The sequence below is a fragment of the Styela clava genome, chromosome 2 (assembly GCF_964204865.1).
Source record: "Styela clava chromosome 2, kaStyClav1.hap1.2, whole genome shotgun sequence".
NCBI lineage: Eukaryota > Metazoa > Chordata > Ascidiacea > Stolidobranchia > Styelidae > Styela > Styela clava.
The window spans coordinates 27,356,928-27,429,016 of NC_135251.1; the positions used below are offsets into that span (position 1 = coordinate 27,356,928).

The window sequence follows — 72,089 nt, forward strand, 5'->3', positions numbered from 1 at the left end:
ATTTCCCAAGTATTTGGAGCCACGAATGCTTGTAATTTTCTGACTAAACCCTTTTATTAGTTGGTTTATATACCAAATCCAGTAAAATATTTTTTAAATAAAACATGAGATATTGGATTTATTAGCTTTTCCATTCTGAATCATATAGACTGCTTTATTTATTCTTAACGAAAATTAATAAATCTCCTCTCTTTCTTCAGATGTGAAAGTTGTGGACAAACCTGTCTAAGCATTGTGAGACTCTTGCAGCACAAGAGGCAATAGCAGAAATAGTAAGTATATCAATCAAGAAATTAAGCCGACATAAAGCAAAACTTTCAACTATTCGTCTAATCTCAATTTCCTATTATTTATTCACAGGAAAACTATAGCAGACGGGGAGATATCAGAAGTCTGGCGACATATCAGTGACAGTGTGATTCCAAGAAATATAATGCATTTGAAAATAGAAAATTGCAATAGAAAAACAACCTATGGAGGCATGCAAAGACATTTGACCCTCCGGTAGAGTTGTGTATGGCCCCCACATCCTGCAGGGCTTGAGGAAAATAACTAAAAATTCCAAAGCGTAAGATTGCATAAGCGGTCTTATTTGTAAAAAGGCACAAAACACGCCAGACATACTTAAAACAGCTTTGGAAATGAGGATTACGGGTACCTCACTGCACCTGTGTTATATTTGGTTCATCAACTTTTGGTAGTACCATAGAAGAAATTCCGGAAGGGGTATAATCATGATTCATGATAAAATACTATCATATATTTTTTGAACAACTTCAATCTAGGCCAGGGATCTCAAACTCGCGGCCCCAGAGAACTTCCAGTGCGGCCCTCGAACGTTTAACAATAATTGTATTCACACAGAAAACAATTTACTGAAAGTAGTTTTGGAATATTGATTTTTTTTGTCCACATTTTGACCCAATTAAGAATACACATCAAGCTAGCAAAAGAATACTTGAATAAAACACTTGAGTAATTAAATTAAACGCAAAGTACATGAAGAAGGTGGCATTTTCGAAGAAAATGGGAGTTGTAACATTTCTGCTCTTCACAAAATTCTGAAGCACATTGTTTAATTTGTCATATTTCCATCAATACAATCAAAAAACACAATAAGCTCAGCAGTCAATATGACAAATTCGAAGACCAACTTCGAACAGAAAATTTCCATGTGTTTGTATATTAATATAATTATACAACGACTTAGTTACTAAAAATCAATATCAATAATAATTCAAGCAATCCTATGCCACGCAATGTAGTGCGAAATGTCTTGTCGAAAAAATCTGTCATTTGTTTTTTTACTGATCTATACATGAAATGATAAAAGTAACTTTTTTGCATTACTGGAATTAATTAGACATTCGTAAAGATCCAGATAAACCCATGATCATGTGGCCTCGTTAGTTAGAGTTGGTACTATAAAATCATTTCAGACTGGCCTTAGTATGCTGGTGACACAAAAAAGATGCCAAACGCCAGGACAAATGTAATTATTAAAACATTGAGTTTATACTGTAGTATTTTTGTTAATTTTAGGTTCATATATTTAGATTAAGTTATTTTTAGTGTATGTATTATTCTTTCCTTATTCAAAGCTTGTTCAAAAATGATTTTGATGGTTGTACATTGAATTTTACGATAATAAATACTGTAACTTGCAAATGTTGCAATAATAGTGGAATGCAAATATTAATATGTAATTGCATTTGAAATTGAAGAAAATAATAAAACTTAATCCAACTGTTTAGTTGCATCACAATATATGTCACAAACTAAAACTATCTTAAAAATATCTTTTAAGTATACATTATCAAAAACTGTTTGCGGCTCTTTTTACAATTTTCAAAATGCAATGCGGCTCTCGAAAACCCATGAGTTTGACACCACTGATCTATTCTAGACGATTCAAGCATTGCTTTGGGAAATTATATCACTTCAATTAAATTGAAATAATCTCGCTATATTAAATACAAAATCGTTGCTATCATAAAGGTAAACCAATTCAGCCACTCGAAATATACTGGCCTTCACAAAGCAATGGAGGCAAAATTGAGAGTTCATGAGCTATGAACATTTGTTCTTTTCTTTGTCTTGAACTTTCCATACTCCACAGCCCCTATTAATTTTTTTTTAATTTTAATTACCATGTGATGGTCATACATATCTTTAACTTGTATTTTCTGTCATGATGTATTATCTCAATGTGCCAAACTATTAATTAGTGTGCATATTTTGCTTCCAGATGACATAAATGTATTGTCATGTTTATTACCTCAGCTTGGAGTATTGACAAGAAAAAGGTGCCAGTAAATTAGGTAAAAAAATTTTCAACTCATTGTTATAATCAGAATTCACAATCAATAGGAATTATAAACAGCCAACAATCAGTGAGAATTATATGCGAAATCCCTCAGAATAAATTTGTCTAAAATCGGAGGAAGGCAAAAAATATAGGTAGTTTCCATCCACACAAGCATTTCAAGAAGACTTGCTCGAGCCAAACTAAATGAGCATCGTCAGGTGATCGGTAAGGCTGCAAGTTGAATTCAGCCCTGCAACCTCCTGCATAGAAGATAATATTAATTAGTGGGCTATGAGCTAAATTCCTAAATTTAAACAAACCTATCTACGATGCATTATGTACCAGCAATGTTAACTACGATTAACTGAATATGTAATATGTCTAATAAATTCACCTACAAAAGCAAGTTCGATAGGTGCAAACTTTGTGTTATGGAATTGTATCGCAACACAGTTTTGTATGACACCCTCTTTAAATGAAATTTCTATGATTAAGCGCAAACATTAAAATTACTAACTTTGAACTTTGTCATTATCTGCAAAATGTTCCACACAAATCTTTCCGCTATCGCGTTTGTAATCTTCTCTGATAAAAAAAAAAACGTCTATGATGTCCAGAATTGCTCTTTACAGCTTGCCTGTTATTCCAGCTCTCCAAGTAAGCAAAACTTCTTAGATATAGAGATTATTTTGTTTCGTTACAGGCGCATAAAGGCAGGTACTATACGTAAAAAAGACGCCGAGTAGCAAGAGCGAGCGGAAAACGGACGCGAAAGGCGACGAGAAATATGTGCATTGGAGCGTATCATGAAATACAATGTTTTGCCTGTAGTCTTATGGAGTGACGTCAGAGTTGCCTATCATGTTGTTTAATGTCATTGGGTATATAAAAGGAAGATTCTATTGAAAACATATTGCCAAGCTGATTATAGTTGGAGTCAAATGCCAAGTTGCCCAACCAAAGTTGCCAGAATTGGGTGCATGAAGAGGTGGGCGAGACCATTTCATTCCCCAAATTAGAGCCTATCATTGCCAAATTATAGTCCAGATTGTAATAAGTAATTAAGTTACCGGTAACAGTAAAATTACTATAATTAAGTAAAGTAGGATGTGGAAATAAATTGGTTACAAAGGGTCTAAGTGAGGTTTTTCATTCTTGGGTATTGATTTCAGACAAGGATATGGGAATGAGGTTGTTATTTCACAGGATATCGGGAGTCTTTTTTTGTTTTTTTCCTTATGTGTTTTACTTCATTTAATCACTTTGAAGTAACCTGAAAAACAAAAAATAAAACTGCGAGTAGATGTTTCAATGATTGGGTGAAGGGGAACGCTCTGAACTATTTATTACAGGCAAAAAATAATTGTTTAATTAAATGGGATGTATTGTCATTATATAGCGATGGATAGATGATCTATGATGACATTCTGCTTGGGACAGAGAAAAATTTATCACACCATGCAAAAAACACACAAAATTTTACTATCTATACCTTGGCCAACAAGTCAACTCAAACACCATGCCTTAACATAAAACGCTTGCATACATAAATGATATATAAACCACATCAAATTACAATGACCCACAGCAAATTAAAATCTGAAGGGGAGAATCCAACATAGCTCTACTGCTCGCCTAGTTGCAATAATTAGTAACCTTGCAGGAACAATATTGTACTATCTACAACCCTTATACCACCACTCAAACATAAGACCAAGCTTGTATGATAGGGACATCACAGCTAGAAAAAGATAAAAACACGAGCGTGAAGTGATAGAATGTGTGCAGTTATTTAAAGAAAATATCATCCGAGTACGTTAGCTACCTATATATTTAAAAAAATATATATATACTCATGCATGTCACAATACCATTTCTTTGGTGCTGGACTAGTTCTGGCCAAGTCGTGGCAAGATATTATTATAGTCGAGGCACAATATTATTATAGCTGTTCAACATTTTCATTAAAACAATGATGTGCAAGTGTGGAGTGTCCCAATTTTTTGTCATCGAATACCACCAGTAGTAATTTTTAATATTTAATATTTGGAAACTAAATGAGACTTGACTTGTTTTTGAAAAGATTTTTTGGACTTTAACGTCTTCAAATTTAAGGGAAGAGAATTCCAAAGTTTGGGTCCAGTAAAAGACAAGGAATGCTGACTCACGGATTTACTCATGAAAGGTACGAATAAATCAGAACTACTTCTTCGGTTGGAGGTATTTTTGACAAGTATGTCATTAAAGCAATTGGGCAGCGCATTATTATGGAAGTCGTGAGCTAGAGATAGTATTTCAAATTTCATCATATCTTCAACCTTAAGTATATTTAGTGATTTGAAGTAAGAGTCTACACTTTCACGTTTTCTTTTACCAAAAACTATTCTTAAAAAATTATTACAAATACTCTGCAGTTTTGAGACAAGTGTTTTATTACCATGAAGCCAGACTGAACAACAATATCGAATATGGCTAAGTAGTAATGATTGAAACATTGCTAGTAGAGCTGATTGGTCAACACACTGGGATACTTTGGCAGAAACTGCTAGGTTTCTTTTTGTTTTACCAATAACATGCATTATTTGTGATTTCCATGACAGATTTTCATCAAAGATAACTCCTAGAAATTTTATTTCTTTCACTCTTTCAATTTCATTGCCATTGAGCAGTAGTTTTTTTGAATAACTCACACTTTTATGCTTGCTTGGATGGAATAATACAAATTTAGTTTTGTTAGCATTCAGAGATAATTTATTAACTAACATCCAGCTATGAATGTTGGTTAGTTCTTGGTTTGCAACTGTGAATAGATCTTCAAGGTTTTCCCCATGAAGAATCAAGTTAGTGTCATCAGCAAACATGATCGACTCAGAGGATTTCAGACACCTGGACATGTCATTAATGTAAGCTAGAAAAAATAATGGGCCAAGTAAAGATCCTTGTGGAACTCCGTGCTTCATGACACAAATATTTGTAGAGAATGAGTTGTCATATTGCACAATTTGCTTCCTGTCTTGAAGGTAGCTCTTGACGGCGGGGTTGATCGTCGGCGCGCCACACCGCCGAGGTTGTCATCATCGCCGCCACAATAAGATAGGTTTTGGTAGGGTAGTGGGACATTAAACTGACTATCTACTATCGGAAAAGACATCATTAAACCCCAATTTCGTAGATATATTTAGATCCAAGGAACACCCGCTTCAGGCAACAAACTCTATAGCTTTCCCAAACCCAATAATATACCACAACTTTGTTATTTGCACAGTGGTGGTGAATGAATTATTACATCGAGCAGAAAGAAAAAAATAGCAGCAGGAGTGTGACAAAAAAGAAATAAAATCGAGAAGTAGCAGAAAACAGAGAAATAAACATAGAACATTATTTTTATAGAAAAAACAGAGGCAGTGGAACATTTCAAACAAGAATCGGGTGATATTATTTTGTTACAACATTGAGAGCAAGTATATTCTTGTAAAGTCTCCATGTTAGAAACAAGAGAATTGAGACATCTCTTTGTCCAAAACCGGATTTTACAAATCCATAACTGATAAGATTAATCTAGTAAACAAAAACTGAGCAACACACTAACTCGGCCATAAATAAGATACCAGGCCTTCGCCTGGTATGCTGAAATTCATATCTAAACGGTTGCAAATCATTTTAAGCTTTTCTTCTGTGCAACAGGAAAAAGCCACCACAAGCGATAGGTGCTTATGACGTTGTGTTCGACCAGTTGTTGTTGCTTTCACCCATTTCATTAAAGCTTGATAGGCATTGCTTGGATTAACAAAACATGTTCGTAGCAAGAATGAAGCAGAAGCACATTGCACAATCCTTGGAGCTAAAACATGAATGAAAAAAATTAACTCAAAATTTGAAAAAACCATTTCATAACTTGTATTGAATGATTATGTATTAAATTTTATCATCAATGACAATATTTCACGAATTTAATTAACCAAAAATTTGACAGCATATGGATATTGGTCACTATCCCAACAAATCCTGATTCAATTGGGGGTTGTATAAATCGTAATCGCCAACTGTGAACAATTTCCACATTGATTCTTTCAATGCAAATATGCAATGAGTACTATTGTTACATATTGGTCAAATAAAGAATAAATCTGGCTTGGCTTTTAAATTACGATTTTCAACTATTAATTTTCACAAACAATTAACGATCTCACCTTTTTCCAAATAAAGTGTTGAGAACTGTTCCACCATTCCACATATAATTTTATAATGCGACTGATAGGTTGGCAATGTGTGTTGTGTTTTGTGAGAATGACGCTGTCTCAATAAATACGAAGACAAGAACAATGAAAATGTGTAGATTAGAGCAACAATGCACACATTGGAAACTGAAAATTGAAGAATAAAAATGATCAGACTAAATTTGGAATTCAAATAGAGCAATCTCACACCAAAATTATTTATTCCTGGATATTACAGTCATATCACAATACCCTAATTTGATATATTTGTTAAAAGAGGCATTGTCGTCGTGATGGTCTATCTGTTAAGTGCTGACTTAACCGTGTTGGTATCACTGGTTACACATCAAAGGTTCGAGCTCCCATGCCCATCACCTCAACCAAGGTATGTAGTGTGGTCAGGCGATGTAGGTGAACCTAACCGAAAAGAATTCAGTTTGTCCAAACAGAGTAGCTACTTACATATCAATGACTGGCCGTGTAGAGCATTGTTCAGAGCAGAAGACGTGAAATAAGAGTCGTATGAAAATTACAATAGCTATTTAGTAACAACAAGAATTTTTCTAAAAATAAAATTCAAAGAATTTCACGCTGAAAGACACTGCAAAAAAAAAACAATATAAAAAATCTATCAAAGTTACCTTCTCTTCCGTTATCGTCATCACCATGTATATGGATATGTCTGGACCATTTATTTAAGATTGGCCAAAACAACTTGTCCAAAACCTGATAAAAAAAAATTGAATTCAACTATAACTTTACGAAAAACACAATCTACATGTATCGTAATCATGGACCTGCGATGATAGACGCTAGACAATCACAGCAAATGCGCAACATGCACCACAGCTTGACGACCAGCGTTCCGATCGGTGTTTTAAAAATTATGTATTAGATTTGTGAGAAATGTGTCATGTTAATCTTTGAAATTCATATATACATATAGTTTTTTATTTTTGCTGTGATTCCTTGCAAAATAATGATAAACATTTAGTAAAATAAGTTATAACTCAATATTCACATTACATTTATTTTTGCGGACATAAAAAGTGAGAACTTAGATAGTGGCATACATTGGTAATTATGACTTTTAAACTGTACTGTCGTGCGTTCTTATGTCACATTCTTGTATTGTTATCAATCTAAAAGTTCGGCATGGTTTTCTAAAAAGAGAGGATCCGTTGCTAGTGAGTAAATTTCAATAGAGAATTGAATTCCACAACTGGTTTGAATTTTTATAAAAAATTAAAACATTACCACTGATTTAACAATTTCCATTGTTGATTCCTTTTGTAGTAATTCAAACATGTTTATCGTTAATGTTGTTTTTCCATCAAAAACTGTAATGGGCAACACAGCATCAGTAGTATCAATACCATTTTCTACTTTGCGCAAAAATTCTTCGAATTCCCCCGAAAATTTAGCTTCCACTATACCAGATAATGGTTCATCAAATGCTTTCATTTGTATAATCTTATCTACTTTGCCCCAGCTGCATTGCTCTTCAATCCATTGAACCTGATATATGAAAATTGTTAATAAAAATCAAGCACTTTGTAATTCTCCACAAAGAAAGATAAACAAGATGAAGAGCCCTAGTTGACCATACCAAATAAAGTGTCCTCGAATTGTGTAAAATTGGATGGAATTTCATATTCAAAAGAGGATTAAAGTAGAAGTTCAATTCTATCATGTGGCATTGCATCAACTTTTAATCGGTTACAAATTCGAATTATATAAAGAAAAAAAAACTAGCTTGTACACAAACCACCCCACAGGCCACAACGTGGAGATATTCTGGAATCTTATTGAACAGTATCGTTCTTATGATTTAAACCTGCAAGTCCATGCATAAAAAATAATGTTACAATGCTGGTTATGTTGCTGACATATAACACACATTGCACTAAATGTTGAACCACTCTGCAGAAAGTGCGATAATACTAAAAAAGGTCCTTGAAATCTAAGGTCGTTGTCCAGGAAAATATATATCGATTAGAACTGTCGATAAATTCATATAGAAAAAGATTTAGCAAAAGATAACAATATATTGTACCAATAAATACCTGTCTTGACAATTCAAGAACTTTTTCGGCATCAGTGATAATGAGAGGAGATGTTAGTTGTCTTTTTATGATTCGTATAACTGAAAAAAATAAATTATCAAAAAAATATTATCACATATTTCAACATATAGGTTCCATTTCACTCTTAACTTATTGCAGTGGCTAGAAACTACGAATGTGACGAGTACGGTACTAGTCGAATCCGCAGATTCGATTCAAATCTTTTTAGTCTGTAATATCATGATGGAAACATGAAAAAATATAAAAAAATGAAAAAAAAATAATTTTAACGAAATATTACTTGTACTGGCCTTTATAGAGATCAATGGACAATGCTCATAATGTAAGCGTCAATGAACAAACACAATATTGATTCAAGGACTCGAAAAATTATGTGGACTCGATATCAAATTAGAGGCCTAAAATGCGTGAGTGCAAATCAAATACGAATCTCATCACAACATTACTGTAGTGTAAACTATAAAGATAAGTATGATTTTTACAATTCAACACATTCAAGATTACTCACTTGATTTTCCAATCCCAGGATACAATGTTAATGCTTTTGGCCAACACAATAAACCTTGCAATAAGGTAAAAAGTATTTGACCTTGCTGCCATATCAAACAGTATCTACAAAATGCATAAAAAGACGACAATGAGGAGCTAGTCCTGCATAAGAAGCTGATGACTCGTACGAGGGAGAATGTTTTTGCATGACCTTCATACATTGAAAGATCGACTCCTTCTGGCACAAAATCACTTTTTAATCTTGATAAGAGCTGCAGTCCAGTAGCTGTTCTATCATTTGGAAAATGACAAGGAGCCATTTGTGGAAAACTGAAAAAGCAGTACAGTGGATTAGGACAATGTTGAAAATCTGTTAATTAATATCTTAATCTATAACGAGTAATATAGAGAAATAAAAAACACCATCAAATTGGATGAATATTAACCCAATTAAGAATTAACGATTCTCGAATTAATCATAACGAAACCATGTTTTTTTCCAAATTAGGGTAACAAAATTATCATCAGCAAAACAACCCATAAGAATAATTTGCTAAATTTAATTCAGTAAATTTGACATTATAATTATGCTATAAAATTTAGTAAAATTTTCAGGTCATTTTGAAAAAGACATTTTAGCGCGCAATACGTGGTTATTATAGTCTATATTTACAATACAAAACAGGCAAAAATTTCGTCTGTGGCTCTGTGCAGTAAAAATTACCCCATGCATAAAAATAAAGCAATATCAAAGTGTTCACACAATTAATTATTTAGCACTTATACAAAAATAGATATCAATACTTACTACATAAAGATTTTCAATAATAATGGAAGAACCATAATTTCGATGAATTTTCCATTGCAAATTCCAGTAGTTTGAATCAATCTCATTCGTTTGATATAAGCACACTCATGATGAGGAAGATCAGTGACCAGAAAACCATCATAAATGTTAAAATCATTTTGAAAAATGTTAATACTGCTGCCGGTTGATCTCTTCAACATATTGAAAACACAAGAAGGAAGCTGGAAATGAAACAAGTAAAAATTTATGGAAAATTGAAATAGGTTAGAACGAAGATGAATTTCCATATTTCCAGGTCGCTTTTCTGGATCCAATTTTTTGGCCTCATTTATCTTTTTTTGTGGGGTCATATTGGGCGTCTATGCTTATTTTATTTTTTCTGGGGTCAGCTTATTTTTTACACAAGTCTTCTCTAACATGATATTTATGTGAACTTTATATCTGTATTGATGTATTTTATAATGTAGGATTGGTTTACTGATTGAAGTGATTCCAGATTTCTGTCAACTTTATATCAAAAGCAGAATTAAACTAGATACTTAAATTTTATCTGAAACTTAGCATCTTTATTTCTGCGTGACTGAGTGTGCCCTGGCTCTGAGCAAATTTCATTAACAAAAAAATTTTCTATTGCAATTTTTGTCAAGACATTGAAATTGGCTTGCTGTACAATAAAATTACAATTTTGCTGTAGTATTGATGAAAGACTGAATTCTGACAATTTATGTAGTAGTATCGTTCACTCAGGTACCATGTGAAAAATAGTGCAAGGGTTTAAAGTTGAAACACTCCACAATAATTTTCAAATGGTCAAATAACGGTGGCAACCAAGCATAAAGTAAAAAAAGTTGTGAGCTAGATTCTGATGCCTGCTTGTCTAATGCTTTGTTTAGAGTGAGATTTGATGCCAGTCATAAGAAAAAGAATGTTGGAAAATAATAGATTGTTACATTGTCTATATAATAATACTATCTATAATAGATACTTACAAAATTTTTATGAAACTTTACATCCAGCTTCTTGTTTTGTTTGTGACTCAACAAAAGAAAATTAACGTCTTTCAAGTTGTTGATGACAAATTTTTCATCAATTTCAGACGATTCCGTAATCCATTGTTTTGATGTAACCAGTGAGTTGTTATTTTTAGATGACGGAAATATTTTGGTGGAAGATGAATTTGATTTTAAAGGGTTTTCTTTAGTTGCGACATTGGTTTTCCTCTTTGATTCAAAAGAGTCAACCAACATACTCAAAGGTAAATCATCACTATCATCATCTGTTTCATTTGCTGTTATTTGTGATGCAACATTTACATCAGTTTGTATCGTTGACGGTTCAGTTTCTTCTGAAGTTGGCGGAATTTGGCTTTTGTTTGGTGAGCGTACAAACTTTACATTCGCTGTATCGCAGGTAGAAATACGAATCTGTTCCGACAAATCTGCACTTAAGCACACTACCGGTTGATTTTGAGGACTAGAAATTCTTTTAAATTCAGATCTTTTAATTCTAAAATTCTCATTTATATCACTTCGAGTATGTACTAGGTTACTAGATGAGTTTAATTCTTCAGCTGTAGAAGTATTAGTTTGTGCAGGAATATGTGATGCAGTTTCATTCAATTTATTACTAGAATGAGAAGGATTGACATCAATTTGGTTTTGCTGTTCAGTTTCGTTCTGTTTTTCTTTCTGAAAATCGTTTTTGTTATCAGACAGGTTTGATTCAATGTTTACTAAAATATCCATAGAATTTACTGATTTTTTGACAGCATTTGCTGCAGACTCCATTATAGAATCATTCGCATGATTTATATTTTCTTGATTATCTTCGTCAGAATTCTCATTGTCTATTTCTAAATTCTCGGCATTACCTTTGTTTCTATTTGATGATTTGTCATTAGACTTCTTTTTACGGTTACCAGATTTTGACATGGGTATGTCCATAACTGTTGCATTTGATATCTTCATATCATCATCTTCAGAAAAATCCATAATTAAATTACCATCTTCTGTGGAAGAATCACATGATGCATATTCAGTATGAGAAGCATTTATTGCATTATCGTTGACATCCATACAAATTGAATCAGTAGGACCAATTTTGCTAGATTCTGAGGGCTTTTGTATTTCACCCGGAATGCTTACAGAAGACCTTGAATCTGGTTGAACTTGCTCAGTACTAACTTCTTCTGAATTGTCATGATCAGAACCAACAAGACTTTTCATCTGATGATCGTCATAATTATCACAGTTCAAACTTATGGTTTCAGCACATACACTTCCTGTAGGATCAGATTCATTATTTTGCTGGGGTATTTCTTCATCTGGACCGCTTTCCATATCAGTTAACAAAGGACTAATTGCTGTCATATCATTTAGCCATGTTTCTGCATCAAAATCATTTGGTGTCACACAACCCTCTATGCCTGTTTGGAAATCTATTTCATCCGCTACCATATTTCCTTTACTACCAAATGATATATTATTAATATTTGCTAATTCAACTTCAATATCTCCATCATTTTCACTTCCAGTTAAAATCTCTAGTGGATTATCAGAATTTTCCGAAAAATTCCTAATTTTTTCTTTGTTGCTATCTTTGTGTGATACAGAAGAATGCCAATGAGATGGGACATCCCCTTCTTTTCTGTGTGGTGGCAGGCTGCAAGTCTTCCTTAAATCTTTATTTTTGTTGAAAATGAGCGGAGATTGAACATCAAATGACGCACCTTTGACAATTGGTTTTATTGGACGAACATTTACAGCCCTCTCTGGCGCTTCGCAACTAAATCGTCTGGGTTTTAAAATGTCCTTTGCAACACTCCCCGTTCCAAAAAGGAGTGCTTTTGAGCAAGATGGCTGGTCAGCAGATGATTTTAAAATGATGTCGTCACTCAAAGATGAAGGACTTCGCAGAACAGAAGCGATTTTGATGACAGGTGGTTTTAAGGAATTTTCAATGGAGGCAATTTTATCTATATCCAAAGTATTCTTGCTAAAATCTTTAGATGGTGTTCCGAAGTTGATTGCAGTACACAACACAGTGCTTGGCGAAATGGAATCTCTACCTTTAGCAGAATCTGTTATATTAACATTTATGGGTGGATTTTCTGACGATGCCACAATTTCAGAATTGCTGATTGATTGTTCTTCTTTTTCTGCCTCTCCAATCTTTTCCACTTCATCTACTTGAGAAATTGAATCATCACATTTGGCAGAATCTGGAGTATTAAGATTTAAATCAATGCTTTCTGGCAATTTCATAATCTCCTCTTCAATATTGTTACTTGTTTTTTCTTTCTCTGTCTGTCCAACGTCCAAACTTTCTTCTTCATGATCTATAAACTCATCTCCCAATGGTGTAGTTGGCAAGGGTGATATTGCATTCCCAACATCAAAAGTCATTTGTTTCATAATTTTGTTAACACTGCAATGCCATTTATTCAAATCAGTGAGTGAACTGATGTCCTGATCCCCAAATTCGGAGCTTGAAGTTGACATAGGCGATTCCAAATAGACAAGATCTTCAACAATTTGAGGAATAGTATTCTCGTCTTTCGAGTTTGATTGTTTGTTGTTGTGAATAGGTCTCAAATCACTACTTATTTCACATATCAGATCTTTTTGCATGTCTAACGTGTCGAGTTCGTTTATTTCAAAATTCTTATCTGAAAGGGTTTTTTGATAATTTTTCTTCTTGTTAATAAGCTTTTCTTCTTTCTTTATAGCAACAGACTTATTATTCCTTTGCTTGACGCTTTTCGTATCCTTAATTTTCTTCTGTCGTTGTAAAGCTTTTGCACCATCCTTTGAACTTTCAGATGACGATGAAGTAGTACGATTTCTACTTCCAATTCTCCCGCTTCTTCTGAGGGGGCTAGAAGGGACAGGTAACGTAATTTCATGATCACTGGAACTATCAGTAGTTATAGATCTCGTCCGGGACCGCGTAGAAATGACAGGTGGTAATGCAGTCGGTTCTTGGAATTTCTGCACCTTTTTCGGCCGAGATCTTTCAGAAGATGAACTAGAATTTTTACGTTTCCTCTTAGGCCTTTCTTCGACACAATTATCATTAATAATGTTTTTATTCTTGTCATGAACTTGAGTGCTCCCAGTTTCAACTCTAGATATTCTTGGCTTATGATGAACAATGTTAATGTTTGTGTCATCCACATCCTTTTCACTCAAACTCTTAGTATCCTGCGACTTTAAATTTTCTGTACATGTCTCCATATCTTTTTCCAGTGACAATGTTGTACCCATCTCTTCATCTACTGATAATTCAGCCTGACGAATTTCAGAGTTTTTGGGTGTTTGAATTTCAGTTAGATTGATATCATCATTATGAGATGTATTTTTGAAATTCTCTATTTCATTTTGTCTGTTTTCATTCGTGTTATGTTCGTCAGAATTAATAATATTTTCTATAACAGGCATTTCAGAAATATGCTCCACAGTCTTCTTCTTAGTAACTTGCGATTCTCCAATATCACTGATGTCAGGCATTTCCGAAACATAATCTTCGACGGGTTCATCATTATCAGAGGAAACCAGAACTTGTGAACTATTGTTTTCTATTGTGATTAGAGCAGAGTTGTCAGCTTTTGGACTGTTTATACTATCAACTTGACTGCTCGAATTCTTATCGATTTCCGAGTTTTCTGCTTCGTCAGATAATGATTCCACATCAATAAAATTATCTTGATTATACGTTGATGCTGTTACAGGAATTTTGATATTTTTTCGTTGTACTTTATTCTTATTATTACCAGACATTTTTGAGATTTTGAAATTTCTTTTCTGAGTTTTTTGTTTATCCTCTAAATTTGTGACTTCAGAATCAGAATCTATTAGTGTCAAATCAACAATAGGACTTTCAGAAGTTTTATCCAATGCTTTTCCATCTATATTTGACGTCTTAATATCATCCGATAATGAAATCACTGTTGCGGTAGAATTACTAAGTTTGGTATGATTATCCTTATTGGTGATTTCATCAACTTTATGAGTTTTTTTGCTGACATTGAAAAGAGAAGAGCAGGATGATTCTCGAGGTGAAACATCTGGAGACGTTACTTTCTGAGTAGACGAAACATGACACTCTGGCATATCCATTGGTTTTGTCTTTCGATCACCATCAGATGCACAATGCTCTGATGTAGACAAATATGTTTCTGGTAGTGAATTAATTAAGCTATGAAGCCATGATTGCTGCTCTTCTGAGAACATTCCCTAAAAGAGTGAAAGCATATCATTTAAAAAAAATGTTTTTTTTTATCAGGTATAGTGTATTAGTTGCATTTATATAACAAATATGACAAGTTTATACTTTTGCAGGTGTTTTCAAGAGATTAATGGATGACATAACAGCTAACTAATGACAGTATTTTCTTGCGAAAACATAGGATTTTTATCATCATCTGGCTCATTTTACCAGCCTGGGTCGGGTAATTATGAAATGATAGATTACTGGCAATAATTGCCTCCCCAATACAATTACAGGATACCGAAGATTAGAATATATGCTTTACTGGCTACAAGACAAACTTTCCTATTCAAAGAATGTTATAAAGCAGATGTGTGCAACAGTTTTTTTTTCGGTGAGCCATATAACCAACTTCAGACATCTAGCTGGGCCACACAGCTGGGCTATTGCTTAGCCTTACAGTAAAAAGGCATCTTGCAAAACGGCAAAAGATTTAATGCAGTTACAATAGCCAAAAATTATTATATATTTTACCCATGTGAGCATCTTTTTAAACAAACTGCCGGATGGCTTGGCGGGCTGTGGCCCGCCTATTGCACACCTCTGTTATAAAGTCTCTTGGAAAATCATTCATAAATAATATAATCATGCAATGAAGACAATAAAAATTAGGTTACCAACCTTATGTAATTTATATAATTTGTTAATCACAAGTGTTTCATAAGTTTGCAGAAACTGCTTTTCACAGAATTCAGACACGTATGCCATTAAATGTTCAAACGATTTTTCCTTCCCAAATGAAGATTCATTTGTAAATTTATCTTTCCATGTAATGGCCAACTCGTGCAATTCTAAGAGCTGGTTTTGCGTAGGACGCCTCCTAAATGATGTAATCGCTCTCTGAACGACAAAATTTTAAAATTGAGGCCTCTGGTCAGTAAAGCGGACTGGTCTGTCCACCCATACCAACTATATTTAAGTATAACAATTTTGGTATACTATAGGCCTATAGGGTGTACATAAAGTCTTAAAATATTTTAAAACTGCAAAGGGAATTTATCGATACCCTATATTGTTTTGGCTGTCACAGATGAATTAAATGAAGTAAAAATACTTAAACAATTACTGATTAAAAAACAACAAACCCGGTTAAGATATATTGAGAACAGACTTCATAACGAAATTGAAACTGTAAAGGAGCCTCATTGACCCTGTATATTCTGGTATTCATTGAACGTAATTGCTCTTTTGAAAATCAAAATCTTTAGAGTTAGGACCCTGGACATTTACCCACTATCTTTATGTGTAAAAATTTGGGTAATTTTTCAACGAAATGTATCAATATTCCCATTTGTAAAAATGTTTGCAGTGAAGATAAGGAATGAAAATGTCTCACCTTTCTTTTCATCTCCATCATTCGATCTTTATATAGTTTTTTCTTGTTTTCACTGACATGTGGAAGAACGCTTGTACTTGACACAACATCGTCAGCAATGTCTTGAGGTTTAGAATTATCAATGATCATTTCATCAGCAGAATCATCAGTAGTGCTTGTGATATACGCTACCTTTTCCTTTGAATAAATTTAGAAAAAACAATTTAATTTGTAAATTACTTATATGAAAATGAAAAAATATTGAACTTCTGTTTGTGTATGATTGTAACCAAAAGTATCAAGAATCTAATTTGCACAAAAGTTGTCATTCTCACACATTCTCTGTAGAATATGTTCAAAATGTTTTTCAGTTACTCTAAATATTCATGTATTGTAAATTATATTAGGAAAATGGCCAACTATGAAAAAGACAGCATTTTTAGTCATCGGAATTACAAATAAAAATTTTTTTTTGCTAGTATCTAATCATAGTTTGAGGCAATATTTGTGAAACTATTTCAATAAAACTAACAGTAGATCAGAAGCAAAAATATACATTTTCCTAATTTTCTCAAAACAGCTTTTCCAGTTTCACCCTTACACGTTGAAAAGCCACCGGCACTGTAATATAGCCTATGAGTGTACTTCATAAACCCAATATAACCTACTAAAATTTCGTTAAAAAGTACAGTGTCAATACTATAGGATCCTCCCAGAGTTATTTATTTCTGGAATAAACTACATGTCAGCACAATCCACATTACTCTTGTCTTATTATATTTACCACCCTAAATAATCACAAGATCAATATAAAAAAGATTGAGAGACAAATGTACCTACCTGCTTTTGGTCTTTATTTGATGAAATTCTGTGACTTCTTCTGGGAACTTCAAATACTGTATTATCAAGATTAGTCGGGTTGATCTGCCAAAAAATAACCTTTCATTAAAATTGAATAAAACAGTAAGAATTATTGAAATTTGGATAAACACCATTGTAGAATTCATAAAAGTGAAATGCTCAAAGCCTTGTTAGGAAAACAAACAAATCCTATATGACGCTCATTCACACTTTTTGATTCGAACAATGTTTGAACAAGCATCTACTGATGTCTGATATTACATAAAGTGCTACTATTTAAAGCCTACCCAATTTATTACATCCAAGATGAGGTGGTGGGTCGTGGATTTAAACCAGAAATGTGCAGTTTAGTTCAACGCTTCAAGTGTTAGGCCTGCACATCTCTGAAATGTTTACAAAGCAACTATTAACCACTCTATACCTGTGAACTTGTTACGTCTGATCCCATTGATAAATTGCTCTCTTCATTTTGATAAAAATTCATAGATTCATCCTGATCGTTTGATGACTTCATTTCCGCATCACTTGACATTGTTATATTTTTAGTGCTGCCATCTTTAGACACTGAAGAAAAAAGCTAGATAATTGATGTAGGCAATTATTAAGTAGTTAAGCTTCAGTTAAAAACAATATTGGGTGCTCCCGAGGTATCCGAACCAAGATGGCGGACATCTGAACGTAACATGGGTAACAGGTTAGGGTTAGGCGATAATTTTTTTCCAATTTTCCTTATTTTAGTCCTATTATCAGTTCGAAGACTAGCCAAGAGCCTCCCGTAGTATTTAAACCTAAAATTATGGCCTAACCCTAACCTAGTACACATATTACATTCCGATGTCCGCCATCTTGGCTCTAATATACTTCGGGAGCCCCCAATATTGTATCGTAATCAGCTATAACATTGTATCTTCACTTTTAGGCTCCGGCCAGTAATGATCTGCATCAACAGCGTCAACAGTTATTAGAAACTTATATACAGAGTGAACGCCCAAAAAAAAAATTAGAACCCAGGTCATTTGGACCATATTCTTCAGAGAACATAAATTCTGTACAAAGCGTCCTAGATTATTGACGTTTTTGGATATAATCATGCATAAACAGAAATTCAAGTGTTACATAAAAAAATTTCTTCATTTTCAGTCTATTTAATGAGAAGTTTCTAAGTTTGGAGTAATTTTTAGGGTCAAATGGTATTTTATTTCGATAAGCAAATCAGCAAACTGCAAAACAGAACAACTGCAAAACACAAATTTCAAAAGCAGTTTATGGATACAAAGTCTGAAATTTCTTCAGCATACAAAACTTCCAACAGCCTTTCCAGTTAGCAAATGATAGCTCTGTTTAATATTACTCAACCAGAGAGCAATTTTGTTCTTCTTTTGTATTTGATGTAGTATTACTGATATGCTTTCGTTCCTTGTTTATCACTACAATACTTTTCACACACATAATAAACTATTTAAACTTTACAAAAGCAGGAGTGCGACTTGCGTATAGCACTAGCTAAGAATCTATTAAAGATTGAACAAAGAAGTAGTTTTTCTGCATAGTAAAGGAGAAATAAAGAATTCAAAACAGGCAAAGAAAGGAATACAACAAAAAAGGTTGGGACTACTGCCCTTAGCAGATAGGATACGGACACACAGAGGACAATTAACAAATATTAAACAATTTCTTAAGTTCTACCATTTAATGCTGTAGATGTGAATACAAAACATACATGATTTACTAATTCTTCTTATTCTATTTTTACTCTCTCGTAATTTGCTGATGGTGTCTCGTAGATTCCGATTCCTTTTCTTCAGTTTTTTGTTCATTGAACTTTTCTCACTTAGTTCATCTCTCAAACTATAAAAAAGAAATAACAAATGTAGAAAGAAAAACAGTCATGACGTCACTGAAACTATTATAAAATTTCATTATGGATAAAACGTAATGTTATCATTAGTGAAAGATTTGTTATAAAAAAAAGTTTTTAATGTATTAATTACAACAGAACACAGCATGTAATTACCATATACTACAATTCAGCTGATTAGCAAAGCATCACTTCAATCAACTATTAATTCATGTATGGTACGCTCAACAACTGCAATGAATCTATGTTAGCATTTGTTGCTAGTGGGAAAAACCCTTTAATAAACTGGTATGGTAAAAAAAAGCATATATAATTCGAAAATTACCAAATTTCATAAAGGAATTAGAATTTTTAACCAACTGTCTGTGATTATATTTTGAGTAAATGTATAGTTGCTAATATTGTTTTTTTTTCTATTTTTATGTATAACAAATAATGCTTAACTAATGTATTATTAACTTGTAAACATCTTGATATCACTGAATTGATATTACGGATTATATATGGATTATTGAACATTGGAATACTGAAAAATGGAAACTACGTCGGATATTATGGATTACAATTTGGATAATAATGATTGTAAAAAAAAATTTTTCCCATTATTTCTATGATTATTACTGTATCACATAAAAAAAAAAAAAAAGCATATATAATTAAAACCCAATACATGGTTTCAGACATTGAAACTAATCATCAAACCAATCATACATATTGATATATACATACTCTGTGATCTCTTTTCTGTGTTTCTTTTTTAATTCAAAAACCATCCCAGTATCTTCTGCCTTTAGTATTTTAATTGATTCCTCATGAATTCTTCTCGACTCCTAAATAAGCAATAAAAAAATATAAACGTTCTTCGTTTATTTGCTATCACCAAGTCAAGGTATAAATTGTTTTTGTATTTATTTGAATTTGTTTTTAATCGTATGGCGAAAATAAATGTCATTCACATAAACAATAGAAATTATCATTTTCCTGCAAATGTTGCCATTTGGGCATAAATCATGACTTATATCATGATCTCCCCCCACAAACACAATCCACTTGAAAAGTTCAAAATTGAATTTGGCTGCAATGATGAAAGTCTGAAACACTTAAATACAAAGATCTGTACCTATCACATAAAATTTGGTAGAAATAACTTACATCCATTCCATGCAATTGTGCTTTTAAACTTTCAATAGTTTCTTTCAATGTTATAACCTCATTTCGAAGGTTCGCCGTTTCAGTGAATGAGGGCTCTTCTTTTGATAATAGCAACTAAAAATTAAATGAGTATGTGACAGAGGTTGGAATAGTCGCCCGAAACACAGAAAATTAAAGACATAGGTAATTCTGTAGTTATCTTTCGTACCAGCAAAAATTGAAAATTTTATTTTACTTTACTGCAAATCTGCAATCACAGTAGTATGGCAACCTATATATTACATTTATAATACAAAGTTGGGGAATCACCTCTAGCTGAGACTGGATAAGATGTCTGTCCTTGGTTGTTTGATTTAATTTTTCAGTATTCTCTTCTAATTGCTTTTTACATGTTTGATACATTTGTATCAGGTTACTGAAATAGAAAGATTATTGAACTGAAAGTAAGAAGAGATGCATGTTAATGATAAGCAAACAATCGAATGAAAGCTGCTCCTATCAAGCTTATGATGAGACCTCATTTTTTCAATACAAAAAGTTTAACATAAATACAGAGACTACGAGAGTGTGGTATTAAAATATATACTATTCAACTGTATTTTAGCAAGAAATTAAATAATGTCAAAGATACCGGGTATTGAATTACAGAGTCTCCTGAAGTACACACCGCAAGTACTTCTAGTTGGCCTGGCTCAACAATTTTTGCATATGTCATTCCTCAGAAAATTACATCACTGCGAAGTCGCAGTAACGTAATACGACCCTCCAAAGTATGCGAATGGCCGCGCAGACAGTCATCCGAAGCGATACCAATAAGAGAGGGATCGCTAACGTTAGTGAGTTCTTCATAGTCGGCACAGATGCCATTTTGGACGATCGTAGCTATACTTCAGCAAGCTCTATGACGCGATTGTGATGTCACAGTGATGTAAATTTCGGGTGACGTACTCCGGTGGGTGTTAGGAATATTATATTGATAGAGTCGTTTTGCTACGTCCACTAGAAGTACTTGACGTGGTGTACTTCAGGAGACCCGAATTAACATAAATATGGAAGTATTACTGTTATTCTCCAACTTATAGGCCTATCAGTACGACACATTTCAGCATTTACGAATAACTGTGCCCTACTATATATGGTCTACAGATGAAAAAAAACAGAAAAGGGTAAAACTCACTCTGTGAAAAAGATCTTCTGCTTTATGGCCACAAAACTGCGAGTATATTTGTCCTCTATATCCTAGAAAGATAGATGGATCAATAACTGAATAATGTAAAAACAATGTCTGAATCTGGTGATTCTCTAGCCTCAGATCCTGCTATCGCTTGATTTTGGGAAATGGATTTGTTGAAATGCTGTGATGGTACTGAATGATGGTTGGTCAGAGGCAAAATGATAATTATTTTATTGCACTTACTTTTGCTAAATTTGCGCAAGCCTGACACCACTGTGTCTGTGAACTCGACATTGTGGGATTTGTGGATAAAACAGAAGAGCCTGGCACTTCATCAACAGTAGTAGTCCCGGTATATTGTCCTTCCGCCCCAGACTCGTTAAAAAGACTTTGAACAAGATCTTCCATTATTCTTCACGACGAAGGATCATTTAGAGCTACACAGACTTTAATTCCCTGACAGATCGAAACAAGGAAGCTAAATGCATGCAGCTCACAATAACAATCGATAAAACGATGCAAAAACGTAGCACTAATGGTTGCCAGAAATATACTATAAGGGGCATTGGCCAAGTTAAGTTTCAAGCTTTATGTTAAATACGATTTTTGCAACTCCAAGATTATTTACTTATTTGTTATTTAATTTTGCACCTATTACAACTCAGAACTAATATTGGCAGTTTATATGATATCAAAGACTAAAACATATACTGTATTTGCAAATATTACCGGCAAAGCTGATATAGCAAAATTTGGCAACAATATCTTAAATTTCATAATTTTAGTTTGTTGGTTCTATTTTTGGACGCGATATGGACCTAGCCTAGAATGTTTTCCCGAGCATCGAATTCATTGTTTACTCCGTAACATTGGTTAATCAGCAAGATACCAATCGTGCCGTACCGGTAACGATAGAAATTCAAGCGGACGCTCAAACACTTTTTTCTTTTAGACAGATTTTTAGGTATATTTATTTTGACTGCACAATCAGCATAAAAGGCGATAAAATAATCGATCAATACAAAATAAATGAAAAAGATTTCAGAATCAAGAAAGCGAACAAATAATAAGTACGGTTTAAGATTTTAGATTGGAAGTTGTTGTCAAATAAAGTGACACGTGTTCGCTCACCCAAAAGTAGGCCTATTAAATTATTTGAAACATGCACGCACACACACCTACACATATGTATACAATCACGCAGACATAAGTTTAGGTTTATTTCGACTCCATAATTAGGCGATTGCACACAGACTACTACAGATATATTATAAAGTAAGAAAAAACGAAAAACTCAAGATAAATTACATAGTTAACAAAAAATAAAAATTATAATAAAAATTATTTGCCACACCATATATATTAACAATTTTACCATGGTTGCCATTGCCAAATTTATCGATTTTCCAAACAGGAGTGAACAGAAAAAAAAAAACTTTACTTTATTAAAAAGAAATCGCCAAGCTGATCATATTTGGAGTTAAATGCCAAATTGCCCAACCAAAGTTGCCAGAGCTTCTTACCCCTCTATGCATTAGTCCCGCAAACTTAAGTGAATATGCAGAATTAACGGCTCAAAAAAAGTGTCCCAACCTTCCCCACTTTCCCCTGTATGCCAACAAGTTTGCTTTGAAATCAAGCAAAGAGGACTTTTCGAGATTCTGGTCATCCCTTTAGAATTCTTACCCACTACTTAGTAAGAAAACTTCTTCATTGCTAGTTCAATATGCCATAACTTATCTGTGCGAATCTTTTTTTTTTCTACTGATCTTGTTACCAACAAAGCAAAATCTAGAAACCGTCCTGTGGTTGACAGTGACAATCGCCTGGCTATATCAAAGCAGTCAAAGACGGTGCCTAATATAAGGAACCTTTTCAGACGTAGTCCCAACAAGCGCAAGATTTCCCAATGATTGTTTACGAAAAAGCTTTGACTTACTTGTCTGTGGTTTGTTTTTGCATTCTATGAAAGGTCGTAAATACATAATACAATCTGAGACGTCAATTTTTTTTTAAATGATGAACACGGGGGCCACGAGTTCAAAAAGCCTCCGGAGGGGGGCCACGAGCCATAAAAGGTTGGGAACCACTGGTTACATAACATATAGCCTACATGCAGTGGTGGGATTCAAATTTTTTGTCAGCAGGTTCCATCACAAACGTCGTATTTTTCAGCCGGTTCTGTTACAGAAAGTCATGTGTTTATTTCAGTAATGCTAACCGGTTCGCTGATCTCATAAAGTTCGCGAGACGGTTCTATAGAACCGGTGCGAACCGGCTGAATCCCACCACTGTATGTACATGCATTTGCCGATACTAGTGTTTTTGTACCAGACCAATATTAGAACAAAAGTAATGATAATTTTAATGATGCGATGAATGGCTCACCTGTACGCCTAATCACAGTAACTAGAAGTTACAGGAACAATGACAATATTATTATAGCTGTCCATTAAATTTATTTGCAATTTTTGTATTACTGCATTCGAGTCAAATCGTAGGAAATGAATTAACTTCATTTTTACCAATTACTTTATCAATTGTTTTCTACACTGCCTTGATTTTGTTTTTTTTGTGATAGGCAAATTCATTCAATATATTGTGGTTTGTGCTTGTCTTCTATGTTTTTATTATTTTCTATATAGCTTTTGTTCGACTTTGTTGAGTTTGCCTAACCCAGTTTCGTTCCAAAGTTTGTCTGTTCGGTTTGTTTGTTTACTGTACCAAAAAGGCTGAGAACTTACCGAAAAATTTTACAGAGGATATTTGGGATCTTGGATGCTGCTGAAGTCAATATCAATAGAATTTAATTCAAGAAACATTTTCTTTACTTAATTTTAGTAAGGGCCTGAGCCTCATCTTTTTCTGAATGAAGGAGAGAAAATAATTCAGATATTTCAGAATTAGAGAGAGAGAGAAGATAATGGTATACAATCTTTTTCACAGAGGAAATAGCACCAAGATATTTCATCAGCTTTAGATTATAGATTTTCCTATTGTTGGCCAAAGATATTGGCACATTTTAAATGTATCCAAGAAGAACATATATTGCGTTAATAAGATTTTTGATTAGTTCGTACTGACTTTTGGTAATTTATGCATGGGTATTTTAATTTATGTTCCATGGTAGTGGCAGGGTAATTAAATATGTACGAAAGTAAAAATAAAAATGTAAAATGTGTAACAAAATCTAGTGTTTGAATACAAAGTTTTCAGATTTTAAAAGATACAAAACATATTGTAGTACTAGCCTATTTAACACAAAGAAAATTAGAATGGAAATAAATTATTCACTTGTGCCCTATAGGCCACCACCACACCACCAGGGTGCAAATAGCGTGCATATTTGCTAAGTCCCATAGGACGAGCAGCAGCCTTGGAGGACGGGAGAAAAGATAGAATCTTAATATATATCATTTAAACAGAAAATTACTCGTTTTCTATCCAAGTATGCGTAGATAATCCCAATTATTATAGATACATTTAGGCATTAGCTTCATTTCGGCGTTTTGCGCTCTATTTGTCAGTTTTTATTTGTATTTCTGGAATTTAGCTATAATTCGAATAACTCAATGATCATTGTGTTTTTCGAAAGTTTTAGTGGTATTCCGTATTCCTTGGAATACCACTAAATAATTTTAGGGAAGGAACTTTTGTATCGAATTTCAAAAATATTTAGGTCTGTAAAAAGCGCCTTTTCATTGCTTGAATATAAAAAAGAGATCTTGATTATTTGATGAATAAAAGTCAAATGCAGTTCCCGAATCGACCTTATGTCGACGTTGCGTTGTGGTTTGGTGATTTGTTCATTACTGCGTATGAATCTTTACGGACATCGACAGAAAACATTTGCCAATTATTGACGTTTATTGTAACTTGTTTCCTACATTGTTGTTCTTATGTTTCATTTTTATAACTTATTATTATTTAACAATATTAATTATGTCTATCTATGACTTTGTTGACTAATTTTTAGTAACCATAATCTTTCTTACGCCACCAATGATCCAGAAATTTCAATAGGAATTAAAGTGAAAAGTTACGCAACTTTTTAGATCATGTGCAAAAATTTGCCCCCTCAACAAATAAAAACATTATATATTATAAAATATTCCGAATCGAATTTAAAATCTAACTTTCAGTAACGCGTGTATGCGACATAAAGTTTCGCCATATAAACGTTTGATAATGATGCAATGTCAAATGTCAAATCGAGTCGCTGCTGTTTCGGTTCCTAAGTAGATTATATAAACAACAGTGAAATAAACATGAGTCATATTACAATACCATCTTGCACCAAACCGACGTTATTTCCAAAGACAGAATTGGATATAATTGTGTGTGGAAAACATTTCCTCAAAGAACGCATATGTTGAGTAATCGCCACAAAGAGATAGCAAATTGTCGGTTCTTTAATATATATAATTAATCTAAATCAATTGTTGTGACCAAACGTTTTTCCAGTCTCCCAGCACAAAGGTATGAGGTTAATGCACTCTGGTATTTTATACTTTATTTACCGACGAAGAAAGTTTGGACGATTATCCACTTCGTCAAAAGTATTGTGTGATAATTGAGAGAAAAGTCTTCTGAGAAGACAATAACCTTCGACTAATAGCGTGGTACATGTATAAATTTTGAGAACGATAGTGCGTATTAATTTAATTCACATTTTACATTCGGTTGAACAATATTGAATGCAAAGTTGAAATTTTATCATATATATATATATAGTTTGAGATGGCATATCGCGTTGTCGCATATTGGTAAAATTGTAACAGCGATGGAGTGAGTTTTATTTACTTATTTGACTTTCAATGTTTAACGCGCGACAACATGCAGGCATTGGTGCCCGTCACACACGGCGTTATGTCAATAAATGGTCTATCTAATCATCGCTTAGTCCTCGCATTCTGTGGCCTTTGTTCCGAGCTATTGTCTGTTGTTGACCTGCTGTACGGAAATTCAATAATTTGAAGCAATTTTAAAATATCATTGGCCTTTGGTTCTAATTTGCATTCGTATGTTGCTGGTTAAGTTGAGTACCATTTTAAAGAAGTGATCCATATTACCAATGAGCAGAAACTATATAAAAATTGCGAATTACAGTTAAACGATCGACTGATTGATAGCGAAGAAAAAAATAATTTTATTACGTAATACCTTTCGTCGTGTAAATTATTCACAGGTAAACTAAGGCAATGGCTTGATTTTATATATAGATTTGTTTGTGCATCGTAGGATATAATGTAGATGTGTGGTAAGAATCGTTTTGGAATGGGTATTTTCTTTAGATTTCATTTGCAGTTTAATTGATTTCGGTTTGTTGATGTTATGATGTGAGTGAGATATGCAGGATGATGTAAAAAATAAATATACAATTTTCAATTTATGGACACTATTGGGATGAGACGTCAGTTTTTTTTTAGTTCAGTTACCCTTTTCATAATTAGCCAAGTTAGATTTGTTTTCACTTTTCAAAATCGAAACAACATTCTTAACAACATCGACATTAGTTTAAATTAAGCGAAATTATTTAACTAATGACGAAGAAGTCCAAATCTTTCCGTATGCGCAAGGCATGATGACTAGCGCACAACTGAGTGTATGTCATTTTAAAACGTACAAGGTAGTTAAGGATCTGTACATGCTGCTGTTGTGTCACTGACCGAAAGAATGTGCACAACTTATGTATTTATCCTAAAAATCAAATTCCATGATATGGAGACCCCATATCTCTATATGTAGCGGGATATTCAAATGGGTGTTGTAATAATATATATATATTCCAAATCCCTCCCAGCTTCAGAATAAGAAATTAGTTTCGACAATTGTTGCTTGCTGGTAGAATGACTTGTTTTCAACTGCCTGTCAATTGGTTGGCCAGTTTGCGGAAATGGTTTTTGACTTTAAATGAACCATGGGCAAATGCCGTCGCCAGAATGCGTTGTCACGACTTTGAGTATTGAGTATCCGCGAAAAGGTAGTTTACCAAAAGGTGTGGGAAATTGGCTCAACCGCTAAAACAGCAATTTCTGATGTGATAAAATGGTTGACATTTGCCATCTGTTGTGATTTTCAGTTACGTTGGGTCCAATGACCCTAGCGCCCAGCGATTATGTGCCTGCGAGGGCACTGCCAGACAGCCGGACTTTTCGTCGTCGCGTGGCGATTCAACTAATCCATATATACGATATTCGTGTCAATCACGAGTTTCTAGCATTCAGCTCAACATCTGAAGAAGGCATTGTTTCAATCGCGATAAGCGTTATTAACACGGTTGCCATCGCGCCTTTCATCACCATGCATGGATTCGCAGGACAGATATACTGTATGTGACTTATGTGCGAAAGGATTACTGCGACGGGGTTGGACCTCCGATGCTGATCTTCACCCTACAATTGCAAATTAGGTCTAATGCTTCATTTGGAATTCGTCTTTCTTATTGAAATACAACTAGTATTTTCCAACTTTTTTTTTATAGTCATCTGATAATTGAGAACCTTATACCTGTAAGTAAATATGCCGAGAGTTGATTTTGAAGTCGCATCTCTCCGTCCCGTCTATTGTCGTTGTGATGAATGTTTTCTGATCCACGAAACAATAAACTCACTTCTCTCTATATATATTGGACGCTTCGCCGAAACTGGTAGAACCTCCGAGATCGTATAAAGCAGGAGTTCCCAAACCGCGGCCCGCGGGCCAAATCCGGCCCACATAACGATTTGAAATGGCCCGCCGAACTTAAGTGTAGGCTTAGAGATATCAAAAGGCAAACGAAAACTAGACGCTGAAAACGGACGTTTCTTGGATAAATGTCAGTGTTCGTATTTCTACATTGGAAAGAATCAGACTCCAGCGATTTGTCTTCTTTGCCAACGAACTATTCCAGTTTTGAAGGAATACGACATTAAACGCCATTATAAGTCGAACAAACATGTTTTAAAAAATGTCAAATGAAAACGAATCCACAGAACCCCAGCTAAACTGTCGCGTACTTTCGGGCGCTACACTCTTCCGGCCCGCGAACACCCTTCCGATTCTAATTTTGGCCCGCGGCTAATAAAGTTTGGGAACCCCTAGTATATAGCTTCCTCCAACACCGTCATAACGTACTTAAACTGGTAACCGGCCTACAGCCCGGCTATCCATATGATTAAAATGAAATCATATCAATATATTTGTACATTTCTCCAAACAGCGGATTGCCCATGTCCTCAATAACTGATTCAAATATTCTCGGTGGTGTGGCGAATCGTGCTAAGCGTGGCCCCCGTACTTTTGATTACTTTGCTTGGGTTTGCATGTTCGAATCCCGTAGGGATAATTATGTGCGAGAGGATTGCTGAACTCCTCGCCTCCGAGCGTAGTAACTACAGGCTGTGGTACGATTAAGCCCTCTTATCCTTTTCCTCCTCACCGGGATAAATAGCAGAGCTAACACGTACCACTTCTTTTGACAACATTTTCCAATCTAAAATCTGTACGGTACGTTTTATTTATTACCTATCGGTATGTATGTTGATAGGTATTTGTCTGTTTGTTTGTTTATCCGTTAGATACACGCGATATCTCACGAAAGTGAGGTTAAATCTGCTCCAAATTTTACATGTGCATTAATCATATCTCAGACCAGAAGCCTATTGATTTGATGAAATATATCGTATAATTAGTTCGGTATTAATTAATTAGCGATGAAGAGATCTAAGAGGAAGGATTTAAATATTTATCCCGGAGGAGAAGAAAGGCGACAAGACGGCTTAATCACATGGCAAACTAAGGCCTCTCGCCCGGTTACCGGTCCAGGTCGGGTATGGGATCAGTTAGCCAGTTATTTGTTTTAGGAAGCATGGATTCGATGGTGGAGGAAGCCGTAACCGACCAGCAGTTACGTGAACCACCCTACGGCGGCGAGGAGTCCAGCAATCCTCTCGCACATGATCATCCCCGCATGGGATTCGAACCTGCGAACGCACGAAGGGTAATCAGAGATACGGTGGCAAGCGTATTCCAAACGCTTAGCACGATGCTCCACACCGCCGAGCCGATCGAGATTTTCGCAAAGTGAGAAAACGTGTATGACCTAGATTTTTGGGGCGATACCGGTAGCGCGCATGTGTTGAGTGTGTGTACGCCATTGGATCGATAAGTCTCCGGTCTCTGATGGCTATCTCGTTTTGTTTTTGTCAATCATCTTATCGTCTTTGATGCTTATTATGGAGTCAAAATAAACATGTAAACCCTATCCGGACTTGCAACCGGATATATATTCTCATTAGGCTATAGTCCCTTTGAGTCACTCCAAAGTGTTGTAGACTTATCCTAATCTCATTACCTATATATACTTAACTTATACTTAAATACATGAAATATCCGTACTAGTCTTGACAGTGTATGAAAATGAATGTGCACAGATTTATTTTTGGCACCAGTACAGGTATCGTCATTTTTTCATTGGAATAGGATTTGGTATTGGTACAGTCGTACGTACCGGTACCGGTACTGTCTGACTGTACCGTACCGTACGGTATTTGATCAGACATACAAACTTAAATCGGAACCTCGTAGTACGTGCTCGCTGTCGTTCTTGCAGTGCAGGTTTTTGTATTTTTTACAAGATTGCAAAATAAAAGAGTACGATAAAAAAGCGCTTTCATGAAAATAAATAAGTACGGTAATACTGTAATATGCATAAATAAAAAATGAGTATTAAAAACTCCGGTACCGTAACTAACAGAAAGTGTGAACGACTAAATACTGAAATACAGAAATAGTCAACTACCAGACTACCGGTATCGATATTGTAGTTTTGCGGTATAGACTGCCGTACTGCTGTACCGGTACTGTATTATACAACTTAAAAAAAACTGAGGAATTAAACAAATGAGTAGAATAAGCGGGTCTAGTATAGTTTAGTACCACGAGTACGGTACCGGTACTTCCAGTGGGCGTAGCATAACGAATTTTGCATATGTTATTCCTAATGCCCACCTGACTATGCAATCCAAAAATTACGTCACTACGATGTCACCATCACGTCATAGGGATTGCCAAAGTATAATTACGATCGCCCGAAATGACATCTGCGCCGCCGATAACGAACTTGCTAACGCCGGCAATCTCTCTCCTATCGTGATCGTTGTGACGAGAAAACAAGAGAAATTGCCTGCTCGGGTGATCGTCTGCGCGTTTTGGACGACCATCCGCATACTTCGGTGGGCCTTATTACGCCACTGTGACGTCGAAATGACGTAATTTTTCGGTGACGTAGTCAGGTGGGGGTTAGGATTGACATATGCAAAAATTGTTGAGCCAGGTCAACTAGAAGTACATGTGGTACTAAACTATACCAGACCCGAATAAGCAACTAAAAATACACGAAATTTAGTTAAGTTTGTGTTTTTTTAGTTTCTTTTACAGTCCGGGTTCCTTCAGATTGTTGGATTGAGGTTGTTTCTTTGATACAGCTTTTTACCACCAGATGAATTTACCCTGATCCGATCATTAGCATTCCATTCGATGAAAGTACCGGTAAGGATTTTGGTTGATCAAATGGAGAGGAAGCAAAATATCTTTTTAGTACGTTTAAACTTTTTTTTTTCTGATTTTTAAAATAATTAGTAGGGGCAATAAAAAAATGACTGAACTCTGTTGCCAGATGGTTATTAATTGCCTGCTCCTAAGCACACGCTCAGCATCTTTTTATTGTGCTTTTGTGTGAGAAATTATCTGCATGATTTGAAGATCTATGTTTGTAGTTTTCCAGTCAATCATGTTCTTGAGTACGTGGTTCATGCTTTCGGTGGGGTTTTTCGTCCAGTGTGGACTAAGATGCTGATTCTTTGTTACGCAAAAAAATCCCCTTCTCAGGGGTAAAACCCAAGTAATTAATCCCTCAATGATGGGTTTTCTACTTCGTGTAATATGTGATAAGTCTTTTCCGCAAATATTTTTCATTTTCTGTCGTTATTATTCCTAAATAACACAAACATTTCTGTAACGTTTCGTCTGACCCAGGTCAGATTTCTTCAGACAAGCATTTTACAACTGGAAGAAGTCTGACTTCACAGAAATATATTTGTGTAAGTGTGCAGCAAGACTCTTGAATTAAATAGAACTGCAAATATTGTGCAGTAGTACTTGCTGTAGCATTATTGCGTTAAACGCATACGGGTCCACTTGCGCAAAGGCATAGAGCAAGGAAAGGTAGTTAGTTTCACGTAACCCCAACTGTTAATATTTACAGTTTACAAAATCAAAAGTGGAAAACAATAAGTCTCAACTAAATTTAATCGCAATTTCAACTAATTCTTTGAGCTATTTTTAGGTAAAACATCAAAATTTGGTTTCAGTTTGGTTGTGGCAGCATCAGGCGGGCCAGATTGAATTACCCAATGAGCCGGATTTGGCCCACGAGCCGTAGTTTGCCCACCCCTGGTATATGCCGATGGGAGATTACTCACTGACTCATAGAGTCGTAGCACAACTAGATTTCATGTCACAAAAATATGCTTTGCGAAAATCTTAATGTCAACTATTTTAATTCCACTTGGGGCTAAATTGCTAATTTCACACTGGTCTAGCTTCCCTATTTTGCCCAGACTCATTCAGTTTTTGCTTATGGTAGTTCAGTAATTAGCAACATCTATTAAACTAAGTGTATACAGAGATGAGCGTTAGAGTTAGCCATAATTCACAGAATCATTGTAGAATAAAAGTCAATATACACTATACAGTATATTCAACGTTTATATTTGGAATTGCAGGCTGTTGAGATGCACTTTTTGTTTAGTTTCTAGTTAGTTTTGTTTAGTTTTTCTTTATTTTCTACAATTCTTGTGAATTAAATAGTGGCCTTTTCGGCCATATTTCGACCTCGATTGCTCAAAATGATAATTTTTCAAATAAAACTGTTCTAAATTCTTCCTAAAATCTACTTTAATCAAATATTTGATTCATATTTGTCATCTTTAACTGATTTTGACTGAGATTTAAAGTCTAGTTGCCTACTGTATCAGCACAATAATCATGTTTTTTGTATATTGAGTGCAATGTACAGGGTGTACAAAAAGTTTCGCCCGATTATAAAGTCTTTATAATCAAATGTTATTTTTTTTTAATTTCAAAAAAGATTTATAGTCAACCTGTTTCTAATTGGATGTTATAGATGTTGAATGTTGTAGTCCCCATTTATCATACAACCAAATTTATTCAAATTTGCAATTGGTAATGCTATGAAATCGGGCGGAACTTTTTAGACTCCCTGTATTTATTCATATAGAATTGCATATGGCTTTTGTCTTGTTCATTTCGTTTTATGCTTAAATTTGTTCCCTTTTCACTTTGTGGCAAATTTTCTTTGTTTAGTTATGTTTGTGACCTTCTATTTTATTGCAACACTTGTTTTGTATTTCTAGTTATTTATTAATCATTAAGCTGCTGCTGCTGCAGCACAGTATACAACTTCACAATAAAAATTTAACCAAAGGAAATCTAATTAAAACAAAAGCAAATATGGAAGATGACAGTGTCGCCAAACCTGTAGAAACAATTGAATCTCCTCCACCCCTAAAAGGTTAAAAATACTTGAAGTGTTTTATTCATTGGTAATGCTTCCAGCTTAATCAATTATTGACAATAAAGGGGAATTTCGTAGAAAATGGGTCTGATTCTTTTTTGTGTCATTCATTTTCTTCTGTCAGCATAGACTTATGAAGCATCAATGATAGAATAATCCCATTTTAATGAGGAAATGTCATTTTCACTTTTTTGAACCTTGTGTTAAACTGAGTTCAAATGTAGATTAAACCTGTAAAATATTGTTATTTTCCAGTAATTTCTATATTTCTCTTGCATAATAGGCCGCCCCAATTACATGTGATTCACAAGCAATTGTTAAGCTCCAACCTCCATGTAATTATCTGTCCCCCTCTTGCCTCCCCTGCCTCTGTTTACCGTAGTTTGTGTTAACCATTCTGTTTACTGGTCTACTTTGTGTCAACCATATCTCTGGATAAATATGTTTATTAATGTATTTGACGCTTAATTTGCTAATCAAGGCATGTTATTGTATGTTTCCGAACTGTCATGCTGTTATTTGTTGTCAATGTTTCAGAAATTGCACCAGACCCGGCTGTCAGGTTTCGAGGTCTCGGCACAAACTTCAGAGCTAAGCTCATTGGAATAGATGATGTTCCTGATTCAAGGGGTGATAAAATGTGCCAAGAATCTATTTTAAAATTAAAAGTGAGTGTTATAATAGATATGACTCAATATCCAAGTATCTATGTCTGGAGTGTATACTGAGGTCAAGACCTACGTATCTGATACATGCATGTAAATCATGATGTAAATCATTGTAATACATTTGCATATTCAATCAAATTTTCAAAAACTTGCATGCACACATGAATATTTTTGGTTATTTTTATGTAGGCTGCTGTTTTAGCTTCTGGACGTCATAAACAGAGAGTCGTCATCAATGTTTCATTGGAAGGAATCAAAATCGTTGATGTCACGACAGGGGTTAGTTATCATGCCTACTTTCACTAATCCATTGTACAGGGTGACTAAATAAAAACAGAACCCAGGTCGTTTAGAACATAAACTACCGTAATTTAGAGAGAACATAAGTTTTGTGCAAAGCGTGCCTTATTACTGAAATTTATGGGTTGTGTTTTTTTGTGTCACTCTGTATATAATTTTGTATGAGATGCAGTCATAATTGTGTTGTGAAAAATGTGTTGATATTTCTTTTATTGTGGCTTGTAACGAAGCTATTCAAGATTTGTATTCTGATCCTAGAAGCAGTAAAGTGAAAGTGCATTTTAAATTTTTATATTTTTATATTGTATTTGATGTTTGATAATAGTATAATTTAGTCTATTTTCATTGTTGAATGAACACAATTCTCTCAATCTGTTTTCCCTTTGATGTGCCCATTGACCATAAATGTCAATAAAGTATTGATTCTGTGACTTTCCTTGAATCAATTGTCGCTTTATAAGCAAAAGCAATTTTCTGGTTCATGCTACTAGTGCTTTTGACGCTCAATGAATGAGATAATCCTAATTGCTTGTTGCTTATAAATACAGGAAGTTCAACACGTCCACCCAGTTCATCGAATTTCATTCATTGCACGAGATCTCACTGATAGAAGAGCTTTCGGCTATGTCTATGGTGCCGGAGAAGGGAAGCATCAATTTTTTGGCATTAAAACATCTAAAGTAGCAGAAGTTTTGGTTCTTGCTTTGCGGGATTTGTTTCAAGTTGTTTATGATATGAAGAAGAAGGAGATTGAAGATGCAAAAACTCATCAAACAGTATGTTATGTTTTTGTTTGTTGGCATATATAAACGATTTTTTTGTTTTGTATCAAACACTTATGTACGGTGATCATCATTCAACTGAATGCATAGCTAAAAAATCAGATATTATAATTTTATAAATTGCTTTTTAATAAAGAAGCCCTTAATGCATTGGGATATTTTCAAATCAAATTTTTAATTCCTATTAGAGGTACAGTAAGGAATTTTTGGTGTACGATCATCAACTCGTAAGATTCCGATTTTGAAAATGAATAACAGAGACCATTCCTTTTGTGCCAAATACAGCGTTTCACAAGTACTTAATGCTGTTTGGGATTGTGTTCACTTAATGTTAATAAGGATTCTGGAAAGTTAGATTTGAACAAGGAAAATGAGATTATTCAATAGTAAAACACATATTCTTTAAAATATATACATGGTTGTTGTTAACATGGTCCAATTTTTGTCATTCACTCGTTACAATTGCAAAATAATTTTTTTTTCCATTTTGTAGAATGGCGAAGAGAACCAAGTAACAAAGCCTAATCCTCAGCAACAACAAATGAATCAGGCTCCAGTTCAGCAACAACAAGGCGGTGAAGGAAATTTGTTTGATTTGGAACAACAGCTATCAACTATTCAAGAAGTAAAATAATTTTATCAGCCATTTTTTAACAACCAGTGTACTTTTACAGTGGCAATGTCACTATTGTTTTCCTGTAAGCTTGTTTCCAAGGCATTGTTATACTTGGTCAGACTAAGACAAGACACAGTTGGGCCCACTGGGACACGAAACCGCAATGTGATTTTAAAATTTAGTTGCATTGCATGAGAACCTTGAATACTAGGACACCGTAGCACGAATCCCTGATAAGAGGACTAGGAAGCGTTATATCATTGGCCATATATTGCAGGCCCTAGTGTTTCCATTAATATGGCCTATGGAAACACACTTGATATACCGGTATATCAATGCATCGCTTGCTCATATTTTTTATAATGTTAAAAAAGTTTCATGTGAAGGAAATTCAGACCTAATATGCCAAACTTGTATAAAAGTTTCAATTTTTGATGAAAATCTGCATGCATATACATTGTACACATAATATGTTGCCGCCAAAATTATAGATATAGAAAACCATACAGGTTGTAAAATACGTAATTGTTTAATGGGTTTGCATATCAATATAGATCCATTGCATATCAATCAAAGTATTGCAGTAATTAATGTATACACGCCTGCTTATTTCTCATGTGAACTTTCCTCAGCACATTGATTGATGAAGTGATTATTGACTTACCAGATCTTACCAAGGTTCAACCAAGGTGGCGTTGAATAGTTCAGTTTGTGGTCAATGCAATCAATTGAAAACATAGCTTTAATTTACCTGATATTGGGACTTTGTATTGCCTAACGTAATGATGTACATTAGATCAGTGGTTCCCAAACTTTTTTGACCATCGCCCCCCTAAAGTAGTTTATGCAACTTCATCGCCCCCCTGCACTACAAAAAAATATACAGTCAGAAACGAATATATTACAGACCAAATAAGAAGACAAATAATAGTTTATGGTGTTTTTTATTGAAATAGATGAGCTTGGTGTTCTTCAGCGAGTTATTTATTATATCTAAAATTACCCCGTTTACTGATGGAAAGGTGATTTCGTTGTTTTAATAGCAATAGTAGCACGGCTGAAAACCCCTTTTTCACCATATAATAGATCGAAAATGAAAGAATCCAGGGTTCTACCACCTCAAAAACCGCCCTGTACTCTTGCCTTATAGCATTTCACTTTCTAAATTCACCCCATTTCACATTAAAATAATAAAAACAAAGTTAATTTTCCCAAACTTATAATAATGATTTTCGTACATCTCATTCATTCGTACAGCCTGATGACCTGCACCAAAATATTTCGGAAAAATTCATCCCTGATTCCTCATCCTATCACGGCCTCCAGTCCGATCACCATTCCACAATTAACCAGCCATTTGTTTTTGATTCATTGACTCGGATGTGGAAGAAGCCGTGACTGACTATCGGCTACGGCCCAGGGGTCGGCAAGTTTTATGTCGCTCGCAGGACAAAATTCAGGGTTGCTAGTCTTTTGCGGGTCGCATATATTTTTTGGAAGTTAAAAACGGAACAGCACGCAAAAACTGCGACAATTCGTGAACTCAACTCAGTCATCTTATTAAAAAAATATTACAATGATATATAATGTGACACTGTCTCGTTGTTGCATCACGCTGGATAGCTTTATGACGCCAAGGTTGAAACATTTTCTAAATGGGCACCACCAAACCCACTTCTTTGCTTGTTCTTTGTAATGTTCATTTTCGAAAATAATGATTTGCACAAATATGTACTTCCAAACATCGAAGTGAATATTTTCGCATGATTTGTGAAATTTTGATAAATATTTTCTCTCTAAGAAGATACATTCTTACAAAAATTAAGCAGTGATGAATCTCTCGATTAGAATATGAATTTTATTTTCTTATTGCTTCGCAATATATTCGAATATTTACTGCGCTATTGAACCCCTGCACTCAGCATCAATTTTTCTGCGTGTTTTCATTTGTCTAATTATAATTACATTGTAGGCTCGTTAATCGAGTGGCTGTTCACTAGATTGTTAGGATATAGTATAATTTAGTCTAAACGTGTCTCACGATAAATTCTGTTACGTAAAAAAATGTAATTTACTCCTCGAGCGTAGATTATAAATGAAAAATTTTCATCGTCAAAACCGCCGTTTGGATATTTCCCCGGGCATAGACTTCCTTGTTTACTTCGTGACATTGGCCAATCAGCAAGATGCAAAAAAAGGGAACAATGCCCCCTTTCGCATCCGCTCAGGCGCTCAGACACTCTCACTCAGACAGATTTTCAGGCGTGGTCGTGAACACTACCTCATTTTTGCATTTTTGAATTAAATTCGTTAGTTTTTAGTTGTTTTTCGGAAATTTAAATATAAATCAAATAAGTCAATGATTACTTTGCCTTTCCATGAGTTTCAGTTTAAATACAGCAATCAAAAATTAGTGTAGAAATAGCTGTGATAGACTAGGCTAAAATTCTTTATCGGTACTTTTAAAAAACAGATTGTTGAATGGTGTGTATTAGAATGATAGTTTGAAACAAATACCCCATTTTAAAGGCAACAACTCGCGAAACCACTCTTAAAATAAGCCCCGAAACTTTTAAAATGGTAAAGTATGGGAAGAATTTTCCGCAGTCAAAGGTCGGGGAAAGGTCCATTCAGTGAATCGTCCAGGGCCAGATTATTTTACTCCGGCCGTATTTTGCCGACCACTGGGATACGCAAACTACCTTACCTTACTGCGAAGACGAGACCAGAAATCCATTCGCGTGTGAATATCGCCCACATGATCAAGCCTGCCAATGCACACAGAGTACAGAATTAAGTGCGCCGAACATAAAACAGGTTTCGCGAAATCGCCCCCCTATCGCCCCCTTAGACTTTTTCGCCCCCCCTCTGTATCGTTTTCGCCCACTGGGGGGCGATATCGCCCACTTTGGGAATCACTGCATTAGATGTTGCATTGGTGTTGCATTGTTTTCACTTTTAGACAAGATGGCAAAACTCCATCATAAAAGTTCACGTTCTGTTTTTTTCTTCAACGAATCAAGCTTGCGAATTGTTGGAATACGTCCAGAATATTCTGGTCTAAGTCGGCAGTGAAAAGAATAATTAATTGAATAATATAATTTGATTGCCATAATTTAAATCGTTGCTGTAATTCTACACTTAGGCAAACCCTGGGCGTTTGAAACATGTTTTAGAGAGAACATAACTTTTGTACAAACTATCCTAGATTATTAGGTAAAATAAGTTTTCCTTGTTTTCGGCTTGTATGGTCGCACTGCATATTGCTGTTTCCAAGTATGAAAGTTGAATGGAAATATGTGATTTGGTGTCGGGATGTAACAAGTTCTTCTGTCAAGGAAAACATGTGGGAGTTGCAAGCTCCTAGTTTTGGCCATTTTTTGGTTGCAGACCAGACTCTTTATTGATTAATTTATTTTATATGACTATGTTTCTAAAATCTATCACACAATTTTATTCAGGGCATCAATAATATTGATTCAATTGGGCCGTGGTCAGAAAATATCCCAACTTCTCCTGATACTCCTGGATTTGGTGATGGAAGCAGTAGTGATTTGTTTGGAATTGCGGTGAGTTTAAGAAACATCTCATTTCATTTGTTCGATGTGACTTGACGTTAAATTTTTCCATGTGTATTTTTTAATTCGAGTAATTGAGAGGATATAAATTACACTGCAGTCGATTTTTATTTGTCCTGAAACTTAAAGATTTTTACATGATACCATAACTTTACATTAGTTAGAGCTTCTAAATTTTATAGTATTTTTTAATTCCCTAGTTGTTCAATTAACTGGAATTTAATGAACTTCCAAAATTTCATTCATACTACAGTGCAATCAATGCATTCGTGTGGGAAATACTACATGATTATTTTTCTGAATGTACTTTTCTACTCTATTCATCTTATCATGGATAATTATTTTTAATAAAATAAATTCAACAATTGATCTTGATTGATAATAACATGTATTTTCTCAGAATCTGAGTGATATTTCAAGTCTCAGTAGTGATTTTAGTTGCGCTAGCAATACCGTGGTGGATCACGGTCACGCTGGTGGAGGTGAAAGAGCATTCAATCAACAACCGTTTGAAAGATCTGGAAGTTCTCGAAGTGCTATATCATGGCAAGGATTTATGCATCAACAACGACATACTGTGGCTCGTGCAAGCAGTCACAGTACAGGAAATACCAATAGATTGCTCTCAGTTCCAGATGATTTATCAGAATTAAAAAGAACTAATTCTGCATCTGAATCAAAAATTTCAATGGCTTCGAGCAAGGGTTCTTCTGAATCAATCAAAAAAGAAAATACATTCAAGGTTCCTAAAGAACCTAGTGCAGAGAAAAAAGTCAAAGAAAAGTCAAACATAGTTGATGAAAATGGTCCTCAAGTAATTAAGCCTACCAGAGACACATTGCACAGTAGTTCATCGTTGCAATCTTTACCTGGTTCTGAAAAGAAATCAAAGAAACGTAGTTTCTTTTCTCGGAGCAAAAAGTCTAAATCTAAGAGCAAAAAAGATAAAAACACAGAGAAAGAAATCAGTCCAAGATCTGGACATTCACGAAATTCATCATCGGCGGGAATCTCAGAAAATGTCAAACCTCACCCGCCTCTAGGCAGGTTAGCACGACAAGGTTCTGTATCTTCTGTTAGAAGTTGTGTCGTACCATCGACTACCTATAATGTCGAAGTAACTACAACAAGGTTATCTAAGAGTCGAACAAGTTTGAATGATGATTCAACAAAACCTATAGACACACAAATTACATTCATGAAATCAAAGCAAGTTAATGCTACAAGTTCTGAGGGAAACAGAGATAATACAACAACCAGTCCCTCATATATAGTACAAAGCAGTATTTGTCCCAGGACCAGACCCCGAGCGAAGCATTCTGGTAGGGTTGAAGAAGCAGAAAATAACCCACATAATCCACCCATGTTTAAAACTCATTCTAATGTCTCTCGTAGTTCTTCAAAGTCTGAAGTGTCTGATATCGTTACTAGAAGTAAATCTGCAGACTCTGAAATCAATACTCAAGACTCGAATAAAACTGAAACCACAGATCCTGAGTGGGTCGCTTCATTTGATGCTGATTTTGATGTTTTAAAAAAAAATAAAATATCAGTTTCAGTGGCCGAAGAAGATTTTGATCCCTTCACTGGTCAAGTATCAAGCGAAACCAAAATACCTTTATCTGCTTCTTCAGTTTTTAATGACAATGATTGGGTTCAAAATAGTGAAAAACAAGCCGAACAAAAACAATCTAATGAGGAAGATACTTCACCTCAGAATAATGCATTTACAAGTGAAAATGCAAGCGATAATTATTTTACAGACTCTACCGTACCTGATTTTTCTGAAGATCCCTTTGCTTCGGTGACAAACGGTTCACCGTTTGATGGTATTGATCCATTTAGTGCCAAAGAGGATCCTCTTGATGATCCGTTTTCCGTATTTTCTGAAAGTGATGTCTTCAAAAATATACAATCAGAAAATACAAAAATTATGGACACAAATACTTTTGATTCTGATATTAATACTAATATTGAAGGTAATTCAGATTCAGAAATTGAAAATGAACCAACTTTCCCACTTGGAACAGATAAATTTATTTCTAACATAGATGATTACACTATTAAAACAACAATGTCAGCAGATTCTTCTTCATTGACGTCGGGTATGTCAACTCCTATTAATACACAATCACCAGTACACAATGCCAACAATATATCTATTATTACTACCTCAAACACACCTCCTACACTGCCACCGAGATTACCGCCCCGTCCTTCCAAAAAATCATCGCCTATTTTAACTTCACTCCCAGATGAATGCCCAAGTGAGCCACCTCCTCCATTGCCAAATCACTGCCCCCTTCCATCCTTGGATGATGATTCTGAAGAGGAAATCATTTTTGATGAGAATAGTGATGAAGAAGTTGATTCACCAGATTACCTTCCTCCACAACCTCCACAAGTGCCTTCACGATCCCCACCTGTAATACCAGAGAGAACGAGACCACATATTACGTCTTCATCTAGTTCACAATCAGAACTTAGTCAGGAGGTTTCAAATGAAGAATATGAAGATGACTTTTCAGAACAGCAGGTTATCATCGCACCCACAAATTTGGTTATGATGCCTGAATTAACAATTGCTTTCTTCCTTTTTGTGCTTGTGCTTATGCTAATGTTGTAATATGTTAATTTGAGCCTGCGTTTTTCCTTGCATGTGAGTCTGTGACTGTCCTAACTCATGTAAACATGCCTTCATTTTATGTCAATACCTTGTTGGCATCATGTTCCTGCATTTTATATAATATTAAGTTATTTTGTTCTTTACTATTATAATACTTCGCTTTTAACTAAAATCAATGCTAACCTTACAAAAATTCAAGCAACTCATTATGTCTGCAGCAACATTTGGTGGTGAAGTAAAAAACAAATTGTTACCGGTATAGTCGATTTAAATAAATTTTTGTGTTGTTCTTATTTCACTTCCGTCCAGTAGTTTCTAGTATAAAATGGTGATTGAATTTGTAATTCTCCACTTTTAGTACATAATATCTTGATTTATTGCATATCAGTAGTTTGTAGTAAAGTAATATTAGCCAGATTTGATACCATATGTGAGATATGGGAACTTGCTAAAAGGTTGAACTCTTAGAATCTTGTTAGACCTGAATTAAAATAAGAAATAAAGTAGAATTTTCACATTTGAATTTTTCGATAATTATATAATTGGAAATTCAAAGCGAGATAAACAGCCACTCAGTGATGCGTTGGTGATATCTCACAGCTTACTAGTCATACGTACCTTTTTCAAATTCTCAGCTTGAAAATTCTAAAAATCTCAACCATCTCACAATATCTCTTATACCTCCACCACCTGTTGTGCATCGTAATCGACGGAAGCAAAATGATAATCGACGTCCTCACTCATTATGTTCTTCTGTGTCTAATGGTGATAGTTTCAGTTCCATCAGCTCCTCTAGCAGCTCTTGCATAACTGGCCACTCCAGTCAGCCAGAAGATTATGACAGCTTTTTTACATGTAGTTCAGGGGTAATTTTTCAATGAGCATGACTGCATGTAATCACACACTTTCACATCTGTGCTGTTGTTTCAAACCTTCTCTCTGTTGTATTAAAATCTTTAAATTAGGAGAATAATAACAGTTGAAAAACTTTTATTTTTATTTTGGATTCATTTCAAATTCCAATCCTGCTATGGAGGAAATTTAGATATTACTTGAAGGATTGTTGATGAGGGGTCAGGGTTTGAGGGTTTCAAGACAGAAGGGCGAATGTTGCAATTTCTAAAAATTATCATTTGAAAATATTATAAAGGAATAGGTACTCTTCCACCTGGTATGTAATCGTTGTCAGAGATATTCTCAAAAATATTTTAATATAGAGTTGAAGGAGTAGGCTATATGTCCTGGTTATTTTCTCAAACTCTGGTTTGTCTAATCATTTGCTTTGTTTCCTTATTGAAGGATTTTCACAGTGCACAGTTTCACATTGAAAAATAATTTTCACAATATTTTGCACAATTCACGAAATAGGTGATATTGCTTTCTATTTAATCTACCATTGGTGATCTAATCTGGGTGTAGCTTTATTATGGTGCAATGCAAATTTCTATATGCGTAGACTAACTCTACCAATATGGGGGGCTCTATATATTTAGCATTTTTTATTTTATACCATAACTTGTATAAAAAATCCTGAGTTTTATTCATTTGCTTTCTTATTTAGGATTACTTCATTTATTTTTTTTGTGGAAGTTTCATTAATTTGGATTTTCATTTCATGAAAATCTCTTTTTTTCCATTTCATGTTTTAGTTTTGTGCATTTGATTTATTGCATGTTCTTCAGTTCTAGTTTTCTTGGTGATTTTTTTTTGAGATTAGCTTTATTTTAATTTTAAATATACTTATTTATTCATTTAGAGTAATGGATCTGGTGGACAACCTAAACAGACGACATCGTATGCTGACGAATTGTTTGACATCGCTTCACCTGTTGCCCAGCCTGCACCTCAGCCAGGAGCAAAACTGACGAAGGAGCAAATATTGTCCAGTTTTGGTGGAGGTATGACATTCGTTTACAAGAAATTAATATATTTTACACAATAACCGGCTACTTTATGCAACATTGGTGGCTGCACATCTTGTTATTAAGCATTATGAACATGCTATTTCACCTCGTAATTACCCTGTTCGCAAGTTCAAATTTTGTGGGGGATGATCATGTGTGAGAGGATTGCTGACCTTCTTGTCGTTGTGGGGTTGTTCACATAGCCAATTGTCGGTAAAGACTTCTCCACCATCAAGTCCATACATTCGAAAAAAAATACATGTTTTTTGTTTACCCATTCCCACAATTAACTTGGACTTGTAACCGATTAAGCCGTATTACAGCATTTCATTTCCCGGGATAAATATGAAAATCCTGTTTCATCCTCCTTAAACATATATTTTTATTTTAGCTCAGCAGCAGGGAATGTTCCCAGGACAGCCAGGCATGATGGCTCCTCCGGGACAGCCAGGCATGATGGCTCCTCCGGGACAGCCAGGCATGATGGCACAGCCCGGCATGATGGCGCCACCAGGACAAATGCCAATGCATTATGGTCAACAGCAGTTTATGCCACAGCAGCAAATGCAAGGGTATCAACAACCTGTCACACCAGCTATGGGAATGTTTCCACCCGGTCCCAGTCCGGCAATTCCACCGCGTCCTGGTGCTATGAGACCAGCTGTACCACCATCGCTTGTAGGAGGAGCAGCGCAAAATCCATTTGGTGATGCTGGTGTGGATAGTGGTGCAGTCGGAATGTTGGCGCCTATGAGCAACAGTAGTGGTGCACAGTCTGGCGCTGATGGTAGCTCTTCAAAGCCCGATCCATTTGCTGGTCTTGTATCTGGAATAAGTGGCTCCGGAGCAGCAGCCACAAAGAAAGATATGTTTAAGAACTTTCAAATGGCCAAACCTCCCCAACCTCCACCGAGAACAAATCCACCAATCAATGCAACAAATGAAGCTCCAAAACCGTCTTCCGATTTCGACAATTATTTTCTTAACTCTGTTGGAGGATTGCCAATATCGGATGATGCAACCAACAACAATCCAACTCCAGCACCTAGAAAGCAAGAGGCTGCTCCAGCAAACGATCCGTTTGGTATGGGCCTTGGTGGTGCCAATCCCGCAGTTACAGGAGGCTCTGATCCTTTTCAAGGGAATGCAGCATTTTCACAACCTTTCCAGTTTAACCAGGTATGTCTTTGAACTATTCATAATATACTAATCAGAAATCTCATCTTTATACTGACTGTCACCTAATATGTGCAAGACTGCAGCATAAGATTTTTACATCTTGTTGTAAAATGCTTGTCTGAGAAAGTCTGATTTTGGTCAACCGAAAGCAGGACCATTGAATTGCATAGTATCATTGGTAGGGTCATATTTATTCCTGCTACATGATTCTTGCATTATATGCATACGGATCCACTATTGCAAAGACATTGATGAAGGATTGGGAGTTAGTCTTGCGTAATTTTTACTAATATTTGTCTTTGGCTTATTTTGGTGTTTCTGATAAATATTGATCTGATAAGAACAATCTAAATTTTATAATCTTTCATTCATGATATTCTATGTATCTTATCTCGGCAATTGGATCTTTATTGCTTTTCAACCTAGTCCTTTTGAGTCACGCTGGTATCTTTGCACTTGGTCCAAGGGAATCCAGTTGCATGAGAATCTAGATAATAATGCTACTCAGTTATGAATTGTCCCGACTCCGATTGACACTCTCTTTTTTTGTAGAATTGGACATAAATCCTAGTTGGCACAATTTGGACTTTACTAGATTTATTTTACTAAACTAGTGCATGTTTAGTGTTTACCAATATTTCCAGATCTTCTGTCCAATTCATTTTCCACTTTTATTTATCATATGGTAGGAGAATTTCTAATAAATCTTCAATTTTTTTACCTTACTGTTCCTGATTTTTTTTTTAATATTCCTTTTGCTTCCGTGAAAAACCTAAAAGTTGACATTATCTCCATTCTGCAACAATGAGTTAACTTAGAAAGTTTATTGAGTGGAGTATGTGTTGATTTCCACTTATAACACTCAATGCCAATAACTTCATGAATGCCGTCATGAATTTTTATTTGAATCTACAGAACTGTTGTATTGTACAGGGAAACCCCCAAAAATAGAACCTATAAAATATTAAAATTAATTACTTCTATGAAAATGGATGGATTAAAACCTTGAATTTTTGTTTGTGTATGATTGTACCCAAAAGTTTCAGTAATCTTGAATGCTTGATACAAAAGTTATGTTCTCTATGGAATATGTTCCAAATGACCTGGATTCAGTTTCTTGGGGCCAACCTGACGTAATGAAAAAGGCGCTTCAGAAGTGTGTGTGCCAATACTGAGGTAACTAATTCTGTTCACCTACTTTACATAAAGTTGTGTAAAGGGACAGAAACCTATCGGCAGGGAATGTATTCATTTGACAGTCACCGAACTCGTAATAGAACTAAAATAAGGAAAATTGTAATAAAATTTTGGCCCAACCCTAACCTGGTACACACACTACAAAAGTACCCTGGAAAAAGTCATAATTTATTACATTTATAAATCTTGATATACTATTGCATTTTAACTTTGGAAAACACATTTGTATTGTTTTTCCAGGGATCAGCAAACTCTGATTCTCTGTTTGGATAAATTTGGATAAGAAGTCTCAACAAATATATGTACAGTCAAGAACATGTTTCGTCCACATTAAACTTTACTTCTTGTGCAATAAATAGCTGCAAGCGAATGTATCACTTTCCCTTCAAAAATTTGTGCAGAATATTCCTGCTTTTCCAATGCTCGCTAGTATGGCAAACATGATTACACTATATGCATTTTACACATATCAGTTTATTACCGGCTTCAATTAGTGTTAAACTAAATTCATTTGTATCATGTTAGTCATGTACAATTTTGGTGTGTTATGCAAGACCCAATTTGCTAGCTTTATACGATAGGGACATGTTATACAGGGTTGAAAATAAAACATTTTCGATTCATTATTTGCGTGCGCATTGTCATAATAAACGAAATTTTTCTCCTTAGTATATGAAATATATTATTTAAATTTCAACATATACCAAAAAGATAATAATGTATATTTCATTTCTGTAATTTGCCATCTCATTATGCATTTTACCTTCAATATTAATACTAAATCATCAATCGTTTCGCATTTACTGAATGGTTTTTATCAGTGATTCAATTTTCATTCTACACTATTCAGAACAAAGTGAAAAGACTAAATATTGCAGTGAATTTTCAACCAGATCAATGGGATATTTCAAATTACCCACTCTGTCCAATTTTGAATTGTTTTCCATGCTAAAACAATAATTTCAATGTTCTAATAATTTCGAATAAATTAAAAATTTAAATCTTCTTCACATGGCTAATATGAATACAATGTTTCTTCCCGAATTATGATTGAATGACTATGCTAGTTTTGGGTATGCAGTTCATTATGTACAATTGGTATGCATGGATTTTTGTGTTCTTCCTACTAAGAGAATATTTATTGATGGAACTTCTCCACCTTCCCAAATTATAGAATTCAAGACCGCTTCTGAGCATAGCATTTTATTAAATTACCCTTCAAAAAAACCTGATGCAAATCTTTTTCTTTTTACGTCCATTAAATTTTTGATTTTTTCAATGAATATCAGATGATCCATATATTGTATGCCTTGCAACGATTGCATGCCGCCATATTTTGATCCCTCATCAGTTTGTGCAATGGAATGAGTTTGCTGAAATGACTGATTTTTTTCCTTTTAATCAGTGTTATCAATTTTTATATTGCGTTATCTAGAGCAGTGTATTTCTAGTAATAATATATTGTGATTCGAGCAAATGCAGATATAATCCTCTGTCATCATGTATTGAAGCAAAATAATATTTTTCTTTCAAGACACTATAATTGTATTGGCTGAATAAATTAGCCCTATGACATATTCAGATGTGGTATTTTATTCAAAGTGATGTGTGTTAGAAGAAACAGCATTGCCTACCGTGGAGTGAGGGTAAACCCCTGCATCTCATCACTACCCTTGGTGTATTTGATGTATTGATTGATATACACTTAACGGCAGGCGTCGGCAACCTTTTGTCGCTCGCGGGCCAAAATTAAGATTTGCAGGTCTTGAAGGGCCGCACATAGGTTAAAAACCGAACGGATGGCCGGTGAATTACATTTTTTTCCACAGATCAGAATTTTAAATTCCAAGCAGCCAACTTATATATATATATATATATATATACTTGTGTTGCATCACGCTTGATACGTTTTCGACATCACTAAATGGGAAACATTTTCTGAATGGAACACTGGATATAGGAAAGATTAAAATAGTGCTCGAGTGCTCGGCTTGTTCTTTGTAATGTTCATTGCACTTAGCAGCATCAACGTTTCTGTCTTTTGTTGCCATTTGTCTGATTATAATTAAATTATAGGCTCATTAACGTAGGTAACCAGCGTTACTTCTCGGAAAGTATTACACTGAGCAAATGTTTGTTTTACTGAACATGAATATGTTAGAGCTGAGCAGAGTCCTAAATTTACAAACTATGTGAAATATTACAACAGCAGATTGTGAACAAAGTATACATTCAACTTGAAAACATGGAATGAACATTCTAGCTAGGCGTTAGAAATAGTTGATAGTTTTTGCTGCTCTAGGTAGGGTTGCCAACTTTGTGTTAAACCATTCCGGGACACCTTAATGTCTAGAATTTGAAAATTGAAGCTTGTGAAACACGAAGCACGTCAAAAGCAACAGTGCGCGCTGCGCGTCGTGCAGCGTTATTTTCCAAACTGTAAATAATTTTATGATAATCAACGAAACTTGTGAAATGTTGACTCTTTTAACTTTAACGCAAAAATGCAAAAAAAAACTAAAACAGGGAAATGTACTATTTTTGCTAAGTAGATTTAATTATTTAACAAAAACACAAGTAATTAGTCTTTCTGGTATTTACATTTTTATTGTAATTTTGCCGATTTGAGAAGAACTTTTAAGAAGAGCTGTCAGCAAGGCGTCCTAAAACAGACGGCTGTGCGAGCCTGAAAACTGACTGAATAATGAAATCCTGGTCATCAAGGACATCACACTAACAGTGCATTATAAACTAAAAACAAAAAACACGGAATATTGTTACATGCAGCAACTTTATTAACTAAATTTTTGAACAAATCTCACTGGATTAAGTTTTTGATCCTCTCAAGTTAAGGTGACTGCTGTATATAATCTCATGCCATCAGGAGGTCACGGTTGACGACATGTCTAAAACACAAATTTCAACTCAATCCTATTTGAATGAACCATACAGATGTAATCGTTTTTATTGAAAAATGTGTTTGCGTGAATTACATCCGAATCCAGTTTGAACGAAATCGACACGCTTACAATGGCCTTCTATTTCAGAACGCATTGATTGTCGTTAAATTCCGGGACAACCGTATCCCAGCTCGGGACACGGGACGCTAGACGTCCATTCCGGGACTGTCCCGGCCATTCCGGGACGGTTGGCAGCCCTAGGCCTCTAGGTGACCACGAAATGAGTATACTCTAATTCAAATGATGAAGCATTTGGCCGCTCACTGCTCCACACATAAGTAAGATGAATGTCTAATGAAAACTCCCCAAGGTTTCACTCACTTTTTGATACTGTAATGGTATCCCTACATATTTGAGCCTCGTAAAACACATATATTATTATGGTGAGAAATAATATTGATTACTCTTCAAATTCAACGCACTGAATTTATTCCCTCAGGGAGACGAAAATAAATCGCATCAAAGTGAAATTGGCACTGTTCGGGTTCAAGCTCGCGATGTGTCAGCGAAATTTAGCTACACGAGAATTTTTCTCAAACTTACAACAACTTGATACCAACGGCAGGGGAATATTTAATGTTGGTGACCTACGGAAAACATCTTCAAGAATTACACAATGACATGTAAATTCGTTTCATCGGTGCCTTCCAATTGGAGACTCCTGGACGGATAGTCGACCATTCAGTAACGTTAACGAACACGGGGAACTTATCACATTGCAAAACGATCTAGAACTCAAATCGCAGTGCAGTGTTTCGTACCTATCATTCTGGCCATAGAGAATCAAATTAGCCACGCATAGTGTATCGGGTTAAAACTCTTTATCGCCTATCCCAGTACGGACTTGGTATACAGTGTATTTTTCAGTGCCATTACCGCGATTCTAGATAGCATAAGAAATTTTTATCAGTGGGTTGGGGGATAATTACAAAATAGTCTAAGGGGGGCGCTGAAGTAATAGAGTTGAGTTGGGTATTTGGTGCTAATGCTAACATTCTAAAGATTTGATCATATAGACAAAAATTTAATCATTTGTATTGGATGGTCGCTTTCTTGTTGTAGCAGTGTGATGTCGACCACAAAATCTTTTCGACAAAGCTATATATATATGAACCGTTGGTTGGAATATCAGAGACCAGTTTAAATCCTCCTGTTTCGATGGGAACGAACTTTTCAAGCACAACATGTGTAAAAACAATCATAAATTTGGCTATGACATCGGCCGATCGGCGTAGTAAATTGTAATTCTATCCGTGCCTCCCTCCCACTTCGCCCATGAAGTATTAGATCGGGTATATATGGGCTATGCCGAACCGGATCGGTTACGACTGTTTGAATACAAGGCCACATAATATATATATATGCCATCGTAAACTTACGAGGTTAGTGACAACAAAATTGGTATCTATAGGCCTATTGACAAATCATGCCTATATCTACCAAGCATATAACCATTTAAGTTTTCTTGCCAGTTCTGATAAAATATGTGGGATGCGGCATTTTTCTGTGAATTTTCCCTTCTGTGTAAATTTTCGTGAATATGAATATTCGTGCAATAAATTTCTGGACGTTAACGGCTTGATATTATCACAAAATTACAAAAGAAGCCACAATCGCGGAAAAGATTATAAATATTTGATGCTCTGAATTTGTCATTTGAATGGTTTCGAAATAGTAAAATATTCTCGGTACAAACAATGAATATAAAATCTCCCAACACGACAGTCGAAATTAAAGCAGTCTCTACCAGCGTTTCTCGACCGAGGAGGCATTCTGTCCCAGAGAGGAATTATTACTCTGTACTCGAGGTAGTTTTACTAATAATGTTTAGTTATTTATTCAGCATTATTGTAATATATATTTACGGACAGATCATAAAAAGCCAGAATGCGAATCGCGCATATACCACTAGCTAATGATACGTTAAGGGTTAGCGTTAGGGATTGAAAAATTAACCGAAATATTTTATGCACAGTGATGCAGGTTTAAACAGAACAGAATAGGCGAAGGAAGTAATATATTGAAAAAGGTTGAGAACCGTACTGACTTAGACAGATTTTTAGACGTGGCTGAAACATCAAGTTGTTTTCGTGACTTCGCTATCTATTCGTCAGTTTTACGCTGATAAAAGCAAATAACTCATTATTCATTTTATCTTCTGAGGAGTTTCAATTTAGTTAAATAATCAAACATTAGTCAATATGCAAGACGAAAATTTGCTATCGGTAATTTCAATGGCAGGAAGTTGAATATTTGAAACTAGGTGAAGGGTCGGGGAAACAACCATTGCCGAAAAGCGATTATAATTTTGCGAGTGGTTGCTACCATGTTTATTCACAGAAAAACATGGACTACTTGTGAGGAGAAAACTATATTTTGGCCAATGTCCAGTGTTTTGGAAGTCTATATTGATTTTATTTATGAATATATTGTACTTCATCGAGGCAATGATAGAATGGCCTGACAGTATTTGGGTCATTTGGTGAGAATAAATATTTTAAAATTCATCCTTTATCAGTTTCAGAAAATCCATCCAATTTTATTTTTTACTTGGTACGAACGGTTTGATCGCGATTTTAATTTTTCAAGAAAGCAAGAGCATCCAGTTCAGTAACCAGTTTGGACGCCCAGGAGTAGAGCATATGGTAGAGCTGGCGTTTGAATTCACTACCATACTTTTGGGGTTTTTCTCTACACTATTTCAAAAGTTACGAGTGAAATTTCAGCGAAGACGTTAGGGTTTCCGCATCAGCATTTTTTTTTCAGTATTTCCGGAAAATACCTAAATCCGAGATCATGAGCCTGTGATGCCAACACAGTTAAACAAATTACTTAAACATTTTAAAAACTTAAACAAAAATCAAATATTTCAGTTATATTAGCCGCTCTATCACAAATTTCAAATGCAAACGTATGCATGGAGTCAAACGAATTGAAACGATTTAGCCCGCTCCGCTGATTGCGGCTTAACGTTGACTGTTCCGCTCGATTGCACAGCAATCAATGAGGAAATCACCGATAAAAATAAGCATTTTAAGCATAAATTTATATATGTTCCCTAAATTTCACCAAGTATTACTAGTCATCCATAGCCATTTAGTTTTTAAAAGATATTCTCTCCCTATGCTTGATGTGGAGTCGTTCAGAAAGAATATACGCCCAGGAACATCTACTCTATCTATGAATGTCAATGAGTTATCACAATTATCCATGTTAATACGCTCCTACCGTTGCGATTAGTTACGAGGTCGTCGATATAGTCAACACCATTTTACATTCATTACATTTTAGCAACGTCAAAAATCGATTTAGCTATATCATCTTCTGCACATCTGCTTATAGGAAGACATAATATTAATTCACTATCAATAAATTGATGAAATAACTGACGAAGCATGCTAAGAACTAAACTAAGAACTACAGTACCCACAGTAATGTATTACAAACTAATATTTGAATAATTGTTATAGTGGCCAGTATGCCAATTATTAGAAAGCAGTTACTTATTTAGATCGTGTGAGATTTATTTATATATGTGTATCACTTGGTGAAAATAGTTTAAATTTAACGATATACTGAGTGGAATGAGAGCATTACTTGAGAATGGCAGCAGCCTGCCAAGACATAGATTAGTAATTTTGCTAAGGACGAGGGTATTGGAATGAAAGAGCATTGTATATTATAACGTTTTTTCATTTTGGGGAAAATATTTAACGTTCCGCATATCTGCGAAATAAAAACAATATATCGTGGAATAACAACTGCTGTATTGTTATCAAAATTAACAGACTAAATTGGGTCATACGAGTTCTTTTTATTCTAACATATCATTATAATTTCGGAAAACAACTTTGAAATGTCAGTAAGACAAGAACAAAAAGCGAATAATGTATACCAGAATACAATAAACTATATCACTCGTTCACAGAACGAAAATAGACATATGAAGTGTCCTTCAGCTTATTAAATTCTCTAGTAATTCATTTCAGACTTTTCACAATAAAGTATGTGACGTAAAGAGATAGCTAACAATATACATATGGAGAGGGTGTGTTGTCATGTGAAGTCTGAAGTATATCATTAAATGAAATGGATAATTACTACCAACGCTTGCTATTTAATACGGCATCAATATTAATATTCATGAGTTTCTTTGCAATAATTTCGTGCAGCTCAATATCATGCGGTAAGAATCTTTATTTGAATATTTATATTTATTAATATTGCCCATTTTACTTGGATATTCAACAAATAAGTTTTATCTTACTTGTATTGAAATTGGGACACGACAACTTTTCATTTAATCCATAGTAGGCTATTAGAGTTTACCCGAATTCTACAGGACTTGAAAATCAGTATTTACAGACAGCTAGCACCATAATACCCAAAACTCAAGTCATTTCACACTGAATCAAAAGGCTTACATAAGTTTGATACTGTGTATATCTTTTATCTTTGTCGACTCACTTTCAGATTCCACAAACAGCCAAGTTATTATAAGATTTCAACTCGTCATCCCAAAGGATTGGACAAGCACGGTTAGAAATCAACTGAAGACATCAGTGTCAAAGTTCACAAATTTCTTCTGCAAGGAAAATATAACCGAATGTGGGTTGAAAAGGCTGAGGTTAGAATGACAATATACTTTCATATATTAATTTATAATTTAAACAAATTGGAAAAGGGCTCATCTTGGATACATAGTCCTCGTCGTAAATCCGGCGTCCATTTGAAATCCTCGGCGCAGTAAATAAAAAAGTTCACCATCTTTTACAAAGTTTGTGATATGGTCCAAAGGCGTAACCGGCCCCGATTATTTTTTTGTATAATGACCTAATACGACGCTTTCTCGTTTTTTTTTGCTCCGAACAAGGCCAGTTAAAAGCATCCAATGATATCTAGAATAGCTGTCGAAGTTATTCAAGTTATACAAGTACGCATTTTCTTCTTTCTCGGTTGGTTCATTTGGTGAAAGGATTAATTGATAGCAAGCTAGGACAAGTCAGTTGGCAGTAAATCGTTCAAGAATAGAGTAAAAATGGTGCTGGAAAAGGCATAAGAAAAAAAATGTTGAATGTCGCCAAGAATTCTGATCTAGGTGACCGTACATTTGAACCCACGTACACTTGAAACCATGTACATTTGAACTCATGTGTATATCCGCTGGTTCAATCTATATGCGGGTGCTAAAACCCATGGGTTAGGGTTAGTATGTGTTCAAATATCCGTAAAACAAAAAAAAAATTCCATATGTGCAATAGTATGCAGATGCAATTGTAGTGGGTTCAGATGTACGTGGTTCAAATGTAAGTGCGTTCAAATGTAATGGAACCCTGATCTATTAAATTGACGAATCTGCCTATTTTTATTTACTGGTTTCACTTTCAACCTCAAGTGCTACACAGAAAAATCGGAAGGCTCGTGTCCCACTTGCAACTTTAAATTTGAATGTGGTGATAACGCTTAAAACGAGTCAACAATTTATGTGCCTTTAAAAAAAGATTCAATAATTAGTTTTGTGATATAAGGAAGTCAACCAATTTGAGCATGAAAATTCACCACGTGATTTCATTAGATACTTGTTGTTCGTAAAACTGTAGTTAATATACGCTGAGTATTCATCTCAATGTATTGAAAATTTATTATGAACGGAAACTGCGATTAAAAATGCATTTAGCACCAAATGAAATATCTAACGCAAATAAACAACCATAGAAATGAAATGATAATACTGGATATTATTGAAAAAGCACAAACGAACGGTAGATGGCAATTGTGATTCATTTGCAAGTTGATTCAAAACAATGATTTCTATTACTATTCCGAAAACACGTTTAAAACACACGAAACAAAAAGCTGCGTTATGGCACACAATAACTACGCGCTATAGATATAAACAACATTCACAATCTATTATTGACGCTTTGAATTCTTGGCACTTAACCATTCTCTTGACAAGCAGAAATTTCAATAGCAATAAAGCAAATTATTTACACTCAGATGGTTCCATGCATCCACAAATTCACCCGAATACGAATAAAGCATGCTTTTTCTGGTTTTCCTATTACCAATACACAACCATTCATTTTCTTTCTTCTGACATTGTCGTGTCCTTATTATCATAAACTATGACCAAAGCAACTGGGAGGTTATTTTCTCTCATTTGGCTAAAACGCAGCATAAAATGCCTGTTAATCTAAGAATACGTTTTTCCATCTAACCCGTTGTTTTTCCTAAGCGTACACAGTGACAGTGAAGTTTGTATACGCTATTATTAAAAAAATGAATTAATTGTTGCAAATTACCTTTCAAATAGAAGGATTGCGCATAAATACCGGGGCGCAAAGCAGTGCCAGGTACGACAATAAGTAAGAGTCACCAAGATACTTGTAATGGATTAATCAAATCAATACTACAATAGAAGTGCACCAAGATGGCGCACCACCTGAACCCCAACCTGGTACACATACGATGTTCAGGTTGTGCGCCATCTTGGTGCACATACTTCTGACGTTCTGACTTCTTTTGTCTTTAACTCAAGAGCTGTATTGAGTCAAATAGTACATTTATTTTGGGAAACGTCACTATTGTCGTAAATAATTCATTGAAATCGTAAAGACTGCGATAATATAATTCAACGAAAGCCGGGTCGGGTTTACATCTTATCCATAGTTTGAATGCAATATAGGATAACCATTCATTGATACTTACACGGAAGTAAATGCACGAATAGCTGAATCCATAGAAAAAAATTTCAAGTCTAATTACAAATTAGTCTTCTTAGTAATAGCATATAGCTAGTTCACCTTGATTTTTTATAGTAGAGTAAATGTAAATTATTGAGTACGTAGATAAAATTTGAAAAATGTTTCTCGCATTTAGTTTGATTCAAGTCAAAAACTATATCTGTACTGTTTATATATGTTGATTTCTTCATACCTAGAAAAAATTTTGGTTTTCTTATTATTTAATTTCAGTTCATTCAATAGTGGAAACGTATTCATTGCATCTGGATACCCAAAAGAAGATATTATACATTCATTGGTATCAATATACGTTAAACTTCCGACAGGCGAACAAAAAAATGATAAATGTATATTTCTAAGAAAATCTGTCCTAGCAGGTATGTTAATTTCGCAATTTGTAGTAAGAAAACGGCATTCACCATATCTGTGAATACTTAAGAATGATATCAGTAGAAAAGCAATCCAATTTATATCTTCTCCGAATGTCGTGACAATTTCTGCCCACATTGACGTCACGTACATGTGTTATTCATGAGGTGACTCGTAGGCATTGGAAGTCTCTCATAAAAGAATTTGATACGAGAAAATTGATACAATTACGACTAATAGCACTTTAAATAATTGAGTGAGGAATTATTTATTCTTTAAATTTTTTACTGTAAATTTCCAAATGTTACCACTGCTTCACCGCCTTCCTGACTCAACAAACTGGATTTCCAGTGTCTTCTTGGAATCGAATGTCTTCAACAAATAAAAGGGTGCCATGTAAGATATTAAAAATACTTAATACCGGTCAATTTTCTGTATGATTCCCAAAACGATATTATTTGTATTCCTAATTATTAAAAATTGCAGTCGGTGCTGAAAAGCTACAATCCTATGACTCATGGGTTTTGGCTTAACTGGTTTAATTATCGACAAACCAAAATTGACAACTACTGAAGACCTCGGCGGCTACTAGTGCAAGACTTTCTCATATCTCTCTTATAATAGCTTTTTCGTGTGAATTGCCCGGCTGGTATGGATTACAAGTCAACTTATTCAGACCCAAATGATCGAAGTATGCGAATCCTGATTTCAATATACCTCTTTCCGTCGCCCATGTTATGTCCATTTTTTGCTACTTTCAGTACTTGCACTGACCGGTCGCTGTTTATTCTTCCCCTCGCCACAGATACCAAGTCTTTTGTCAATTTTTCTTCGTCCGATTCACCAGCTAATGAGATTATCTCCCGATCACTTGTTCAATATTTCATATTAATAAAATATTTCTTGTTTAGAAATCATTTCAATGAATAAAGAGCAATTGCAACTGGACTTAAAACATGCCTCAACAAAAAATGTACACAGCAGTTATGGCTTCCGAGTATCACATGTCAACGGTGCCTCACAGATAAAAAGCACCCGCGATGGGGATGACGCCATTTTTATACCACTGATATGCGCCTTTGTTTTTGTACTTGCGCTTATTACAATTCTTTTAGAGTGTAACAGGTATGTTCAAAAGTAGGTTACAGCAATGTTATTTCCTGATGTTTTGTTCAGTAGAGCTGTAATTACTAACTGCATTCCCCGAGTAGCGCTCGTTGGTTCACTGAATTCGCCAAATAATTTACGTGGCATATAGTAATACAAGTTGATTAGGTTGCCAATAAAGATAATAATATTATCAGCTATGAAATTTACCTGTAATATTCCGACACTTTCCGTCAACCGAATGTCCTGTATACCATATTCCTTGATGTCCGTAAATTACGATTTCATGATATGTAAATCAAGCCGTTATAAAAAGTTACAGTCAGTAAGCAATCTCTGTTTGTACGAATTTTATTTACTTTGCCAATATGTATGAATCATACAAGTTGTTATGATAGGAATACTTTGGTAAATAATATACGGATATAGCCCACATTAAAAATCACCCACATCCACAAAAATTAAAATGGAAGTTTCCAAAGTTTGATGAAGCCAAGATGTTATTACCTATCTCTTATTTAAAAAAAAAATTTTGATATATCAAATTTAACATAGAGTGCTTCCTAGAATGCGTCGTAGATAAAGTATAAATGACTACGTTATACTTTTATTTTCAGCAAAAGGCAACATACGCGACTTTTGAATCGGGTTATTCAAGAGAAGCAAGCTTCAAAAGCATCCCAATCAAGAGATGGTTCTTTTGCTATAGTAGCGGTAGATCTTAATAATAAGACTGCTTCAGTGTCAGTAACTTCAAACTAACAAAGCGCGGGAAAATAACCAACACCGAAGTGCCTTCGCAAGGATAGATATATTCTGAACTTTATTGAAATTGTTTCTTTCGTTTATTAACACTATTATTCACATGTTTGGTATCATATTAATTATCTATATTATCACATATTATATTAATTCCCTGCCAGGAGTTATTCAAGACAGCGTTTTAATCTGATACATATGCTCTGGAGAGCAAATAAAATGTAAAAGAAGATACCCCACAGCACAATATTTGGCAGTTTTATCATCGTAAAAATTTTGTTGTGTAGTTATTTACCAATGATTGCTTGTTAACTTGACCAAAAGTCTGCATTTAAAGTCATGTTTATCTCTTTGGCAATACTTTATGCATAACTAATCGTATTGTTTATTGAAATATAGAAATACTTCAGCACATAATATACGAACTGGTAATATGTTTTGCATGTTCATGGTTGAGTACTTTTCAACAGTCACGTGGCAAAATTTTCACAAAATATTTATATTGATTAATCACTACTATTCTGTATACACTACAAACGCATTACATGTGCAACGTATTTTGCTTCACGAGTATATATATATATATATAAAGACCTGCGTTCATATTTTGCCAGACTGCATCATAGAAATAGCTTTCAGGTATTATTTTGTTGAAATGGACAATCAGTCATTGATTTTTCAATCAATGCACGACTTCCACGTTATTTTTTTAAGCGGTTTAGGTTTTATTATTCATATTGGATTCTTATTGTTTGAAGCTTACATATTCGACGACGACAATTTCAAGTACCTGAAAATACGTGTTTGAGTATTGCTACAATTACAACGCATTTAGGTGATGAAATATATTCCCTGGACGAGTGTCAGTCTTCCGACGAAACAACAAACTCACAAAAATGTGGCGTCAATGTTGTCTACCAGAGATTCAACGATTGTTCTGTTATCCTGATAAGCAAACCATGCATGGAAACTAAACTGTGACTTATGAATGGAAAATAAGTCATTATGTTGACCAACCTCAAGATCCGCTGGTGAAGACAGAGGACTTTTTATGAGTTGCCTTCTAATGTTTAATATATTTGCCATTCGTTTCCAGGTATTTTCATTTCTCAGTGAAAGCATGAGTCACAGCCATAAGCACTCACTCAAAACTATAGAATGAGCCCATGTGTGAAATTGTAGATATATTCTAATATCTATGTCATAAGTCAATCTACATGAAGGTTCATTTCGTAAATTTGCTGGCGGATTGTTGGATTAGGAAGTGGGATATCTGGGATGGACAAGAATAAAACTTATCAGAACTTCTTCGTGTTACATTTAAAACATTATCCGTACATCTAGTGAGATGACTGTTAGTTTTGATACGTGTTTTTGTTACTGATAAAATTCAAACAGGCAGTTGCAAATTTGGCTTGCGTGTCCATATTGGCATCTTGACATTAGTCTGAAGTTAGTAGTAGTGTGAAGACATATTCCAATAATAAAAAATATGATAAGAAATGGACAATTCGGTACATGTATCGCGATATTTAATGAGTCATTTGTCAGATTCATTGACCACTTTTGAGCTTTTGGTTAAAAATACTGTTTGAAGGGATATCCAAGTCAGACAATTTTTTTATATAATCGACATATATGTTAGCATGTCCTTTGACATAGTGAGAGTATGAAGTTTTTGCATCATCGTATGCGACTAAATTACAAATATCGATATCTGAAAGGTTATTTATGAATTCTGAATAAACAACACAAGCTTGAGAATGTAACCACGGAAAACGCGAAAATAGGCATGAAAAGTTAGTGGCTGTTTAGAGCAACTTTAATGTAACTTATCCACACGGGAATCCTATAGGAGATATTCCCGTGTTTATAGTGTTTCGCGGAACTTTTACTTCGCAAACATATTTGATACCTTACAATTAATTAAGAGTTATCTGATAAGTTGGTAGAGCTGTTTTATTAGTAACTGACTGATTCGCAAACTTCATTCCTCGAAGAGTAGGCTACTAATTATGAAACTAACTTTGGAAGTTTATCCATAAGTCCAGCCCAACCCAGCGTTAGTGGTACAGGCTATTTATTACCAAACTTTCTTCCCTGTCACTGATCATGTGACTTCGTTCATGCCGCAATTTTGGACGACAAAAAAGTTAATTGAGCCTGAGCCGTCCTCTCCTGACAGTTGCAGGCCATATTATTGATTCTTTTTTGCTTGACTGTTTAATAATGATATTTCTTGTGGTTCATGGGTTTTCGAAAGATTCTGAACGTCATACAATGTTGAAATAATCTATAAGGTGTAGGACTGTAGGCATTGGTGTCACGGCGATTTCTCTCGCGCTTGCGAACAGTTCTTCGTTGGTGGTGATATTCATAATTCATCATTTTTAGGGATAATTATATGATAAACTACTGTTATTGGTGGACCTTCTTGCGTTTCTGCTTATCTTGTGTAAGAAACTAATCGTCGATGATCTAATGGTAATATACAGAATTTTCGCCCCACGGAATTTTGTGACCACTAGGTGACATACGACGGTTTGATTTGTGATTTTTAGACGCATTGGGAGTTGCTTAAATTAATACGGTCTTGTGGTCGGAGTCCGTGAAACCAGAAATCTTTATACGGTTTACAGACTTAAAATAGGAATTAGGAATTATCAAACGACAAAATTTAGTTGATTTCATTAATTATTCCTTGATTTCAATAAGAATATTTTTTCAAAGCTTGTTATGCTATCAACCCAAATGCAGGGCAAAAGCTGTTTCTCTAATAATATAGTAAATTAAATATTGTTATTTCAACAAACGCATTGCCTAATCGAGTTGAGAAATATTTTATTCTCAGGTAAGCGTCCGCCGGAATAAGAAGTTTACAATGCTGTTCCAAACAATCCCGTAGGAAAAGCGGCTATCATATACGACGTACGCTGCATTATTTCTATATAAATTTAACCAGTATAAATGGGGACACAGAATGCGGTGAAAATAATTGAATTATCGACAAATCGCTTTTTTACTTTTCATCAAATCTGCAGAGAAATTGCATATATATATATATATATATTGATTTATCGGTACTCCTGAGGTATGCGCACCAAGATGCCGCACAACCTGAACCCTAACCTGGTACACAACCTGAGTTCAGGTTGTGCGCCATCTTGGTGCGCATACTTCAGGAGGTCCGATTTATTTTCCGGCTTCAACTGCGTCTTTAAAATATGTCGTTGTCAAATTTATTGTTGTTCATGTTTGGTAAATTCACTTCTTGGCAGTATCAGGTTCAGGTAATATTGGGGTTCTCCAACGGTAATTTTACGCTTCGATACCGTAACGATTTTTGTACTTTCGTTTATTTTTTATGATCTATACGTCATGTGAACAATATTTCTTTGTTATGAACTGTAAATTCTATATCTTTTATCTGACTAACTAAGCAGGCGCTGAATAGAGTACTGTGTTGAACATATTATAAATATGTTTGCTTTCTCTAACGAAAGAATACCTTCAAATTGTTGGTAAGATTGAGCAGGCATCATAAAGTATCTGCTCCAACAGATATAAAACTGTGTAAATAACAACATTGATAATTTTTCCATTGTTAAATGGACTATTGCTTGAACATCTGTAGTAAACAAAGGAAAAGCGAAATTTAATGCAAATTATCATTGGACACTTTGTATTTTGGTTAATTAAAGAAGCATTGTGAAGTTGATTGTAATGATTTCTGGGATAGATAAGTTTGCTGACAATATGTTGTCATTTTTGATAAAACGATTATTTGTAAAGGTAATCTATGTCCGAAATAAATACAAGAGGGCAATCCTCAAATATACGGACATAAAAGTCAAATGGAACGTTGAAATGACCCTATTTTCGACGATAACTCGACCATTTAATGCAGGGCTGTGCAATTATTTTTGCCATAAGGCCACACTGCAAATTCGAAATGCAGTGGCAGGCCGGTCTGAGTAAAGTCAATCTACGTTGCGCGTTTCAGCCTGACCAGCCTAGCGATATCTCGATGTGTGAGCACGCGATTCAATGCACGGCTTGTCAAAACTATACGAGCAAAAATAAGCGCTGAGCATTTTTACAAAGTTGATTGCATTTAGCAGCAGGTACAGTTTTCTTAGGAGAGGCCCAAATGGTAAAATGGAAAAGATTTCAAGGTCGAACAATTGAGTTGGGATTTTGAAAATCAATCACGCTATGAACTGTCCAGGCTTTTTCATATATCCTGTTAGCTTTTTACATCTACATTTAATTTTTTTTTTTAATTTTTGCTTTTGTGAAAATGGGGAGGGGGGTCTCCAAAATCGGATTTCGTGGTATAAAAACTTCTCCATAACACAGTCTGATGCTATTATTAGTGTTTTTGATATTTCAGATATGCATATCTTGTATTCTATGTGGGAACTCTTGAAAAAAGTAATACAACTATTTTGAACAACTTTTTGAGATTAGAATGACTTAAAATTATCAAATAAACGAAGGTGACAGTGGAATTCTCCAGATAGGTCACGATCACCAAGCAACAAAAAAGTCATCAAGACGGATTTTTTATTCCAGAAAGAATAAATGTTGCTTCTGTCACATTTTAAATATTATTTTTCAAATGGTGTTTAGGGTTCTGGTATGGTAAAATTTCTGATGGATCAGCAAGGTGAATTTACTAAACCCGAATGATGATTTTGCCACTAGGATAGTGGAGAAACACAGTTTCCCACTATAACAGTCTTAAATGACTGAAAAGAGCTGAATTTTGTATGTAGTAAAGGCGTCACCGAATGGGACTCTACATCTGTCCTAGCTGAATATTGATGACAATGTTGCATCTGCAACTTGCCCTTTGTAGACACTATCGTCGCATAATTGGATCGTGAACATCCAATGACAGTATAAGTACAGCAATGATGACTGCCTGTGGCAGCCTATTCCTAAAATCGACTTCAACAATAGATCGAAATAATCATTTTTTTGTTCTATTTTGAGCTTTTTTAGTCGCTACAACGTTATTCAAAATGGGTTTGTATCAATTTCTTCAAGATTTTTCATAGAAACACGAAACGCATCTCTGAAATAGAAAAAACACAAACAAATAGCACCAGATTAAGTTGTAAGGTAAGCGTTACGTTGTTGTACATCCCAAAACCAGATAAAATTTCCGGTGTCGACATATTATCGATTTACCCGTTTTTTGACTGCAATAACCTTTAATTTTCAACATACGCACCATGCTTCATTTTACAATTTTTTGGCCTATAACTTCACTCGAAAATTGATGTGCATGTGAACCACAAGCCAGACGTTAAATGTTATAAAACAATATTTGCGATCAAATATTGTTTACAATTAATTTGAATGCTTTCACCACAGGTCTTCTCCAAAATACCAAGGTATATCGCAAAACAAGGCGATGCAAAATGCAAAACATTTATCTTGTAATTCCAAAAGATTACTGATATAATGTCAATTTTCTTCATTTTTGAGGTGTAACTAATCAGAAAATAATAATTAGAAACCAAGAACAAAATGTGTTGCACAGTGTTATTATTGCAATAATAAATTGTACAATCAAAGTATATTTTATATGTAAATAAAAAAAAAGGTCTAAATCTAAAATTCTGCTCGCGGGCCGAATGAAACGTTGCCACGGGTCGTATCTTGCCCTGTCCTGATTTAATGTCAACAGTCACTATTCCGAATGTAGTGACTGTCTCATAAAAACATTGGATATCTCACTTCGAAAATCGCATTGCGAGGTGCAATAGCGTCTTATGATTGTGAGTTCATAGAAATCGACTTGTCTCGTTATTGGACACGAAATAGATCTATAGATCATTTTGCTAAATTATTGTTGTTGCTGTTGTTGAAAATAATGACTTTTTCAGTAACGAATTGGCCATTCGATATCAAATTTTCAGTACTTTAAGATGGAAAAAATCGCTAGGCAATTTACACTCATATTGTCGCCAAATCAAATAACTTTTAATGCTTCCTATACTTCGATAGAAATTTAAAACCTATATATCTTGACTAATGTGTGGCCTCTCCATTCCAAGTTATATAGCAAACATAAAACTGGTGCGCACCAAATAAATGTCTCACACAGTTAATCTGGCGGCAGGTGGATAATAGCTGGCGGAATTATTGATGGAAATAGGGTAACGCCATTCAATCTGATAGTTATAGTCAATCGGCGCATTATACTTATTTCACTAAAGAAAAGCTTTGTTCTGCATGACGAACAGATAATAAAAAATAAATTCTGTACAATATCATCTGACCATTGATGATTAGATTTTTACACAAGATAAGCGGAAACGCAAGTAAGTCCACCAATAACAGTAGTTTATCAGATAGTTTATATTATGAATGATGAATTATAAATATCGCCACCACAAGAGAGATCGCCGTGACACCAATACCTACCCCTTACAGATGTTTTCCACCTTGCAAGCCGTTCAGGGTCTTTTGGAAACCTATGAATCACAATAAATATTAATATTAAACAGTCAAGCAAACAGAAATCGAATAATACGGCTTGAAACTGACAGGAGCGGACGGCCCAGACTTAACCTTTTTGTCGTCCAAAATCAGTGAAAGTTCTCTAAAAATAGAATTTGAAGAAAGTTTGATAGTTAAAGCCTGTACCACTAACGCTGGGTTGGAATGGACTAACCTCAATTAATTGTAAGGTATAAAATATGTTTGCGAAGTAAAAGTTACGCGAAACACCCCAGACACGGGAATATCTCAAATTAACACATAATTAATTCTTGTGTACATTAAAGTTTCTCAAACACCCATCCCTAACTTTCATGCTTATTTTGGCGTTTTCCGTGGTGAAATTCACAAGCTTGTGGTGTTTACGGAATTCATAAATAATCTTTCAGATGTCGATATTTGTAATATAGTCGTATATATATGATGATGACAAAACTTTATACTACCACTATGTCAAATGACATGCAAGCATATATTATGCCGATTTATAAAAAAATTGTCTGATTTTGTACATATCCGTTCAAACAGTATTTTAAACCAAAAGCTCGAAAGTGGTCAATGAATCTGACAAATGACTCATCAAATAATGCGATACATGTACCGAACTGTCCATCTTTTAACATGTTTTATTATTATTGAAATACGTCTTTACACTACTACTAACTTCAGACTATTTTCAGAATCATTCGCTGCACTTAATGCCTAGATGGCAACATGGACACGCAAGCCAAATTTGCAACTGCCTGTTTGAATTTTTATCAGTAACGAAAACACGTATCAAAACTAACAGTCATCTATCTCACTATAGATATACGGATAATGTTTCTGAATGTAACACGGAGAAGTAGTGATAAGTTTTCTTCTTGTCCATCCCAGATATCCCACCTCCTAGACCTAATCCAACAATCAGCAAATTTACAAAATGAACCTTTATTTAGATTAACCTATGCCATACGTATTAGAATATATATATCTACAATTTCACACATGGGCTCATTCTATAGTTTTGAGTGAGTGCTTATGGCTGTGACTCATGCTTTCACTGCGAAATGAAAATACCTGAGAACGAATGGCAAATATAATAAACATTAGAAGGCAACTCATAAAAAGTCCTCTGTCTTCACCAGCGGATCTTAAGGTTGGTCAACACAATGACTTATTTTTCATTCATAAGTCACAGTTTGGTTTCCATTCATGGTTTGCTTATCAGGATAACAGAGCTATCGTTGAATTGTCAGCTATAAAACGTCAATCTTGTGTAGTCAGAAAGTGGAACAAGAACATGGCAACAGCAATGTAAGCCAGAAATATTACTACGTCATTTAAATATTGATGTTGGAAAAAAATTAGTGCAATAAACTGTGAAAAAAACAAACTAAGAAACAGCAGGATGACAGATTCACTGAATGCAATACTAGTCATCATTAAATTTAACCCATTTCCAAATAAACAATGTTGCATGTCATGTAAGGAACCTGTTTCGGTTTCAAAAAAATATGTACAGCAGAATCATATAAAAATCCCTCTGAAGCAACTGTAGAAACAACATCAACTTCAAATGATATTTAAATTTCTACTATGATGTAATATAATGAACTATTTGTACTCTCTTGTTTTGATTATTTTATTAAATTTAGACTAACCATAAATAACTTCATATATAGATATAATTTTTAGATGTTTTGTTTTCCAATCTTTATATTTTTAGATGTTTTATCAGGTCAGTTTGGATGTTTTTATTTAGATAAACGTTTTAAAGAAGGTTGTGGTTTATGAAATTTACACCAAAGACACGGACTCTCACCAGTATCTTCTACCCTCCTTGTGCCACCCATAACATATTACTACAAACATTCCGAAGGGACTCTTCATACAAATAAGAAGATCGTGTTCAAACGTCGTATTTTTCGACAACGTTGCAGAAATCATGAAAGGCTACCTCATGCAAAGTATATAAAGTTGGTAAGAGAAATGACCAGAGATTGCTTTTTAACACCGAAAAGTAAACACGAAGAAGTAAACACGTTGTCATTCATTACTACCACCCAAACCAACCGAACTTTGGAAAACTTTTCTCGGACCATCAATATATCATTGACAGAAATGGACGAATGAGGGAGATTTTCCCAACCTCCAAAAATTGCCCATGAAAATGCCCTACATTACGCGATAAACTGGTTATAGCAACACTACAACTAATAATACCCCAGAAAGTACAAAGGTTTTTATAAATGCAATAGAAAAGCATGCATAACCTGTAAATATTCCGAAGAGACAAAAATAGGGACCTGGAACGTGACGGCAGTTCAATTGAACATTAATAAAAAAATATGTCGCGAATCAAAAAACATTATTTATCGAATAACTTGTAAGAAAAGTGGGAAGCAGTATATTGGCGAGACGGAAAGATCATTAAAATATCGAATAACGGAACGTCTTAGAAGTGTTAAGAAAACGAAAGGGGATTTCGTAGTTGAGGCACACTTCCACCAACTGGGGCACTCAATAAATGAATTTTCAGTAAACGGAATAAAAAAACTATCCAGAGACCAAGCTTATCGCCAAACTGTAGAAGCTTACTGCATTACCAAATTCGGAACATTAGGACCCATAGCCCCCTAATTTTTTTTTAACGCCATGTATGATTTAAATTTAAGAGTTACTCCTAACTCTTACTTTCAGAATATTACTCACCCCTTGCTTGGCGTTTTATTTGAATAATATTTTAAAGTGTATATACTAAGTTTAATTCGAATTACAATTCGAAAACCATGATTTATCAGATCTGCATGCGGCAATTTTTCTTGTCCCACCCAAAATATGCTGAATGGTTTATTTATTATTATTATTTGGGATTAAAATTTAATAATTACTCTTCACTCTGATCCTATTTTACTTTCAAATTGTTCCTCACCAAACTAAGATATTCATTGATTGGCGTTTCACCTAATTTTTCGAATCACATCTGAAATGAGCTTGGCTGATATCTGTGGTTCTAATTTTCCCATTATGATTTCTACTACTAAATATAAATCAAATGTTTATTTATTGTTTCGTCATAATTGATTTGAGATTTCAATTTTAAACAAATTTATTTATCGCTATATTTAAAATGCATATTTGTTCATTTCTTGACATTGTTGTAAACTGCTTGTCGGAGGAAGTCTGGCTTTGATCGGACGAAACGTTACAGAAATGCATTTGTGTTAGTGTGCAGCTGGACTCTTTGATTTGTTAGAATGGTTCATTTAATCGCGGTCTTTTGACCCCAAACAGGCGAGCTCTCAATATTGCACATGAATAAATAAGGCATACAAACAGAATAATATACGATTTGAATTGATGAGAATGAAAACGGGCATTACTGCGTTATCTATCGCGGAAAAGGCAAATAGTTATGGTGCTACAGATATTTCACAATTTTCAAATTCCAGCAGCGTGTTTTTTGGCTGAAGAGAGGCGAAATTTCATCATTTTTCTATTATAGGGAATACAAACTTCAACACATACAATTGGAGTTAATGGAAACAAAATACAGTAAATATCTTATTCAGCTTACATAAGTATATATAAGCAAAATGATACGAAGTATCACTATTTGCAAATCTCATCGGCAATCTTCGTCTCATTTTATTCGTTGGCTAAGTTAGTACATGTAGGGATTTGTCCGAAAAAATTTGTTTTAAAACAATTGTTTTAAATCATGTTTTTTTTTGCCTGGTTTGTTTAAAATGGCGGTTGTACTTGTTTTTTTGTATTAAATAGGTTAAAACAAGAAAAATTCAATCAAAACTCCCCTTATCGATTCTTATAGTCAATAAAGTATTCGAAACGCCGCAGGACGTTACGGACAGGTCGATGACTTGCCCGAACACGCCCTCTCAACCTGTAGCACAACTCTCATGTCCAACTACGCCACCACGTGTTGGAGTTGCGATCCGTCAGATTCACAAAGGCGGCGAAGTTTTCGGCAGGGCTGCCACTCTAGATGTTTTATATATAGATCTAGATGTTTTTTTCAAGATCTATATGTAAAATTTGGAGCCTAGATGTTAGCTATAAAATCTAGATATATTTTTTTCAAGGTTCTAAATGTTATTCAGTGGGAAATAAATAAGAAGATGTGTATGATACTGTAATAGGTGAATGAATATTATTTCATTATTAGAAGTATTGATGTAAGATTGATAAAACTCATTCACACTGTACCGGTATTTGTCCATCGGTACCATACAGCCATATGTACTTAAAATATTTGAATAACGAATTAAACATGTGACGTTTTAATTAACGTTAATTAGAAAGGACGACGTTGGTCCGACGATATTGTTGCCAAGGGGTTTTAAAATTATTAAGTTATTTAAGTCTGTAAGTGCTATTGAATGTGTCTCTTTTTAAAAATCAACTTTTCAAAACGCCAAAGTGTATACACTACCAGCAAAAATTTAGAAAAGATTGGCTTAAGGAATGGTTTGCCCCTTCAGATGATAAGAACAAGGTATTTTGTAAGTTCTGCAGGTGGGAATTGAATTCTAGGTTATGATGTTAGCTTCTTCGACATCTAATATTACTGTATTATATGGTCACTTTTCATTACATTCAAGGACTTCATATCTAGATGTATTTTCTAGATGTTTTATTTTTCAATCTGGATGTTTCTAGATGTTTTTCGAGGTCAATAAAATTTCAATTTCAATAAAAAATACAAAAAAAAAACAAAATAAAAATGGTTTTAAACAAGCCCTTGTTTTAAAACAAGCTGTTTTTTGAAAATCAGAAAAAACAAAACCCTAGGTACATGCATGTAAGAATTAAAAATTGAAGATGAACCGTAACAGAGTGTGTATTTCTTATTGAGCCTTTGCTTCGACTCTTGCGCTATCAGTAGGGCCCACTGCAATAACTGCACGATACATATATATAGCACGCTTTCTAAATTTTATTTCAACGATTTAATACATACTTTAAACATGTGTGTATGACGATAAAACTTCTCGTAAAAATTAGTTACATACTGTTCCGATAAATTTAAAAACCCCGTATGTTTTCATCTATTGAATATTAAATTCTGTTAAATTCTATTTCTGTATGGCAGATACCAACTAATAATCAGGAATTTTACTTTAGGAATAATGGTCATAAAATAAATTATTATGCAACCATCCGCGTTATGTACGGTGAAATAGTATGTCAGCATACACTCTAATGAATGAGGTTTATTAGGGTAAAATGAGTAACCAAAAATAATTCAACAATCAGTGGAAATAAGTGGCCTAATCGCTTTTATCAAAATTTTGCATTCGCGTGCAATCCATTACTGGATATACTCCATTCAGCATGGATATACGGCATGTTGCGACTTTCTTAGTACAAGCCTACCTAATGACCAAATATGGTATTTTTGTATCGGATTGTATATAAAAGAGGAACTTTGCTTACAACAAATCAAAATTTATAGTGTTACCTTCTGCCTACTTTAGTAAATTCCAATAATGAAACCCTTTTTTGTGCAACCTGTCCCGCCACACAGTAACAGATACAAGTCCGACATAATATTTCCCTATAAGTGATCGTGTATTAGTTATGATTATTCAGTGATATTTACCATATGGAAATAGATTTGATTTTTAATTTAATAGATAAAAATATCCGGCGTTTTGAAAATTATCAGAAGAATATTCAATTATTTTTTTACAAATTTTACCAGCATGCATTTGTTTATACATTAAAATTTATTTAAGGAAAAGCTAGTAAGAGCATATTCATTGTGCAGTACTAAAGTGACTGAACACAGCATAAACAAAAAGTACTCAATTTTGCTTCAAATATATTTGTTGGACAATATAGTTTCATTCTGCATTTGTTTTTTACTAGTTTAGAAAGAAAATGACTCCTGTCTGAAATTTTTTTTGGATATCGCCTCATTCAGCAAACAAGTACCATTGCCTACCAAAATTTAAGTTTAAACCTTTACAAAATTTGTTTTATTAATTCCAATGATGCAATGAAAGGAAAATCGGTTTCGATAAACCGTGAGCTATAGAGTATAGTGAGGTGGAAAAAATTATAAATATGTTTGCTTTCTCTGATCAAAAAATACTTGTTGGTAAGATCGAAGAAGCTTGATACAGTAGCCCTGAGTTCTGCTCAAATATTCATGAAAGAAGGACTGTATAAATATTAACATTGAAATTCTCTACTTCGGTAAATAAACTATTGCTTGAACATTCGTAGTAAACTCGCGAAAGAACAATTTAACTGATCTTTAACGTAAATTATCATTACACACGTTGGATATATGTGTGCGTATTGGTCAAATGCTACAGAGCCGAACTTCGGATAAAATTACACTATTTTGGACAATAACTCGGCTATTTAGCAAGGTACATTGCCGTTACATCATACAGCCATTCGTGTATAATCCATTACTGAAAATACCTTATTAAAATCGGCAGGCCACGGAAATGGGAGTCTATGGGACAGCACACGTTTGTATTTCCCATAGGACAATAGCCATGTCATAGCATCTTAATTGCGTCGTAGCTGATCTTGTTCTTTATAGTCTTTAATCTTTTAAATGTTTTTTACTCTCTCTTTTTTCATATATAAATAGACTTGTATCTCTTACTTATTTTGTGGTGAGACATCGGCAGGAAGGTGCGATTTCATTATTGGAATTTAATTAAATTACGCAGGAGGTAAACTATGCATTTTGAGTTGTTGTAATTAACTATACAGTTGTACTTAAAAAGTCGCAACATGCCCTTTGATTACTGTGTTTTTATTGATTACGCCTAAATTCAAAATTGCAACTCAAACTTCATGGTGTATTGTACATGCGCTTTATTAATTCCCAATCATAAAATCCTGCCTTTCTTGAGCGGAACACATGCTGTTAGGAATTTCAAAATTACGATTTTTATGGTATTTTTAGGCTATATTTTATGTAATAGATCACACATAAATGCAAAATTTATTTGCAATAACTCGAATTGCAATAGTGCGAGCAAAATTAAAAGTGGAGCACAAAAAAGCCGACCAAAAAGAATTTGAAAAATGCAACAGAAAGGGGTGCACGACCTGCCAACATTCATCTGAAATCTCAATATTCAGAAGCACATCGATCGGCAAACAGTTCCGAATCTTCAAACAAATCAGCTGCAACACGAGAAATGTAATATATTCAATCACTTGTAAAAAATGCCAAGCACAGTACATTGGAGAAACCGGAAGAAAATTAAAGTCTCGTACGTCAGACCATCTTAGGGACATTCGAAAAGGGACCCCAACACCCCTTGTCAACCATTTAACAGCACAATATGGGCGATTTCAGTATCCTAGTAATTGACTCACTAACCCACGACGAACTCTACAGGAAAAACAAAGAGCATTTCTGGATTGACAAAATGAAGACCTGACAACCACAGGGAATGAATAGAAAAAATTAAAACTCAAACGGAGAAGTGGCCTTAACGCAAATTCAAAAGACAAACAGTACTATCAAAAAAAACAACAACAATACAAACAAATAAGGTTCAAAAACAAACAAAGGAAACTACACAAATAGACGAACCCCAACCCAACCACATCAGTTAGACCGGCTATTCTAAGATGATACGATAGCATCCATATCCAGTTATAGGAAACTCAATAATAGACTAAATTTATAT

At 34.6% G+C, this 72,089-nt stretch overlaps 3 protein-coding genes across 3 annotated transcripts; 2 read left to right on the forward strand and 1 right to left on the reverse strand.

Moving 5' to 3' along the window:
- Window positions 1-5,557: 5,557 nt before the first annotated feature.
- LOC120335546 (uncharacterized) lies at window positions 5,558-22,051 on the reverse strand. Its single transcript, XM_039403072.2, has 18 exons — window positions 21,781-22,051; window positions 21,541-21,602; window positions 20,673-20,778; window positions 20,364-20,477; window positions 19,941-20,041; window positions 19,074-19,201; window positions 17,775-17,917; window positions 17,333-17,416; window positions 16,514-16,690; window positions 15,799-16,017; window positions 10,899-15,143; window positions 9,910-10,130; window positions 9,121-9,431; window positions 8,592-8,671; window positions 7,783-8,043; window positions 7,167-7,251; window positions 6,499-6,672; window positions 5,558-6,149 (listed from the first exon to the last, which is right to left on the reverse strand). Exons 1-18 carry the CDS (start codon window positions 21,943-21,945, stop codon window positions 5,893-5,895), a joined length of 6,933 nt encoding a protein of 2,310 aa, XP_039259006.2. The 5' UTR covers window positions 21,946-22,051; the 3' UTR covers window positions 5,558-5,892.
- An 8,308-nt stretch (window positions 22,052-30,359) lies between these two features.
- LOC120335281 (uncharacterized) lies at window positions 30,360-47,542 on the forward strand. Its single transcript, XM_039402765.2, has 10 exons — window positions 30,360-33,112; window positions 33,653-33,783; window positions 33,973-34,062; window positions 34,632-34,859; window positions 35,359-35,490; window positions 38,943-39,050; window positions 39,460-41,595; window positions 43,442-43,583; window positions 43,981-44,768; window positions 46,206-47,542. The coding sequence occupies exons 1-10, from the start codon at window positions 33,052-33,054 to the stop codon at window positions 46,236-46,238; spliced, it is 3,849 nt and encodes a 1,282-aa protein (XP_039258699.2). The 5' UTR covers window positions 30,360-33,051; the 3' UTR covers window positions 46,239-47,542.
- A 5,250-nt stretch (window positions 47,543-52,792) lies between these two features.
- On the forward strand, window positions 52,793-59,458 carry LOC120336134 (uncharacterized). Its single transcript, XM_039403738.2, has 5 exons — window positions 52,793-53,111; window positions 53,399-53,552; window positions 55,903-56,048; window positions 56,952-57,165; window positions 57,765-59,458. The coding sequence occupies exons 1-5, from the start codon at window positions 53,015-53,017 to the stop codon at window positions 57,907-57,909; spliced, it is 756 nt and encodes a 251-aa protein (XP_039259672.1). The 5' UTR covers window positions 52,793-53,014; the 3' UTR covers window positions 57,910-59,458.
- Window positions 59,459-72,089: the final 12,631 nt, after the last annotated feature.

Coding starts and splice junctions, on each gene's coding strand:
- LOC120335546 (XM_039403072.2), bottom strand. CDS start 21,945: ATGGAAGATCTTGTTCAAAGTCTTTTTAACGAGTCTGGGGCGGAAGGA. Junction 8,672..9,120: donor TCCTGGGATTGGAAAATCAA/GTGAGTAATCTT, acceptor TATTTTTTTCAG/TTATACGAATCATAAAAAGA. Junction 6,673..7,166: donor TGACGATAACGGAAGAGAAG/GTAACTTTGATA, acceptor TTCAATTTTCAG/TTTCCAATGTGTGCATTGTT.
- LOC120335281 (XM_039402765.2), top strand. CDS start 33,052: ATGGAAGATGACAGTGTCGCCAAACCTGTAGAAACAATTGAATCTCCT. Junction 33,113..33,652: donor ATCTCCTCCACCCCTAAAAG/GTTAAAAATACT, acceptor TCAATGTTTCAG/AAATTGCACCAGACCCGGCT. Junction 44,769..46,205: donor AACCTTTCCAGTTTAACCAG/GTATGTCTTTGA, acceptor TTGTTTTTCCAG/GGATCAGCAAACTCTGATTC.
- LOC120336134 (XM_039403738.2), top strand. CDS start 53,015: ATGGATAATTACTACCAACGCTTGCTATTTAATACGGCATCAATATTA. Junction 53,112..53,398: donor GTGCAGCTCAATATCATGCG/GTAAGAATCTTT, acceptor ACTCACTTTCAG/ATTCCACAAACAGCCAAGTT. Junction 53,553..55,902: donor TGTGGGTTGAAAAGGCTGAG/GTTAGAATGACA, acceptor ATTTAATTTCAG/TTCATTCAATAGTGGAAACG.